Below are 60948 nucleotides of genomic sequence, written 5' to 3' on the forward strand. Positions count from 1 at the left end.
TGCAGCGAGAGATGGGAGATTGCCGGCGGTTCGCTGGCACAAAATCGCCTTCCGTCTTCGTGGCGCTCTCTGTCATTCGGCAGGCTCGCTGCCGGCCTCCAGTATCTCTCCCCCTGTGTCTATAGTACGAGCTGAGCTGCCCGCGTGGTGGCTGTGCGCAGCTGCTCGTTGCGAGGCAGTCGCCACGGAAGTGTTATTTAGTTACTAAAAACGATGCTCTGTCTTGGGCTACTTAAACGCAAAAATGTTGGTTTCCAGACTTTGTCTGTCTGTCTGTCTGTCTGTCTGTCTGTCTGTCTGTCTGTTTGGACGCTTGATTGATTTATTTCGGTGTTGAATGCACCGACGCTACACCGGTGATGAGGCGCGCCGTAGTGGAGGATTCATATTAATTTTGGCCACCTGGGATTCTTTAGCGTGCGCCGAAATCCAGAACACACGGGAGTCTTCGCTTTTCGTCTCCATCAGAGAAGAGGCCGCCACGGCCGGGAATGGAACCCGCGTCCTTGGGCTCAACAGCACGTCATAGCCACTGAGCCACCGCGGCGGGCTAGGACGCTGCGGCAGGTTTGATGATGCTGTGGTGATTGGCTAGAAGACACCAAAGTGGAGGGAGGAACGCAGAAATTCTTGAAAGAGACGTTTATATTGTCGCGTACAGCAAATACGCGTTGGGGGTGTTGGTGAGCTTTACTAAAACGCTAATAGAAGAAGCAGCGGAGAAGAACGCTCTTGACCGCGAAGCACTCGAGCTGCCAGAGCAAAACACTGATGATGATGCGTTCCGGGTAGCGCTCGTTCATCGTCGTCGTCGCCTCGGCTGGGATGTCACAAATTAAAAGTTCATTCAGATGCTTGTGGGTACGTGACAATATATATGCAAAGCATTTCCATACTACGAAATCTGGCACCAGTGTTGAACTTGTGGACATTATTTACTGTGAGAAGTCGCGCCTGTATCTCCGTGTACAGTGATGTGCGAACTCGTGACTGCCACTCCATGTGTGTGATACAACGCAGTCACATATTTCTGTGCCTCAGAACACTCGCGGTCATCACTACGTGCATCGAGTCACGTAGGCCAGACAGGTGTGAAGTGTATGTGTCCGTGTAGTGATGTGAGAACTCGTGCCTGCCACTCCATGTGCGCGTAATGCAATTGCGGTCTCATGTTCACGGGTACTCGAACTGCTTCGCGCCATGCGAACGAGCCTCCAGTCACGTACGCCAAGGCCTCCCCCTTCTCCCCCCCTACCCATTAAATTGAGCAGCTCCTGTGGCCGGGGGATCTCAATGGCTCCGATGAGAGAAGACGTGTAACTTGCTTCAACAAGTATTAAACGCTTTATCTAACCCTCAGCCATGGACCTGCTCACATATGGCGCAGTCGCCCAACGTTACCTGCTGCAGCTTTAAGCGACACGACTGACGAGAAGAGCCTGCTTCATGCTTCAAGCAGTAAGCCCAGCCTCAGCCCAAGCCGAAGAGCACCGGAGCAACTCAACTCGCTCAGCAATCAGCCGTCGCTTCCGCCACTCTCAAACATCTTCGCCTGCAGTCTTTACGAATCTGCCCGAGATGCCGTTCATCAATTGGAGCAACGCAACCGCCGATGACATCGCACAAATCACAATGCCGCTCATAAAACAAGAACTTGAACGCCGACAGCTTAACACCGTAGGCAACAAAGAAGAACTTGCCGCCCGTCTACTCGCCGACATTGAAAGTCACCGAGACCAAGATGATTCGCCGGATGCAGCCCAAGACAGCCACACTCCTCCTGTCCAAACTGGATTCCCTCAAATGCCAAGCTTCAGCGAAGACAGCGCTTCTAATTTTCAACAGTTCACCACCTACATGCAGCAATACATGGCGATCATGACGTATGCAATGGCTTCTCAGGTGAAACCGATTACAGTAAATACTCTTCCTGATCTATCAGCTTCACTGCGAACATTTCACGGAAATGGTGTTCCATCCGCCGATAGCTGGCTCGAAGAGCTTGAGAGAACCCAAAAACTAGCGGCATGGGAAGATTCTACACTCCTTGCAATAGCTCAAAGCAAACTGCGCGGAGCAGCCGCAGATTGGCATGAAACGCAGGGTCGGCATATGACAACCTGGCGCATCTGGAAAGCCAGCCTGAAAGAAAGTTTTGGAGAACAGCTTTCACTTATCCAGTGGCAGGAGACCGTGACCGCCAGATTACAGCTAGCCGACGAAACTCTGCACTCGTATGCATTCGCCAAACTGCGGGTAATTTCTCGATGCCCGGTCAGCCTCACAGACAAGGAAAGGATTGAATATCTAATCCAAGGAATACGCGATGACCAACTGGCAACAGCAATTGCTGTACAGCGCCCGAAATCTGTCGAGTTCTTGAGCATCGCAATTGAGGTAGACCGTACCGTTGAGCACACAAAAGGGACGCGGAACGTTCGACAGTCTTCTGCGCAGACCAAAAACGAAGACAAACCAGCCTCGACCTTCCCTCCAAAAGAAAAATCGCAAAAGCAATTGCGCCCGCCACCAAAGCGCATTTCTGAGCTTCCGCCCGCCGAGCAAAATGCACGGTATCAAGAAATTTCTGATAAGTATGGTGCACCAGCCCATAGACCCGCTCAAGACATAAAGAACGCCGTTTGCTTTAAATGCAAGAAGACCGGTCATTTAGCAGCAAAGTGCAGCGAAAGAAGTAAGGATCACCGGAACACAGAGCCAAAAGCGTACGCCACGTACGTACCTGATTCACTTGATGGGTCAAAATTTTGTTGCGCTGTGGTTCCTGCCGTTATACCAGGAATCGGAGAAATTCCAGCCTTCCCGGACAGTGGTTCGTCTATGACGATCATATCGTCGAAACTGCTCACAAAACAAAATGTTTTGCCGTGGACAGGACCACCCGTTCTTGTTGTCGGAGGAGGATCAGTGACGCCTATCGGAACTGTCTGTCTCCGGATAACAGTTGGAGCAATATCAGCTGTAGTAGAAGTGGCCGTTATGACAAATAACGCGCTTCCACTCATTCTTGGAGAGGACTGGTTCTGCGCTGCTCGAGCTGAGCTCCACGTAAAGCCTCCTCAGCCATCTGAAATCCACCAGCCGAGCACAAAAACCATCATTCAGTGCCGCGACCAGCTTATGCCACGAATGGCCAACGCTGTTATTCTGACAATATCAGCTTTGTCTCACTTTGATGCTCCAGATGCCAAGGCCGATGCACTTCAACTAGCCCATGAGCCCGACGAAAATGAGCCATTATGGAGCAAACTAGCCAAAACAGCTGCGTCTGAAGTGAACCCAGCCCCCACAATAAGCTGCGCTGTAACAAAGCTCTGCAGCCCAGAAGCCCCTCTTTCCCCTTCCAGTTCCGGTGACGACGACTTCACTAATATCATTCTCGGAGAACAGCTAGTTCCTGAACAACATGATGCTGTCAAACGCGTTGTTGAAAAACACGCTGACCTTTTCACACGGAGTCCGGATGACATTGGAGTCTACGAAGGAATTGAACATGAAATTAAGTTAAAGCCCGATGCCCAGCCATACGGACGACACCCTTACCGATACACAGCCTCGGACCGAACATTTCTAGAAAACCACACAGCAACTTTACTGTCGAAAGACATCATCCGCCCGACCTCTAGACCGTGGGGATTTCCAGCTCTTGTCGTGACACAGGGTGACAAAAAGCGGCTATGTGTGAATTATATGGCCCTCAACCAGATGACAGTCAGGGTCCTCCAGCCGCTTCCGCGAGCAGACGACATTTTTGATGACATTGGTGGAGCCTCTTTGTTTGCCGTATTGGATTTATGCTGTGCGTATTGGCAAATTAAAGTAAAAGAAGAGGACCAAGACAAGACAACCTTCATCACTCATCAAGGCACTTTCAAGTGGACACGAATGCCCTTTGGACTAAAGAACGCACCTGCCACTTTCCAAAAGGCAATGCATAAAATATTTTCCAAACGCAAACCCCGAGATTCGAAATCTGGTGTGCGTACATACCTCGATGACGTCATCATCTTTGCGAACTCGTTGGAAGAATTTCTCGACCTTCTCGATGAGACTCTGACCCTCCTGCAACAAGCAGGCCTTAAGGCTTCATTGAAAAAGTGCAAGTTTGCTGTTCCTTCAGTAAAATTTCTGGGATTTTTGATTTCACAAAACGGGAAGCAGCCAGATCCCGCAAAGATTGAAGCCATATTGCGCATCCCTACTCCGAGAACGCCGAAGGAGCTTTATCTTGGGTGCAAACCGCAAACTTTTACAGGCGTTTCATTCCTGGCTTTTCTAAGATTTGCGCGCCACTTCAAGCTGCAATGCGGAGTGCCGACTTCAAATGGACATCTGAGTGTGAGGAATCATTTCAGACCATCCGTTCGGCCCTTACATCAGCACCCATACTGGGCCACTTTGATCGCGATGCGCCCACAACAGTGGCTACGGATGCTTCTGCAACAGCTCTTGGAACGGTGTTGACACAAAAACAAGCCGGAAAAGAAGTCGTGATTGAATACGCCAGCCGATCACTGACGGAATCTGAACGAAAGCTACACAGCAACGTTTGGGAAGCATTGGCTGTGCATTGGGCTATTGCAGTGAAATTTCGCCATTACCTGCTTGGTAGGAAATTTCACCTGCTCACTGATAATTGGTCGGTCGCCTGCTTGACCAGAAACTTCAAGCCGTCTCGCCGATTCACTGGATATTGCTGGATTTGGCGGAATTTGAGTTCTCTGTTGAGCACCGCCCTGGACGTCAAAATTACGTTGCTGACATGCTTTCTCGGCATTCATGTGCAGCGCTATCTCAGACGCATGAATTCACGGCCATGCAAAATGCAGACGACTTCTGCAAGAGCACCAAGCACAAAGTGTGTGCTGAACCTAACTCAGCAGGACCGTGTGTCATAATCAATGACATCCTCTATCGGGTAACTTCAGAGGGGCATCACTGTCCTGTTGTGCCAGCAAAGATTCAACAAAGCGTTTTGGAGCTCACGCACGACGCAAGTGGGCACATGGATATCAAACGCACGATGGACAAACTGCAAGGACTGTTTTGGTGGCCGAACATGTTATCAACCGTTACAAGCTACGTGCAGGCATGCCAACGTAGCCAGGAAGACAACAGACCAACCAGCCGGAACGTCGGCAAGATGGAATTCATGCCTACTACTGACGTACCATTCAGTTCGATCGCTATGGACCACATAACAATGCCATCCAGCGACAAACAGAGCTACATTCTGAATGTAATTGACTTCGCCACACGGTACATTGTTCCAAAACCCGTACCGAATACGCCCACGAAGGAGGTAATCAGGCACCCTCACTCTGTTTTTCATAGATTCGGAACTCCAAGTGATTGCCTTTCTGACCACGGAAAAGCCTTTGACTCCAAAGAATTCAAGAACTTCACGAGAATGAACGGAGTCACGGTACACTATTCAGTGGCATACAGGGCCGCAAGTAACGGACTTGTCGAGCGAAGCAATGGCACCCTCGTCACTGTTTTGCGTAAAATGTGCAACCACGACCAGTCACAGTGGACAAAAAAGTTCGACGAAGCCGCTTTTGCCGGGAACACCAGCCTGAACTCCAGCACTGGATTCTCCCCCTTTGAGTTAATGTACGGATATACGCCAAATCTACCATACCTGACCATCCACGCATCAAAGCCCACTTCTGTGCAAGAGCGCCTTTTGGCACTGCAATCCCAGCGAGCCGAAGCAGCCAGCAACACGGAAAACGCCCAGCAAGCGCGCAAAGCGTACTATGATCGGGCGCACAGAGATCACTCCTACAGGGTTGGAGACTTTGTTTGGGTGCGCCGCCAGCAGCCTCCTCCGCATGTGTCAGAGAAATTGGCTCCGAGGTTCAAGGGCGTCTATCAGATCCTCGAGAAGAAGACCCCGGTTACTTACCTCGTGACTCAAGTAGGCCGGAATTCGGGAACCCCTGACTCCAGAGTGGTGCATGTGAGCCAGATCAAGCTATTTAGACCACCTTACATCGACCCTATTCTTACGTCATCTGAAGCTTGACCTCAATGTTAGCAGACTGTTGTTCAGTTTTCATGTCACCAAAGGGACTTGGTCATTTTGGCTAGGGTGGGATGTGAGAAGTCGCGCCTGTATCTCCGTGTACAGTGATGTGTGAACTCGTGACTGCCACTCCATGTGTGTGATACAACGCAGTCACATATTTCTGTGCCTCAGAACACTCGCGGTCATCACTACGTGCATCGAGTCACGTAGGCCAGACAGGTGTGAAGTGTATGTGTCCGTGTAGTGATGTGAGAACTCGTGCCTGCCACTCCATGTGCGCGTAATGCAATTGCGGTCTCATGTTCACGGATACTCGAACTGCTTCGCGCCATGCGAACGAGCCTCCAGTCACGTACGCCAAGGCCTCCCCCTTCTCCCCCCCTACCCTTTAAATTGAGCAGCTCCTGTGGCCGGGGGATCTCAATGGCTCCGATGAGAGAAGACGTGTAACTTGCTTCAACAAGTATTAAACGCTTTATCTAACCCTCAGCCATGGACCTGCTCACATTACCGAAAAGAAAACATAAACGCACATTTTATGCATTTCTGCACACACAATTCTGTGCGGCCTGCCACTGTCAGCCCAAACAAGTTGATGGCGCAACTCGCAGTTAAGCCTTTTCAAATAAATGCAGCATGAAGAAGCACGCGAGAATTTCAAGGAGGCTCGGTGTCGACCTCGCAGAAAGAGTGCTGTCCGTATTAACCCATACGATCAATACCCTCGACCGTCCTCTTTCTCTCGTTATTACTTCACTTCAATGTCGCTACTTGAAAGCTGAAGGAAATAAATATTTCAGCCATTGGAAATATCTGCGGCCACGGCTTCGAGGACAGCCGTATGCCACGCAAAATGCCGAGGGAAGAAGGCACGCCCACGGTCGACGCATTGGTTTGCGCGTCGTGTTAGTCACCGGAGCATGCCCTCAACAAGGGGACGCGCCTTCTGTTTTCTGCAGTTTCTCGGCCAACCGCAGAACCTCCGAACAGAGGAGTACGTGCATCTCTACGCCTATAGCACATCTCGTCAAAGTTACGGCCGTCGCAGTGCATAGCGTGGCTCCAGGTTACCCTTGCGAGTATTAATTTACGGTTGCGTTCCCTTTCATCCTCTAGCTGTAAGATACGAAGGGCATTCGGTGAGACTCGCGAGTCGGAAATTACACTGACAGACGGGGTATCAGGGTGTAGAAGGGTGCTCGTAATTTCAGCCTTTGTAAAGACCTCTTTTGCACATTGCTTAATCCCCTAGCGAGCGATTTCCGGAACTGCAGGGCTTTGCAACGTTAGACTGCCTTCATTCCGCATTGTCTGCCAGATGTGCTTGTCATGGGGGCGTTATCAGGGAGCCGTATAAAATGGGGTCAGCCTGGAGAATGAAGCGGTCACGCTAACCGTTGTGTGCTGCACCGTCCCTCGCTCGTGACTTCACAGGGGAACGTGAGACCCGGCAATTAGTGTGGTACGTTGGCGCCCATTTTTGCGGGGTCCATTGGATCCGATTCCTAGGCGAGCTGCTGTTCTTCGATGTGATGTCAGGACCGTACTCGTGCAAGTGCAGTGAGGATGTAGCCGCCGACGATGAGAACTGAATGAGGACGTAGTTTGTTTTGTGAGGTAGAACAGATGACGTGAACACACGTTGAAGTACATGTTGAGAACAATGAGGCACACGGCCACTTGTTTGCTTGTTTACAGAAACACCAAGTCGTCGGAATTAAGAATAGTACAGAGTGTACCCTTTCCGAAGAAATATTGCAGTCGAAGAACCATTGTTAAACGATAATAATTTCCCTGGAAGGCCCTGTAGCCCTGGAGTTGAGCCTCGGGTCTACCTTTTCCGAAGGCTGTCAAATGAGAAGAGACCGTGCGGCTTACAATGTGAGTGGTTGCAGGGCATACCGTTTGGAAACGAACTCACGGCGATTGCAATGCCCAAGCTTAACGAACCCAACTTCCTTCGTCCGCAGCGGAGTCGTAGCGTTCACAGGTCGCCGAGGGAGTTGACAGTGTCGAATCGCTAGAACAGTAATGCATTTCGGTGCGCACATCTTGGAGTTGCCCTGCCCGATGGTTACGCAGGCTTGGAGCGTCTGATTAAGATGGAATTATCCTTATTTCTTGACCCCTGCTTGCAGGTAGATCCAACCTGACTGATTTGAACTCACTAGTCAGCATATGAAAGCCTGTTTTCAGCGGGAGAGTCATCCGACCCTTGCGTTTGGGAAGCGGTATTTGGCGAGTAGGGTCTGTTCTGCGACTAGAATTACACGCTTTGCGGGATTGGTAACGGTTGTAGGGGTCCAGCTTTATTGCCTGAGTAGGGAGCTTTTACCCTAAATCACTTTGATCTCTGGGAAATTACCTGGGCGAGGAACTCGAGCCTTAGGAGAGCGGTAAGCAGGCGCAACAGGGCAGCTTAGCGATGTGCCCGTTGCTGCCCGCTGTCAACCTTCTCGTCATCGACATTGAGGAGGGCTTCGGATGGCAGGTCCAGGTGTGCGCGAGTCGCAGTCCCTACGGTTGATGGCATCTTCAGAGGCCACGAACACGGAAGGAGATTCCCTCGGATTCCATTCGATTAGATATACTTAAATGACAAGACAAAGGTTAAGCAACAACAGCTTTTATTGAAACAATTACGTGATATACTGAAGACGCTTACTCTCGGAACAAATGGCAGAGCAGGAAAAATACTAGACTAGGACGTTTCAAAATAAACAATTTATTAGAACCTAATCTACAAAACTAGTTATTATTCGATTCTTAATTTTATTCCAGTAGAGCGTTTCCTAATGTGTAAGCATTTGTGCAACACGTTAACACTTTGTGATATTTTAGGGACCTTATTACAGTATATTGGCGACAAATAAAATGAAAACCTTAAGGCAGCGAATTCTGGTGTCGAGAAGGTCTAATCAATCAGGATTCGAAGCGGAGACATACTGCTCCTTAAGTCGGCATAAGCCATTTTAAGAAACTCTGCAAGGCGCTGTCCGCATCAGACATCGTGCCCCCACGGGAGAGGTGCAGCGGCATTGTCCGCTTTGACCTTTGCTACGAGCGCTGTAAGCGAAAGTCTCACCCACTTGGACGTGATTAGCAGCAGCGCAATCAAGAAACGACTCTCATACTGTGCCGTCTATGTTCGACTACTCTGCCTAATAACTCATTGGAGTCCACCGCCCCTAAGGCGTTTGTATATTGATGTTTGTACTTGTACCTTATAAAACAAGCCTGAAGTGAGCCACGCGTTAGAACAGCAGGTAACGACTCCTATATTCGGCGTGGTGTATCATGCTTAAAATACAACTATTTTTTCATACCCTACTTCGTCGCACTTCGAGAAATAAAAGTGTTCAAAGTTCTGCTTGCAGGGAGGCCTTCCCAAGAAAACATAAAACAAATATATCAGGTTTTTTCTGTGCTCAATGCAAATAAGCGAAGAGACAACTGCGATCGACCCGAATGGTGGGGTAGCACATTGGAATCTTAAGCAACTGCTCGTTTTTTAGAAACAAGGCACAACGTTTGGTAAGATGGCAACACGGTAGCTGTCTGTACCACAAAAAGTAAAATCTTTAAGAACAGTTCGCAAGGCCAATCACACCTTAAGGCAGTAGTATGACCAATAATAAAGAAACACCTAAACCTAATCGTCATGTCTGAGACTTCAATACCCGCATAACCGGAACTTAAGAGACCAAGAAACCAGTGCAATTAAAAGCCTCTGCGCGTACGAAAATTTGAGTACTAAAAATAATGAGATACCACATATCAAGAAATTGAAAAAGCTTAATGTATATGATCAAAAAAGTCCGAAATGTTCCGTAAAAAAGCTATCAGGGAACCGACTGGTGAAAAACTTAGTGGAAGAAAAAAAAAGCTAGCGAGCATTGTTTCGGCTGCCCGGACATCTCCAGACAAGTCTCGCAGCTCCGTACTGAGAACTGTTTAGAAAATCTTGCAGTGCTTCTCAGAGCGCATGTAGGCGTCACTTCGGCAGTTGAAGGCCTCGGCAAACTGCGCAGTGTGCCTTAGGGGAAGGTTGCAGTATTGTTTCCTTCTTGCGGCGTCTTCGGGGCCCATGTAGCCGCAGTGGGAGAAGCAGTAGGCGACGAAGAACAGCTGCAGGTCGGTTAGCTGCACCCCTGGCAGGCTCTCGTGGCCGAAGGACGGCTCGGTCTTGAGCGCGGACAGGGCAGCTTGCACCCCAGCCGACAAACCGTCATAGCCAATGTGTACGTCCCTCGTGTCCGCGTCAAGTTCCTGCGAGAGTGCAATAGAACACAAGGCTTTCAACAGCGAAGCTCTTCTTGGTCGCGGCTTTTATGGTACGAGCAAGCACCAAGCACACATGCAGCCACTTAAAATAATGTTTGAACTAAATGCCCACGTCAGCAAAGCTTCTCTAAACCACTAAATCAGGTGGAATTGTGTTTACACTTGTCAACATTTCTCAGCAACCAGAAAACTATTCAGGCAAGACATCAATGCTTAAGTGATATGTGAATTGCTAATTTTAATCAAAAATACATGAATGCTTCATTTAAAAAATACGCCATGAAAAAACAAGCGCTGGTGGTGCCCTCAGGGAATTGTTTCAACTTCAAAAGTAACAAAAGTTTTCAGCAGATGGCGCGGTAGAAATAAATTGGCCAGAGCGGGAATCGATCTGCTGGTGTTGAGAAGTTTTATGGAGCTTATTCTTGCGATTAGGGAACCCCAGGCAACTCCAATGTTCACATGAATTTTCGCGACTTTAAGTCAGTGAAGCGGGGCTAATTTTTTTATTTGCTGTTTCTGTATATCGGAAGGTCGACGATAAAAGCTTCATAGAAGCAGTTGGAGGTGCCGGTCAGGCCAACTGATGCGTTAAGCAGCAGACGGCAACATTCACGTGGCACAGTTTAGTGGAACTAAATAAGCTACGCTTAAGAGCACCGCCAGTTCGAGCACCTGGAAGCGTCTGCAGGCCTTTTTGTTTCTGGCTTGATGTGTTGCCATCTCTCCCAACGAAACCGCCGCCGGTTGTGACGGGCATTGTGTGACCAGCCGCTCTCTAGCGTCCGCACAGGAGAGAGAGAAAAGAGGCGCCCAGAAACAAAACCGCTGCGCCCATATGTAAACAAATATCACGTGGTGCCGACCGACCAATGAAAATTCCGGGGGCCCATAACAATGAGAGAAAAGAGTGCAATTACTCTAAAAGCCTTTATTTAGTGACGCTAGTACATTTCCTGCAGCATTCCACGAATCACACGAAACTGCGGCAATCCAATTTCAGTAACAAAATCATGTGCACGTAAAAATATATCAGCCCTGACAAACTAAGTAAACAAGCGAAACTTTCGTACTGAAAATGTGACAGAGCAACAGGAAATATTTCATATATTTGCTGAAAACAGCCACAAAATGCCAAATAACTACTTAAGACCACCTCTCTATGTACCAGCACGGTCCGTCTACAAAGGTGCGCAGGCAAACAAAAAGCGATAAAAGAGAAAGAAGAACTAAGTACACATGTCAACTACGTCGTACAACAGAAAGCTTCCCCCGAACAGAAATGACAATATCAATCAAGTTATTACCCACAGTCAGATACATAATGCTTTACAAGGGACCCGGAGTTCCGCACAAATAGTGAAGAAGCAAGATTTGGCTCTGGAACTGCGCAATCGACGTATGCACGCTGGATAAATTTTAAACACATGAGGAAACCAAATATGTAGAGTCAAGGAATAGTTTGTAAGACCACCTCAACGAGAAGAAAGCTGATGTCATTTTTGAGGCGCAAACCTTATGTGACCGTTGGTGCAAGAAACCCGGCGTTTGGAATTGTGGATGGCCACAAATTCCGGTTTCGTTACTGGAACATGTCGAAGAAATTTTTACTGGAAAAATACAAGCCAAATCAATTATGGTCCGTGCATGTAGATAGCTAAGCTTTTTAAAACACCGCGGCATAAGGAATTAGTGTTGAAGGCATCAAACCAACAAAAGCTGTATGAACTAAATTCTGTGCGAATTTTAGCGCACATAATTTAGTTAAAAAGTATGAACAAACATTCTTTCTCTATTGTGCCAATGCTGGTTATAGTTGCGAGGTTGCGACCGAACTTAACTCTTTTTTTAGCTCTGTTTTCACAGATGAAAGCCCACTACCACTTGAACTCCAACCAACTTCTATTCCGGCTTTTATGAATGGCATTACCATCACACCGGAAGGAATTGAATGTGCCATTGATCGACTTTCGAATAATTCCTCCCCAGGACCCGATGGCATTTGTCCAAAACTGCTCAAAATGACTAAACCAATTATATCTTGTATCTTAGCCGCCATTTTTCAACAGTCACTCGACACCGGTATCATACCAGATGACTGGAAAATCGCACGCGTTGTTCCTGTATTTAAATCCGGCAACCGATCAGAACTTTCCAATTACAGACCGATCTCCTTAACAAGCGTACCATGCAAAATTCTAGAACATATTATATCATCAGCCGTTATGACATATCTTACAAAGCACAACTTTTTTTATATTCATCAGCATGGATTTCTTCGAGGGCGCTCGTGCGAAACCCAATTATTTGAGCTTGTAACCGACCTACATCAGGCCGTTCATGACTCATCCCAAATTGATGCCATATTCATCGACTTTGCAAAAGCATTTGATAAAGTACCTCATAAACGCCTGATGAGGAAATTGCCCGGCTTAACATAAACAGCAGCGTTCTCAATTGGATTACAGCATTTTTAACCAAGCGCTATCAATACGTTTCAGTAAATGACCACAATTCCCCCTTAACAGAAGTCAAATCAGGAGTGCCTCAGGGCTGTGCACAGGGACCAATTTTATTTTTGGTTTACATTAATGACGTAAGCAATAACTTAAGTTCTAATGTTCGGTTATTCGCCGACGATTGCGTAATTTACAGAAACATTAACAGCCATGAAGATTCTAATGCTTTACAGACCGACCTGGGTAATATTGTTAACTGGTGCGAGGATTGGCAAACGCAAATAAATGCTTCCAAAATAAAAGCTATGACATTTACCAGGTCTACTAACATACACCTAAATTCGTATTCTATTAATAACACAGTGATACAAAACGTTTCTACGTTTAAATACCTGGGTGTCTATTTGTCGTCCAACCATACGTGGAATGAACATATTGATGCTATAATTTCCAAGGCAAGTAAAACACTCGGTTTCATCAAACGAAATTTGTATTTAGCTAGACAATCAACTAAACTTTTAACTTATACTACATTAGTTCGATCCAAACTTGAGTACGCGCCCATTATTTGGAACCCAAACCAGGCATACTTAACAGACAGACTGGAGGCCTTGCAAAATAAAGCGGCACGTTTCATTACTAAGAACTATTCCCGTACATCTAGCATAACTGCCATTAAAGAATCTCTACTGCTGCCCTTCCTCGAAAAACGAAGAATACTAGCATTACTATCTCACTTCCATGGCTTTATCATAGTGCGTCGTCATTTGCTGCATCGCATATCAAACCTGCCCATCGCATTTTTCCACGTCTAGATCACCCTTTCAAAGTCCTCCCCTTGTTTCCCCGTACTAACCTTCTTCGTACATCCCCGTTGTTCTTGGCCATCTTTCATTGGAATCGATTACCAGAAGATATTGCCATAATTCATAATCACGATTTGTTTGTAAGCCGTTTGAAGCGATTTTTATGTATAGATAGCTAAAATTATCAGAGCCATTAACCATGTATTATGTGGGCTTGCTTTGTATTTATTTTCCATTCACTGTTTTGTTTTTGTTTTTTTGCTTTACTACCTTTTCCTGTTACATCCCCGCTCTTGACTGTTTGCTCTTGAATTGGAATGTATCCCACACTTTGTTCACCCCCTCCCCTATGTAATGCCCTTTGGGGCCTTTAGGGTATCTGAATAAAAAAAAAATCTGAGAAAAACATTGTACGTATACGCACGCAATTTTAATTTGGTCATAAACTTGGAAATGGCGCTCATTGATGACAAATACACTGAACATTCGTATGTATGAAATGAGACCTTTGATCTCGAAATCAGAATCAATGCCGCCGCCAAAGCAAGTAAACTTGCCCACCGAGGTGGTTAGGGACACAGGTGGCCACAGGGGAGAAACGATTACGTAATCTGGACTTCTGCACCCCGGTGCAATAGATGCGATAGGGACGACTTTCCGGTTCATAGATTCATCAAGGCCAAAAAAATGGATCTAAAAAGGACCTTCCTGCAAATGCCCCAGCCGTAGCGTGCTAAAGCGGCAGCGGATTAGGCTTTTAAGCGTAACCTTGTACTATTTTGAATGGAGCTACAGTGGGACCCCGTTAATACTTTTTGCCGGACCGCGAAAATAAAATCGTGATAGCCGGGAAAACGTAAGAGAGGAAGGCGCTGAAAATGAGCTGGCGTTTAACTGGCGTCGTTAAAACACCCATGTCTGGAGCTCCATTGTTGCCAACTTGGTTCTGTCCGTTCCGCCAAATGTAGTGGTCTTTTTTTTCATTTTTATGGGGACATTTAGTGTTGCCAAGAACAATTAATACGGGCGTCAAGTCGTATTAGTCGTCGTAAAATCAACTACTCGCTCGCCATCACCCTACTCGTGAAGAGAGAGAGAGAGAGAGAAACTTTAATCACAGTTGAAGTAAGCATATTTGTGGTCGGGGTCTTCAGTCGGTCGGCTGTACGGCCGGCTGTCTCCGCCCTTTCCGCCAGCAAAAGCTGCGTTTCAGGAGAAGAACTGGCCAGCGTACTCTCCCACTGCTCGCGTGAGGGGTTGGGGTTGGGGGGAAGATCTGGGTTCAGTTGACATTCCCAGACAATATGGTACAGCGTGCCTGGTGCTTGGCAGTGAGTACATAGGGAATCGTAAAGAGTAGGGTGGATGGCGTGTAGTCGTGTTGGGTGGGGGTAGGTATTAGTCTGTAGTTGTCTCAGGATGACTTCCTGTTCTTTCGTGGCCTGATCGGTGACTGGGGGATAGAGTTGTCTCGCTAGTCAATAATGTTGGGTGATGTCGGCGTATGTGAGGAGCGGTTGCCAGGTTCGCTCCGACTCTTCTTGCGGTGCCCGTTGGGCGATTTCTCGGCCCAGGACGTGTGCCGTCTGGTTGCCGCAAAGAGCAGAGTGGGCCGGGGTCCAAATGATTGTGACCTGCTTCTGCGGTGGCCGTTGAAGGAGAACCCGAAGCGCTTGTCTTGAAACCCTACCTGCTTGGTTTGCTCGGCAGGCGGCTCGGCTGTCCGTAATAATTACTTTGGCCTTTGTCTGGGAGAGGGCAAGGGCGATAGCCGTCTCTTCAGCCTGATGGGTGTTCGACGACGGAAGCGTCAGTCTGGAAAGGAGGTCGGTTGTGGAGGTAACGGCCGCCGATCTTACCCCGTACCTCCCGTATTCCGCCGCATCTGTATATGCGACGTAGTCTTGGCCTCCGTACTGTTTTTCTAGCGCAGTTGCTCTTGCTAGGCGTCTTCCCTCATGATGTTGAGGGGACATGTTCCGGGGTATAGGACGGACAAGAATTCTGGTCCTTAGTTCAGACAGGATGTCCACTGCGTTTTCCGTGATGTGCGGCGCCGTGTTACCAAGCGTAGCTAGCGTTTCCCTGCCCGTTGGGCTTGCTCCGAGTCTTATTTTCTGCGCCGTTAGGTGGGCCTCTATGAGCTCTTCGATGGTGTTGTGCAGTCCCAAAGCCGTGAGTCGTACCGTAGAGGTGCTTGTAGGAAGTGCCAAGGCTTGTTTATATGTCTTTCTAAGAAGGACGTCTAGCTTTTCGCGCTCCGATGTCCCCGAAACCGCATAAGGAGCCACGTAAACGATTCTGGAGACAACGAAAGCCTGCAAAAGACGGACCATGTCGTTTTCTTTTAGTCCATCGCTCCTGTTCGCTACCCTACTCAGCATCCGAACAATTTGAGACGTGGTTTCTTGGAGCCTGTTGAGGAGCAGGGTGTTTTTGCAGTTTTCCTGGTACGTCATCCCAAATATCTTGATTGAGGGTTTCGGTTTGATGAGTACGCCATCGAGTCAAATTTTGATGTCTGAAATGTCCTGGCGGCATTTTCCTACTATTATAAGTTCCGACTTGTGGGGGGCACAAGTTAAACCACATCGGCTGGCATAGGTGCGGACGACGTCCGCTGCCGTTTGTAGGCTGTCTTGCATAACGCCGGGAGAGCCTTTGGCAATCGAGATCGTTATATCGCCCGCATACAGGGCATGCTTAATGTTGGGAAAATCCGTACTCGTGAAGGTCGACAACAAACTTGGGAGTCGTGAAATCGCCGTAGCACTCGCTCACTGTTCCGGCCGTCTCGCTGCGCGAACACGGGCGTCGTAATAGGGAAAATGAACGAATGCAGTGGAACTTTGACAAAAACGATTTATTTCTGCAATAACGCTTTAGAAAATCGAGAATAGAAGCTGGCCATTTCTTTCTCCCGCTCGTAAGCACCACTAGCTTCTCAGTAACCTGAAAGGCCGCATTGCTTTAAGCGTCACTTCGAGGTGCAAAACTTATGTTGTAAGCACAGTGATGGTGGTGATAGCACTTTCGACGGTTGGCCATTTAGTGACGGCCTCTTCAACTCGCACGTGGCTTCTTGTAGCCAGTTCAGTAAAAAATCCTGGCCAAGACTCGTCAAAAGCGAAAATGGCGGTGCCCAAGCGGCTTCGGAGTGTCAGGTTGAGACGGATCATACGCGAACGGGCCCACCGCTGCGACGTTACAGCGGGGTTCGCAATACGTTATATCCTATGGGAGCTATGCCAGGGTTGATGACAAACAAGGACTGAGGCTTGGGCATGTTGGTTCATGACTAAAAGAAGGGGAACAGCGCAAATTTGACGGACACGAGAAGAAGGAGACGACACGCACAGCGCTGTGCGTGTCGTCTCCTTCTCGTGTCCGTCAAATTTGCGCTGTTCCCCTTCTTTTAGTGATGACAAACAACGTAACAGCCAGGAAAACGCAACAGTCAGGGACGTAACAGCGGGGTTCTACTGTACATTGTTTGGCTATAACGTCGTTTGCGCTATGAAGAAGCAAATTGTGGGTATTCAAGTATCACCTAAGTCACGAGTGATAGCGAGTTGTTCACATAGTCTTCTGGCTATAGGAACCATGTTCAAAAGAAATACCAAATTAGTTAATGCCGTGGAGAGTTTAAAACCACCAAAAAAATACCCGGTCTCACAATTTGCGTGCGTTCGGGAGAATGAAGGTAATACTTGGTATTCTTTTGGACCATGACCAAAATCCCGAACACCCAGGGTAGTCGTTCTACAATCCTAAGTGCATCCATTCCAACGACCTATCAGCTCTGTAATATGAAAGTACACCTGCGACGTAGTTTCTTAGCAGGGCAGTTGACATCTGCAATTTTTACATATTTCTTGCAAACAACACGTCGATGGTATTTTAGAGGGCGAGAGCTGCTTTCGCGGTTGAAACCGCATCATTTTCTTTAGATCATCATGGCTCTTTCTTTCGAAAAAAAAAAATCTCTTGCCATCTCTACTAACCGCAAGCCTCCGGAAGGGCGAAGCATGCGGTGTATAAGTGTATTCTTAGCGCCTTGGCGTTTTTTCCCACGTACATGAAACCGTTGGGAGATAGAGGTATACAGCTTTAGAGTAGAACTTCTCGTGCCTCTAAAGCACGACGCGTTCTATCGCAAGGCGTTGTAAAACGAGCTTCCTGGTGTGTTCTGTCAGTACGCGTTACGTTCTAGCGCGAGGCGTTGGAAAACGAGTGGCCAGGCAGGCGCGCAGCCAGGATTTTGTTTCGCGGTGAGGCTGGGGGGGGGGGGACTAAAGTTGTTTTCAAGCCCACCGCCCCCCACCCCACGCCCCCCCTCCCCCAACAGAAAAAAAGCGAGGTAGTTTGCAGGCGCCCTTAAAGGCTATGAAGACAAAATACATGTTTGGTTCATTAAACAGTCTGCATTTTCCCGATATCACTGATGCCAATCTTATCGCAAACTTAAAAAGAATAATCGAGATATCAAATAAAACATATAAAGCAGCGGCCACTCCCAGCCTACTTTCCGGCGCTCTCTCTGACATCACATCAGGATCTTTTTACGATTGGCGTCGAGCGACCTCAGACACAGCCAATCAACATGGCTGCGCGATTGTGGAGAGCATTTAGTTCCATTTCTGCTATCGTTTCAGTTGTTACTTGCAGTTAACACACTCATAACCATGTTTTAGTGCTGGCCTGTACTAAATCGCTCCTGCCCATATTACGTCACTGCAGCGCGAAATTCAATTTTTTTTTATATTTCTTGCATTGCTCTGGTTGAAAAACGTCTTCTGGGGTTGGAATGTAGCTCAGTGAGTCACCAAAGGCTAGTTGTTTAAAATTCAACGTTGTATTTTGTACTCAAATGGGCTTAAGGGCTCCATTGGTGTTGAATATGAAGGTATTTAGTGTCAGATGAAGTTGTAAACTGGGAGGAAATCCGCAGATTGCGTGGTGGAAATCTGCGCCCGTACGGTACGTATACTGTACGCACAGGCACCTTGTGCAGGCATTGCATTAAATGAGCATAGTTTCATGTGATCACTGCTTTATTTCAACGTGTGTGGTATGAGGAGTGTGACATCCGCAATAAAGGGGCGTAGGCCGTAAGAATGAGATTTGTTTTAGTTGCTGTTGTCCAAAACGCAGAAGAAATATTTTTTACTGATAAGCATTCTACGCCCGATCGCATGGTTTGAAATAGGGTAGCATAGATCCCGATAACGGGCACACCATGCGACAGCCGCTACCTCACTTGGAGTTACGTGACTGTAGATGAAGCAAACTACTAAAACTGCAGCGAGATTAAATATATTTCTTAACTCTTCATGCACTCTAACTGTTCGCGTAATTCACGGACAGCTTCAGGGGTTATTTTAGAATAGACAGGAAAACGCTTATACACACTTTGCCTCCGAGGGCTTCTCTTTCTTCTCACCCTCGTCAATGAGAGCTCTCGGGGAGAGTAAAAGAGGGGGAGAGTAAAAATAACATGTAACTATACTACAGAAGGTGGGAAAAAGCAAGAAAAGAGGAAGGGAAAGAGGAAGGTTGTAAATGGGAAGGAGGCACAGTTGCGGCATTGATAGACGGAAAACAGACGCATAAAGTTCAACCAATGTGTGTCTACAGAGAAAACGGCGTGCTGCGTCTGCGTGCGGAGAGAGAGAGAGAGAGAGAGAGAGAGAGAGAGAGAGAGAGAGAGAGAGAACAAACTTTATTTCCTCAGGACCTAAGTCCAGGTCTTAATTTCAAAGTTCAATTGACCGGATCCACGTAGTACTCCAGAATGTCCGTGCGGATCCGGTGCACGTGTTTGTAGAGAGCTTCCTGGGCAGCCTGGATGTTTACTGTCGGCGGGGGAGACAACCAGAGCTCCCAGGAGGTGATGGAGGCGAGGGATGGGTCAAGTGATGGCGGGCTGCAGTCCCAATAAGAATGAGGGATGGATGGGTAGGAAGAACAGGTGGGACAGGAAGGGTGACCAGCGCGCCGATAGATGCGGTGAAGAATGTGATGGGAGGGGAGTGAAGAGGTTTGAGCTTGCCGAATGAGGCACGTAGCCTCACGAGTTAGACGGGAACTGGGGGGTGGGTACAGGGTACGTGATAGGCGTTGGGCGTGTAATTGGTAACGGCGGGAAGAGAGATACATTAAATTTGGAGAGTCGAAGCTCGAAAGCCTGAACGAAAAGTTTGTGGATGGCAGAGAAGCATGCCAACCTCTGCCTATGCCAATGGTAAAAAAGAACGAAAAAGAGGCATTTGTTAATGGCGGTGTGAGACCGTCGTTAGACAGAGACAAGAACCACGTGGCCGCAGGTGCCCGAAAGAAGCTGATCGGGAAACGAAACATTTCTGGACAGCCTTGAAAAAACGTATCAATGAGTCCCCAATGCGCGGAGGCTCGTACGGGTCCGTCTGAGTGAAATGGTCCGGAAAGTGTGCGTAGAAAACGATTTACGCCTTGGAAAGAACCACAGGCGGAGAAGGATTTATCACCTCACCGCTGCCGGAGGGGCAGTCGCCACGCCAACCGTCCCGCACCGCCACCTGCCCTCCCCCCACCGTCCCCCTCGTCTCACAGATGCCGGCACAACGCGGTTCCCCTCAGGGGCGAAGGATGTGCTCTACGAACGTAAAAGAGACAAAAAAGGGGAAGAAAAAGAAAAAAACTGTGGGATGATTATTCGTTTTGCTCTCCCTCAAAACATCTCAGGGTGGTTACGTCAGTTTAGAAAGCAACTCAATCTCCCTTTGGTCTCATTTATTCCTTCGGCAAACACCCGAAATTTATGTATAAAGAAGGATTCTCTTTGTTCCCGCTCGTATGTGCTGCGGAAGCCGGACTGAATTAAGACGGCCTGTATTTTTGCAAACGAGTGACCCGGGAGTCGGAGATGCCCGGACAGCGCAAGGTCGGGGAGGCCCTTCACGCCTGACTTGTGATTATTAAACCTTTTGCGGAAAGATGTTTTTGTTTGGCCGATATATTGCTCCTCACAGACAAGGCAGCGGAGTTTGTAGATTACATTAGGGGTGTCACAGTTGAGGCTGTCTTTGATTTCATATTTAAAGCTTGATCTGGTGGCCTGGGCAACGTTAGTGGTCTCCATGTGGGGACAAAGTTTACAGCGCGGTTTGCCGCATGGCCGGCAGCCTAGAGTTCGCTGAGGTACTTCTGTTTTTGCTTTGACCAAAAGGTCCTTCAAGTTTCTGGCCCGTCTGTACACAACACGGGGGGGGGGAAGGGGCCGCTGAAAAACAGCCGACAAGCGCTCACTCGGCCTTATGATATTAAAATGTCGTCTCAGGATGTTGTTTACTTGGGAAGTTTTGGACGAGTACGTAAGGACTAAGTTAGTCTCATGGGGTTTCTTTTAGGGTTTCAGTCAGAATGTCTTCTCTTTGTAAATTGCGTGCGATTGCGTGTAAATTGCATGCGATTAGCCGAGCACGCACTTTACAAAGAGAAGACATTCTGACTGAAACCCTAAAAGAAACCCCATGAGACTAACTTAGTCCTTACGTACTCGTCCAAAACTTCCCAAGTAAACAACATCCTGAGACGACATTTTAATATCATAAGGCAGAGTGAGCGCTTGTCGGCTGTTTTTCAGCGGCCCCCCCGTGCTGTGTACAGACGGGCCAGAAACTTGGAGGACCTTTTGGTCAGGGCAAAAACAGAAGTACCTCAGCGAACTCTAGGCTGCCGGCCATGCGGCAAACCGCGCTGTAAACTTTGTCCCCACATGGAGACCACTAACGTTGCCCAGGCCACCAGGTCAACCTTTGAATATGAAATTAAAGACAACCTCAACTATGACACCCCTAATGTAATCTACAAACTCCGCTGCCTTGTCTGTGAAGAGGAATATATCGGCCAAACAAAAACATCTTTCCGCAAAAGGTTTAATAATCACAAGTCAGGCGTGAAGGGCCTCCCCGACCTTCCGCTGTCCGGGCATCTCCGACTCCCGGGTCACTTGTTTGCAAAAATACAGGCCGTCTTAATTCAGTCCGGCTTCCGCAGCACATACGAGCGGGAACAAAGAGAATCCTTCTTTATACATAAATTTCGGACGTTTGCCGAAGGAATAAATGAGACCAAAGGGAGATTGAGTTGCTTTCTAAACTGACGTAACCACCCTGAGATGTTTTGAGGGAGGGCGAAACGAATAATCATCCCATAGTTTTTTTTTCTCTTCTTCCCGCTTTTTTTGTCTCTTGTAAGGTCGTAGAGCTCATCCTTCGCCGATGAGGGGAACCGCGTTGTGCCGACGTCTGTGAGACGATGGCGTTGGTGGGGGAAGGGCGGGTGGCGGTGCGAGGCAGTTGGCGTGGCGACTGCCCTTCCGGCGGCGGTGGGGTGATAAATCCTTCTCCGCCTGTGGTTCTTTCCAAGGCGTAAATCGTTTTCTACGGAAACTTTCCGGACCATTTCACTCAGACCGACGCGTACGAGCCTCCGCGCATTGGGGACTCACTGATCCTTTTTTTCAAGGCTGTCCACGAATGTTTCGTTTCCCGATCAGCTTCCTTCAGGCACCTGCGACCATGTGGGTCTTGTCTCTGTCTAACGACGGTCTCGCACCGCCATTAACAAATGCCTCTTTTTCGTTCTTTTTTACCATTGATCACCAGTAGGCAGAGGTTGGCAGGCTTCTCTGCCATCCACAGACTTTTCGTTCAGGCTTTCGAGCTTCGACTCTCCAAATTTTATGCATCTCTCTCTCTCTTTCCGCACGCAGACGCAGCACGCCGTTTTCTCTGTAGACACACATTGGTTAGACTTCATGCGTCTGTTTTCTGTCTGTCAATGCCGCAACTGTGCCTCCTTCCCATTTACAACTTTCCTCTTTCCCTTCCTCTTTTCTTGCTTTTTCCAACCTTCTGTAGTAAAGTTACATGTTATTCTTACTCTCCACCTTTTTTACTCACCCCGAGAGCTCTCATTGACGAGGGTGAGGGGAAAGGCAAGCCCTCGGAGGCAAAGTGTGTATAAGCGTTCTTCTGTCTATTCTAAAGAAACCTCTAAAGAAAGGTTCTCCTTTCGAAACTGTTGTGAAACCACCGCGGTGGCTGAGTGGCTAAGGCGTTGGGCTGCTGAGCACGAGGTCGCGGGTTCGAATCCCGGATGCGGCGGCAGCTTTTCCGATGGAGGCGAAAAGCAAAAACGCCCGTGTGTACGAGATTTCTGCGCACGTTAAAGATCCCCAGGGGGTCAAAATTATTCCGGGGCCCTCCACTACGGCGCGCCTCATCGCCAGCGTTGCGTCGGCGCCTTAAACCCCACAATGAATGAATCGAAACTGTCGGGTTATAAAAACCCTTGTTCAGTGTTTTCCAGGTGTCTGCACCCAAGTTTTGACCTATATATATATACATATATATATATATATATATATATATATATATATATATATACGTGCTTTTACCTTGTTCGAAGTTTTTCTTCTCTTTTCTTCTCTTATATATATATATTTATTTATGCAGAATGCGAGCCCTATTCCTTATAGAAGTTATCAAACTAGACCAACCGGGAGATCACAACAGCGACTAGAACCCAAACCTTAATCGAGATCTTACCGAAAGTCGCAAGAAAATCGCCGTCATAATTTTCTCTTGCTACGAGCCTGGGAAGTTCGCCAAATTGATGAAAAGGAGGCACTATGCCCGGCGCTGTGGGCAGAGTACGGTTCCTTAAAAACTACGGAGTGAGGAGGGGGTGCAGTGAAAATTTCAGAGGGGGGGGGGGGGTTTGGACCCCCCAATAAGCGAACCACGTGGACGACTTCGGGTTGCGTGTGTCGTCATGATGTGCCGGACTCACCATCGGGGATCACTTCGCAGGTAAGTTGGCCAACACGTCGTAGAATCTGGTAGGGTCCGAAATATCGTCGTAGAAGCTTCTCACTCAGTCCGCGTCGTGGGATGGGAGTCCAAACCCACACACGATACACGATCCCCTGTGTTGTAGTCGGCGTCTCGGCGTCGGGGCTGTAGCGGCCGGCATCCACCAGCTGCTGGTTCGTTGCACGAACTCGAGCGAGCTGGCCGGACTCCTCCGCACGCTGAAGGTATCCTTGGACGTCGGCGTTGAGGTCGTCGTGTCCTACGTGCGGCAGCATGGCGTCAAGCATCGTAGTCGGCCGCCTTCCGTAGACAAGCACGAACGGTGTCATCTGCGTGGTTTCTTGGATAGCTGTGTTGTACGCAAACGTGACATATGGGAGCACTTCGTCCCAGGTCTTATGTTCAACATCGACGTACATGGACAGCATATCCGCAATCGTCTTGTTCAAACCTTCCGTTAGTCCATTCGTTTGGGGGTGGAAGGCCGTCGTTCTTAGGTGATCCGTGTTGCTGTAGCGTAAGATTCTTTGCATCAGCTCGGCAGTAAAGGCCGTACCGCAGTACGTAATTAGAACTTTAGGGGCTCCGTGTCGCAGCAGAACTTGACTTATGAAAAACTTTGCGACTTCTTGGGCAGTCCCCCTCGGAAGAGCAGCGGTCTCTGCGTAGCGCGTTATGTAGTCTGTCCCTACGACAATCCACTTGTTCTCGAATCGTTACGTAGGGAACGCGCCCAAAAGGTCCATTCCAATCTGCCGGAAAGGCCTCGATGGGACGGCTATCGGCTGTAGTAGTCCGGCGGGTCTCGTCGGCGGCGTTTTTCGTCGCTGGCAGTCACGGCAGCTCCGGACGTAGTGGGTGGCGTCGGATGTAAGGCGGGGCCAGTAGTACCTCGCCTTGATTTTAGATGCAAAGTATCTCTTAGTCGACCCTCCGCCGTCCGGCGTCCGTACCTCTCCTCCTCGTACCCCTCTCCACGCCAGCTGTGATAACGCCGCTCTCCTCCCCGCCGCTCGGCTCATTTCGTGCCGGCTCAGCAAGACACCGGCACCACTGTCGCTCTAGATCCCCTAACCAGCTGTGATAATGCCGCTATCCTCCGCGCCGCTCCTCCTCGCCGCTCGGCTCGTCTCGTGCCTCCGAAGACAAGGCTGCACAGAGGAGAGCTCGCGACGCCGAAAGTGAGCGGCAGCGTCGAGCAGCGGATTCCTCGCTTCGGGAACGAGACGCCGCTTTGAAACGCCAGCGGCGAGTAGCTGATCCAGATGGCGTTCGGCAACGTGACAACGCTTCGAAACACCAGCGTCTAACAGTGGATTCCTCGCTTCGAGAACAAGAAGCCGCAAAATGTTCCCCACTACTCGATAAATAAAGAAGACATTTAAAACGCTACTACATACTACACGTGTCTTTACTAACTAAAACGCTACTAACCATACTACACGTGTCTTTACTCTAACCAATTAACACGCTACTACTCCACGGCTTTGCATCCCCTTAGGGTTCCCACGTGGGAAGATGGTGTAATTTTGTGGAATTGTGTGAGCTGTGCCGAGATGTCCGGAAGAGTGGTCGTCATGGCACGCTTCCAAAATTTCGTCACGAAGATCTGCCGGGATGGCAAGAAGGTAATTCGTTCTCGTTACGGGGTTGAAATTTTTGTTAGCGAGGACGGACTTTTTGAGGCTGAATGCTGGTAAGTTTCGTTTGAACGCCCTAGGAACGGCGAAGTTGCGTCCTCCGAGGTAGTTGATCATGACGCGCAAGTTGGGGTCGGCACACTGCTGGGTGGCTAGGTCGCTCTCCGTAACGACTCCGAAGAACGCGCTGTCTTCATCGGATTCTTGTAGTGGTGCGTCGACGGGGGCGCGGGACAGGCATTCGGCGTTGGAGTGTTTCCTGCCGGATTTGTAGACGATTGTAACGTCGAATTGCTGCAGGCACAAGCTCCATCGCCCAAGGTGGCCAGAGAGGTCCTTCAAATTGGGGAGCCAACACAGCGCATGGTGGTCTGTCACAACTTTGAACGGTCTACTATACACGTATGGGCAAAGTTTTGAAATGGTCCATGTGATAGCCAGACACTCTTTCTCGGAGGCAGAGTAGTTTTTCTCCTCCTTCGACAGACCACGGCTGGCATAGGCGATAACCTTTTGGCAACCGCTTTGCTTTTGAATGAGGACAGCGCCCAAACCTATATCACTGGCGTCCGTGTGCATTTCCGTTTCGGCGTTTTCGTCGTAATGAGCGAGCACGGGCGGGCTTTGCAGGCGTTTTTGCAGCTCGCAGAATGCTTTTTCTTGGTCGTTTTCCCAGCTTAAAGGCGTGCTATCTTTCGTCAAGCGTGTGAGTGACTCTGCAATGCGTGCGTAGTTTGCGACGAAGCGCCGGTAGTATGCAGACAGTCCGAGAAATCTTCGCACGCCCTTCTTGTTTTTCGGTGTTTGGAAGTTCGAAATGGCTGAAGTTTTTGCCGGGTCAGGTAGGACTCCCGCGGCGTTTACGGCGTGGCCCAAAAATTCAATTCTTCTTACGCAAACGGGACTTTTCAGGCTTAAGCGTTAACCCCGACGTACGAATGGCCTCAAGTACAGACTCCAATCTTGCAAGGTGTTCGTCGAAAGTCCGGGCGAATACCACAACGTCGTGGAGGTATACAAGGCAAGTGTGCCAATTCAGACCAGCTAGCACAGTGTCTATGGCTCTTTGAAATGTTGCTGGCGCCGTGCACAGCCCTAAAGGCATTACCCTCAACTCGTATAGGCCATCCGGGGTTATAAATACCGTTTTCGCTCGGTCTCTCTTGTCCACTTCAATTTTCCAGTAGCCGGTGTTCAGGTCCACCGATGAGAAGTACTTGGCCTGGCAGAGATGGTTGAGGGTGTCGTCGATTTGTGGCAGGGGGTACACGTCCTTTTTGGTGATTTTGTTGAGTAGCCGGTAGTCAACGCAAAACCTTATTGTGTCGTCTTTTTTCTTCACCAGTAGGACCGGCGCAGCCCAGGGGCTTTTCATGGCTGTATAATGTCGTCGCTTAGAATGTCGTAGACTTGAGTCCGGATGGCTTGCCGCTCGTGTGAAGAGACGCGGTACGGTGACTGTCGGGTAGGTGGCGCTCCATCTTCGGTGATAATTCGGTGCTTCGCTAGGGGTGTCTGACGTACTTTCGAGTTTGACGAAAAACACTCGCTGTAGCGACGCAGCAAATCCAGTAATCTGTCCCGATTTTCTTGCGGCAGCGCTGGCCTCACGTCGAAAGGAATCGGCAGCTTGGAAGCATCTGCGCGTGCGCGTTCAAAGGTGGCGACCGCGATCACTTGACTTGCTTTTTGCCTTTCTTCGAAAAACGCAACTGCAGCGCCCTTGTTTAGATGCTGGTACTCCACGGTGCAATTTGTGACCAAAACGTGGGACTGGCATTGCTCAAAGCACGCAGTGCCTCTTGCGACAGAGACACCGCCGTTGAGAAGCAACCTTTGGTTTCTCTCTACGATAGCGTCGATGTCAGGAGCAGCATCCTCATAGTAGACGGCCATCATGAAGCTTGCGCGGGGTGGCAGGGTGATGTGATCGTCGGCGATCCTTACAGCAGCACGGTGATCCGGGTTCGGTTGCGGCGTCGTGGAGTGTTGGGAGGAAAGAGTAATCGACTTGGTCTGCAGATCAATTATTGCGCCGTTGTCCGTCAAAAAGTCCATTCAGAGAATTACGTCACAGGAGCTGTTAGTCAAAATGACGAACTCAGCAGGGTACGTGGTGTCGTCTATGGTGACGCGTTATGTGCACGTTCCACTTGGCGTTACGAGATGTTCTCCTGCTGTGCGTATACGCGGACCGTCCCATCTTGTAACTTTCTTCAGCTTGGACGCGAATGACCCGCTCATTACCGAGTAGTCGGCTCCCGTGTCGATGAAGGCGACTACGTCAAAGCCGTCGATGGACAAGTGGACGTCGGACGCCGCCTTAGCCCTCATTCACACAACCGTCACCTTCCCCGTCACGGCACCGTCACGTCAAAAAACCTTGACGGAGACATAAACGAGTAGCGTTCGTACTGAAGCTTTCCGTCAGGTTACAGGGTCGTCTGCCTAGTGATCAGTTTAGCCTAGAATTGAGCGTTTTTAATCTGAAAAGTAAAGAAAATGGTTTGAGCTCACTTTTCGCGAAATTTAGCCGTAAAAATTTGTTTTCTGATTAGCTGGTTTAGCTCGGGGCATGGTCCCGTCACGTTGACGTGGCGGAAACGTAGAGCTCGGCCTCCCGTCACCGTCGCACCGTTTTTGGCGAGAAATTGGCCGAAAAACGGCGCCCATGACGGAAGACGCTGACGTGACGGTGACGTGACGGGGTGAAAAACGGCTGTGGGAATGAGGGCTTACTCGAGTTCAGGGTGCGTCGGGGCGTCGCATCTCGGCTTGTGCGTGTTGACGGTCGGGCACTGTGCGTCGTCGTTGTCGACGTCTTTTCGGCGGTCGTCTCTGTCATATTGGGCACGCGTCGCGCCGTGTTCGGGAGTCTCATCAGGGTTCCGTCGCGTCGTCGGGATGAGGGCATGTCGTCAATCACGGTCTTCGGCGCGCCCTTGCGTCGTTGGAGGGTTTTCTATTTTTTGCCGTTGTGCAACTTCACCCCCATAAGTTGCTGCCTTTAGTTTCTCCTGCGTGGGCTGGGGGACCTTCCACGTGCTGAGTCAGCATTGCTAAGGCGGTTCGGCGGCTTGTACGAGTAGGGCGACGGCGAACGGTTGAAACAGGCTGGGTCACGGCTAGTTTGAGATAGGTAGTCGTCGATGTCACGCGGTCGTTGGCCAAGGAGAGGGCGAGGTGCTTCGACGGAGAAACCACGCAGTCCAAGTCTCCTGGATGGGCAGCGACGGTAGATGTGGTCGTCCTCTCCGCAGTGGTTGCACAGAGGACGATTATCGGGAGTTCACCATACTTCCGTCTTCCTCAGCGTCTGGTTTCGGACTACAGGGGGGGGGGGGGCGGGCGGGTGACAGTGGGCGGTGCTGCGGTGAGGCCTCTTGACGACGGGCTGGAGCAGGTCGGGGTCGACGAACAGCCGCGGAGTAGATCATCGCTTGTGGTTCGCGAGGTGCTTCCGACGACGTACAAATCCCCAGTGTGAGTTGGACTTCTCGGATCACGTCGGTCATAGAGGCGATGTGGGGTTGCGGCGCTGTTGGGAAAAGCCTCCTCAGTTCTTCGTGAATGACGCCGCGGATCGTTTCCTGCATGTCTTCCGTCGCGAATCCAGGGTCGTTGACGCCGTTCGCCAAAAACGCGTTGAGTGGTCGATCGTATATCCTCGAACGCATGTCCAGGGTCCTCTCGATCATCGGAGCCTCTGTCATGAACTGAGCGACGGTTTTGGGCGGGTTGCGAATGAGTCCAGCGAAAAGCTCCTGTTTAACTCCCCATATCAGAAAGTGCACCTTCTTCTCTTCTGCCATTTCGGGGTAACCTCGTCGGAACAGCATCTTCATCTCCTTAACGAACACCACAACACCTTCGTTAGGGTGTTGGATTCGCGTCTGCAACACACCTCAGCTCGTTCTTTCCGTACGACAGTTGTGAATGTTTTCAAAAATTTCGCTTTGAACATGCTCCATGATGTTAGCGAGCTCTCGTGATTTTCAAAACAGACTTGAGCCGAGTCTCCAAGGTAGAAAAACACTTGCCTCAGAGTTTCTTCATCATCCCATCGGTTGAAACTTCGGACGCGCTCCAGCTTCTCCAGCCACTCTTCCGGGTCTTCACCAGGGGATCCTCGCAATGATTGGGGCTCCCGAGGTTGCTGCAGAATGACGGGAGGATTGGCTTGGTTGACCATGGTGCTGGTTGAGACGTCATTCTTCTTCGCTTTCTCCGGTAGTAGACTGAGCTCGGGTGGTAAACCTTGCAGGCGGAGGCTGGCTCTTGTTGGACTGGCTTAGCGGCTTCCAGAGGTTGTAGAGAGCATGAAGGGTGCGTCCCCAGCACCTCCACCAGATGTCACGAACTCAAAGTCCATCCAGACCTTGCAAGACAGGCCGAGTGCCTCCACAAAGCCTTAACAGACCACCAGAAATGGGCCTTACCCTCTCTCAAAATAAGGCTGATGCGCGTCCCGTCACGAACTCTTGGGGCCGTCGCTACCTTGCATTATCTCCGAGCGCACTGCAGCTGAATGGGTCCACCATTCCCATTGTTGGACACCTCCGGGTTCTGGGATTGCAGATATTGGCTTCAGGTTCAGCGGCTCAGTGGCTCCGATCTGCTTGATAGAAAGCCAGACAAGTGCTCCACCGTATTCGCCGCATCGCTCAGAAGTCTGGCGGGGCGTGCTAGACCATTGGCCGCTCCCTAGTGCGTTCTGAACTACAGCCAAGGCTGGTGCACCAGGCGCAGTTCCGTCACATGATGCAAGTGCACTGTGACCAGCTTGAGGCTATTAATAGGGTCGCCATGCAGACCATCACTGGCCTCCCCCGCGTAAGGCGAATTATGAAGCTGAAAGCAGAAGCCCAGTTAAACACGCTGGATGAAACCATTCATCAGCGTCGTTCCGCCCGCCTGCTGAAACCTGGACTAGTTCCAGAGGCGGCAGCTCTTGCCGCGTACATGTGCCAGCCACCCAAAACGATGCCAGCCTTTTCTGCCACTAGGCCGCCCTGGTTCTAATATCAGAGGACGAACAACAAGCCCCTGAAAAGGCTCCATGTCCGTACCTCTGGCCTGCATCAACCCCCTTCGTGACCCTGACAGCGCGCCTGCGACGCAACCGGTTGTCCAGGTATCTATGGACGACGGGACATATGAATGCATCTTTACTACGGCGTTGAAGTGTCCGTCTTACCCTGCCTGCAACGAAACCTGCGTGTACGAGACCCTCCGTGCTCTACCTGGCCTGCTAGTAGAACTTACTGCCATTGCAGGCGCTTGCGTCGACAGTGACTAGTGGGCCCCGAACGGGGCACCTTGAGCAATCTTGATAATGGTATTGACGACACCGGGGACACCGAGCCTTCATACATCACTTGTGACCAACAGTGACGATGTGTTTTAAGGTGAAGGGTACAAACCTCAAACGGTGGCCGTCAAAGCCCAGGTCAAGCTCCGATGGATGGGTTCCCTGTCTGTCTACCAGGCAGGGAGCTCCAGGACCTCTCTCGGTATCACGGAACCAGAGCCAAGGAATTACCCCCGCCCCCTTCTTTTTCCTATGCCTTATGGTAGATCGAAAATCTCCCTCCAAACATGATCGGACCCTGAAAAGGGTCCGCCCCGAAGTATGTTTTCCACCTCTTCCTGCCATCAACTCCCCGAAACCGGACAACTACCCCAGCTTTTTGATAGTTGAATCGTTTGACAAATCCAAGCCTCTTTCTTCACAATCCGTACTCCTTGTATCCAAGTTTCTTCAATCTATACTTGGCAAGACATATAATAAAAAAATAAGAACTGGTGAGATCTTAGTTCAGGTCAACACACACGAGCAAGCCACAACTATCATGAGCCAAACCCACATGGCAGACCTGGATATGAGTCACACCCCACCGCAGCCTGAACAGCTCTTAGGGTGTGATATCTGAGCCAGACCTCCTAACCGAGACAGAGACTGATCTGCTCGAAGGGCTAAAAGATCAAGGCGTAACAGCAGCAGGGCGCATCGTCACAAGTAAAGAAAGAAAGAAATAGCCAACAAACACCTGATACTGACTTTCGACCGCTGCACTCTGCCTGAGCATGTCAACGCAGGTTTCATTCGTTGTTTTGTCCGGCCGTACATTCCGAGCCCGCGGCGGTGTTTCAAGTGCCAGCGGCTCGGGCATGGTACCTAATGTGGCGAGAGAACAACATGTGCCAAGTGTGGATAGCATGATCATCTCTCCGACAACTCCACTGGAACCAACTTCACCTGCCCGAATTGACAGGGTCCACATGCAGCATACTCTCGCGCTTGTCAAAAGTTTCAACTTGAGAAAAAAACCATTAACGTAAAGGTAACAGACAGCATCACCTTCCCAGAGGTGCGAAAGAGGTTCGCCTCTTTCCCCCCGGGGACGTACGCCGACGCAGCTCGCCGGGGGGTGGAGCGGCGTCTGCTTTCGGCGGGGACCCAGTACCGAGAGTCAGACTTGGTACCGCCCTCCCCTCCCCCCCCCGGTCGCCTCGGGCAGCCCAACCCGCCTCCGCACCACTCGCTGAGCCAGCAGTGGCTGTGGTGGCATCTACGTCCGGTGGGGATGCTGCTGCACGCACTGTTTCCTCCTCTCCACCGGCCCGAAGCACACGCGATAGCCTGGAGGAGATGGAGACAGAGGAAATAGCAGTAGTTCCCACCCCCCGCCGCACCGCCTGTGCCACCCGGGGCGCTCCTGACGCCCTCGGCATCACGGCTCGAACAAAGGGCACCGTAAAGGGTGCCAAGTCCGGGGGGTCTGGTCTGCCGGGTACCCCTTTTAATTGTGATCACATGGATGTGGGACCTTTCCTGTCTGCTTCGCAGCGGAAGGAGCGGCCCCTCTATCTAAACCTCCAGAGAAGGTTAAAAAACCCCTCACAAGAGTGCAAGCCCCAAAAGACCTTACGTAGTGACACTCCGTAACTCCGAACACTTCATAATGGGAAGAGAAAACATACAATGGAACTGCAGAGACCTTCTTAGAAATCTTGACGATGTATACGAAATACTGCATGCTAATCAGGCAAGTGTAATGTGTGTTCAGGAAACACACTTGAATTCTAAACACAAAAATTTCTTGAATAGTTACCTGGTATACAGAAAGCACAGGATGGCTGCACACACTCTTCTGGGGGTGTGGCTATAATCACCCGGAAATCCTTAGCATGCCACCCTGCCACTTTAAACACTGTCCTTGAGGCTGTAGATATTCGCACAATATTATTCAATAGGTTGATAACGGTATGCTTCATACACATTCCTGAGCTTATACATTCAGGCTGTGACTTCGAGGCGCTGGTCGACCAGCTGCCCGATCCATACATCCTCACAGGTGACCTTAAAGGGACACTGAAGTGAATTTGTCAAGCTCCCGTTTTTGCTTGCACTGCGTAGACTGGCTCAAATTAGCACACTTTTCATCGTTTATCCGGTTGACAAATCGGTAATTATTTTACAAAGCGCGAAAGAAGAAAAACTACCATGCGCGGTTTGCGGCGGCCGCACCAACTAAGGCTGTGACGTTGGGAGGAGGGGCGCCGTGATTGGACGTTGCCCAATGTTAGCAATCACACAAGTTTCGGTTTCGGTTTCGGTTCTGTAAAACATAACCAATGGCGTTGTTGGATGGGCATTCTCAATATCTCAGTAATCATCGTACCGCGCTTCTGCCATGTTGTCGGCTGTAAAATGCACAAGATAAGCCTCCCAGGACGGCTTGTAGTAGTAGCATTCACTAGCCGAGACCTACGCAGTGCATGAACGCCCTCCGCGTACCCGCAGACGCCCAAATGTCATGCGCTTTTCCCCCATATTTGGAGCTTGCCTCCCTCATGCCTGTATCGTAAAAAGCGTGTTCGCATCAGGCCAAGGGTCTGTTAATTCTGGCCTGTGCCCACTGCCTGCAAGCAGTCGGTGCTTATGGCAACAGCACGCCAACGAGAACTCGCTAGCGCGCCAGTGCCAGCCTGCGCGCGTTTTGTGAACTAGTTCGTGTAGCCATGAACGTTGCGGCCCAAAAAAAGGTGAACTCAATATAGAAAACATCGGCGGAAAACAAGAAAGTTAACTTACAAAAAAAACGCAAGTACCCGCGGGGATTCGAACTCGTGACTTGCAAAACATTTGCGGTGACACACCTAGCGCCCCAGAACACTGAGCCACGGAGCGGGACGCGCAAGCCTTGCTAATATAGGGTATATATTGTACAACCGGTTTACACTTTTATTTAGTTTTGGCATTTCAAGCAGCTTAGGTGACTATTTGTTGTACTGCGATCGTGAAGTAAGCGTCGCCCGAGTTTCCACAGTAGCTCACGTCTAGCAATTGCATTTCGTAGACGGAAAAGCGTTGGCAGATGCGTAGTCGTGCTGCTGACCGCTGTGCTTGTTCGCCCAGCGCAAAAAAGTGCTTCCCGCGCCCTAGTTTTACGCTGTACGGTAAAAATATCAGTTGATTTTATTTCCTTAGTACCTATATTGACTTCGCTGACTCTTCTCCCGCCTTCAAGAGGCCTTATATTTTCCTACTGGCGTACCAGTCAGCGAAGCGTCGCATGTGAGCTTGTGCAGCGCTTGTGTGAAGCGACCTTGACTTGGAGCTAGATACAGTGTACAAACAAACCAAGTAAAGAAAGGCACATTCTTCCATTCACAAACGTGTCCTGGCTTCCTTTCAACTAAGCGAACGAATTGCGACCAAGCAATTTTTTTTAACCTCCTTGATTGCGACGACCCGCCGGCGGCCGGCGGACGAAACGCTGGGCCGACTGCGGCCGGGGAGCCGTGCAGTAGCGCAGCCGTGGCGCAGCCAATTGCCAGCTCGTCCCCTCCTGACATCACACGAAAACGCCACAGAAAATGGGCGAGCGTAAAGAGAGGAGGACAGCATTTTCGAATTAGTTTTTCTACTAAATAAAACCGCGTAAACGCGCCTAGAGTGGTCGAAACATGGCCTGGGGACTCTGGACTACAATTTGCGCTAGTAATCCCGCAATGTTTACATATCACTTCAGTGTCCCTTTAATGCACAATATTCTCTTTGGGGCTCTTCTCGCATGGATGCCCGAGGTCACCTGATAGTGAAATTTCTGATATTTACAGGAGCATGCCTCTTCAACAAAAATAAACCCACATACATTAATATAGGACACAACACGTACTCATATCTTGACTTGGCTATTGGCTCCGCAGTTCTCTTTCCTCTTCTGCTGCTGAGCATAAGGTCGCGGGTTCGATTCCCGGCCGCGGCGGCCGCTTTTCTGATGGAGGCGAAAAGCAAAAACGCCCGTGTGTACGAGATTTCGGCGCACGATAAAGATCCCCAGGTGGTCAAAAGTAATCCGGAGCCCTCCACTACGGCGCGCCTAATCGCCTGCGTTGCGTCGGCGCGTTAAACCCTAAAATCAATCAATCAATCTTCCCTCATCTGGAGTGGGGGGGGGGGTGGGCACTAACCCATTTGGTAGTGACCACTTCGCCACATCACTAAGATAGATAGGTAAAGGCCCATGCAGTCCATCTTCCCAGAACAGGTTCAATGAAGCAAGATCTAACTGGAATACCTTTACAGAGACATCCAAACTACACTACACAGCCATAAGAAACCTACACATTAAAGATGCTACCCACCTTCTCACGGCACACATCCTCGACGCCGCCCAAAAGTCCAATCCCCACGCTTCTGGTGCCTCGCGCAATCAGAGGAGGCCGTGGTGGAATGAGGAGTGTAGGCGATTGTGAGAGGCCCAGAACAAGACGCGGGGTATCCTTCGTCAGTATACCACGTAGGGTAACCTGCTTTTGTTCAAACGGGCGAGGGCGTTAGGAAAACGTGTGCGCCATGAGGCCAAACTAGGTAGTTTGCGTTCCTTCAATAAACTCCTACACGGACTTCAATAAACTTCAATAAACTCCTACACGGACACACGAAAAGTCTGGACACGAATACGAAAACTAAAAGGACAACAGACACACAGCCTGCCCCTGGTTAGTAGAACAGGGGACACACTGGAAGACTATGGTAACACACTCGCACAAAACTTCCAACACGTGTCCAGCTCAGCACACTACACTAACACTTTCATGCAATACAAAACACCTGCAGAAAAGAAGCCCTTACGAGAGAAGAACAAGTCGAATTCTGCTTAGAACACTGAATCCCCACTTTATGAGCAGAAGGTTGCTCTTGCCACTTGTAAGCCTTCAGCTCCAGAGGCAGACAGCATTACATACACCATGATACACCTACATGCAAACACTGTTGAGACACTCCTACACCTATACAACCAGATATGGCTTTCGGGGCAGCTTCCAAGGTCTTAGAGGGAGGCCATAGTTGTGGCCTTTCCGAAGGAGCGGAAAGACCCTTCTTCTTCTGCCAGCTATAGACCCATTCCCCCGAGAAGCTGCCTTTGTAAGCTCCCCGAGAAGATGAAAAACCGTAGGCTCGTGTACTTTATGGAGTACAACGGTCTTCTCGAGGGCTGCCAGGCAGGCTTCAGGGTGGAGCGATCTACCAATGATCAACTTGTTGCACTGATTCTTGATAAAAATGCATGTGTTCATAACCAGGTCTGCGTTACTTTATTTTTCGATATTGAAAAAGCTTATGATACAGCCTGACGCTATGGCATCATCAGGGACCTTAAGTCATTTAGTGTCTCAGGCAACATGATGAACACTCTTTGTAGTTATTTGTCCGAAAGAACCTTTCGAGTGAGCGTTGGCACTGCACTTTCCAATATATATGCGCAGGAAAATGGTGTGCCGCAAGGTGGAGTTCTAAGCTGCACATTGTTTATAGTTAAGATGAACTCCCTCCGAAAGGCATTGCCGCCACCCATTTCCTGTCCCGTCTATGTAGACAATGTGCAAATATCGCTTAAATCCTGTAACCTGTCAATTTGCGAACGTCAAGTACAGCTCGGTCTTAAGAAACCTGCTAGCTGGGCGGACCGTAACGGCGTTAAACAAAACCCTGGCAAAAGTACTTGTGTTGTGTTCTCCCGCAAGCGCGGCATTATTGTGGACCCTGAAATTACTCTTAACCTTGCATCTATTCCTGTGAAAAGGGACCGCAAGTATTTAGGCGTCATATTTGATGAAAAGCTCACGTTGATCCCACACATCAAAGCACTTAAACATAAATGTCTCAAATCACTAAACATTCTCAAGGTCATCTCCCACCAATCCTATGGTGCAGACAAAGAACTGCTTCTCCGGGTCTTTACCACCTTAGTCGGGTTTCGGTTAGACTACGGCAGTGTTTTGTATGGGTCACCATCAAAAACAACACTGAAGATTCTTGATCCAGTTCTCCACTTGGCCCTTCGCCTTGCGTCGGGGGCGTTCCGCACTAGCCCGCCCAGAATTTGTATGCTGAGTGTAAGAACTGGTGCCTTCAGGAACAACGAACGTACATGGACTTGCTCTGCGCTTTTAAAATTTCATACCTGAATAACCATCATTTCAAACCCGTTTTTAATGATACATCCACATCAACGCTGTTTGTAAATCGCCGTGCATTCCTTTGCCGTTCTCACTTAGAGTGAGACAGGAAGCTTCGGATTTCGACATCTCCTTTTTGGAAATATACACATCTTTTACTGTTGTTTTACCACCCCGGCAGCTTCAGCCTCCTGTGTGTTGTGACTTCCTTCATAAAAATTGATAAAACCAGGGTACCACAAACTGCAATTTTGCAGCCCTTCTTGTTCCTGCAGTATATTATCAATGTGCAGAGTTTTATAGTGACGCATCATGGGACAAACTTTGATGCATTCAGAACCATGAGCACATACACCACAATATACTCAGCTGAAGCATATGGCATCTTACTCATTACACAACACATTCTTCAACACAAAATCTCGAAGTACATCATGTATACAGATTCTTTGAGCGTTGTGCTTGCATTGGCATCACACAAGCCATGCAAAAAAGACTTTTCAGTATGCTTTTCAGCACTATCATGTCTGTATATGCCCACAAACTTGTTCTGGTGTTGTGCTGGGTTCCAGGCCACGCTGGGAATGCTAGCATTGAGGCTGCTGATCAGAAGGCCGCTGTTGCCACACTCAGGACCACAGTAGATATAACGATACCACCACACAGTGACCTTAAGCCACAAATTCAGCAACACATTCGTAGGAAATGGAAAGCACAGTAGAATGAACAGAAAGATAACAAACTACACGTAATAAAACTACACTTGGGACCATACACCACTGACACGCAACGACACACGGAAGTCGCCTTGGCTAGGCTACGGATAGGGCACACCCATGCAATGCACTCGTATCTGCTGACGGGATCCTCAAGACCCCAGTGCAGCAGGTGTGGAGAGGCCCTATCTCACTCAATGCAAGGCACTCGACACAACACGACACAAACACTTCAGAGAACTCTACAGACAACATATTCCCCTACATACATCGTTGTTTCTGGGTGATGATGCCATGGTTACGGTGAAACGCGTGAAGTATTTGTCAGACGTTAAGTTTTTAAACCTCATTTCCTATCACGCATAATCAAATCTGGCCCTATACACCAGCCATCACCATTATCTTTAATTGATTTTACTGTGTCCGGTTTACACGTTTTTATACCTACCTTTGTGTGGTAATCACTTCTCTTCATTAAATAATTTCTTCTCTGGCACTCTTTGCCCTCGTTGGCCTTGCTCCATTAAACGCCAACCATCATGATCATCGTTACTAGTGGGGTGAAGCTGGAAATTTTCAGACTCAAGGGCAGGGATTCGGGATTGACGTCGCGTTGCGCGGTGTACAAGCCTTGCTGCTTCCATTCATGGTATTATCGACACCTACCCTGGCCCGGTCCGTGTGTTTTGGATTCGCCGAGATATGCTTCCTGCCCATGCTGCGGCAGATCGCGCCTGCCACCGAAGAGACCTCGCACATCCACTGCCACCTCTTATAGTTTATACTGTAGAAGAACTGTTGGTGAAAAAACAGAACCTCCGCCGCGCCATGCGTGCTTTAATTACACCGCGTGAAACTGACCTCCCCACTGGGTTCGCTCGTTGGGAGGAGGTTTTTCAGCGGTGGCTTCGAGTTGGGGTGGCGTTTACTCGCGCTTGACCTGCCCGATATCACGCCCTGTTTGCGGACCTCCTGCACCAGAGCATGACGTCTGACGTCTGTTGTGGAGTTTCTAAGGTCTCAGAAACACCCCAATTCAACACCTTCGAGGAACAGGGCTCCATCCTGGGAGACCCCCAGATCCTAAGCGATGGGTATGGGGACCACAGTACCGGTCTCTTCTGAGATTTTTGAAGAACAAAGACCAGGCCGCCGACCAGGAGTTATTTCGAGTTTAAAAGAAAGAAATTAACGTTTCGGCTTCCACACGGAAGCCTTGGTCAGAATAAAATCTTGAAGGGAAATAATCACCCTAAGTACGTTTCACAACGCTGCGCAGACAACTTGCGTAGATTGGTGGCAGATTTCCGGCGTTCCTATTCAGCGTGTGTTCCGTCGACTGTATGTCAAGCGATTCCAGTAGCAGGCGTGAGGTAGCATTCCTTTCTTTTGCGAGGACACGTGCATCAGACCAGTTGATTGTGTGCGATGTGGTATCACAGTGCTCAGGAAGGGCTCTTGTCGACACGTGGTTCTTGTTTACATCATTTCGATGTTGCTGCAGGCGCTTCGCAAAGTTTCCCGATTCGCCAATATACACGTCATAGCACTCTGCACAAGGAATGACGTAGACAACTCCTGGATACCTCTCTGTCTGCAGCTTGTCCTTCACGTTCCCAACTTCATGGATTTGTTGGCGAGACGGCAGATGTGCAGTTTGCCCGTTGTATGAGCGGAGTATGCGTGACAGAGCCTCGCTGATGCCGGGCACGTACGGAATTTCCATCCGCTTTTGAAGTCCAACGTCGGCAGCATGCGCACGGTGAGGGCGCTGCCGCTGAAAAGAGTTGATAAAGCCCTCAGGGTAACCGCATGATGAAAGCTAGTAGCGAATTCGCGCATTCTCCGCCACCCGGTCCTCTGGGTTGCTGCAGATTCTGTCCGCTCTGCGGAGAAGGCAGGAGACGACAAGACCGCTTCTGTGCTAACGGATGCACCGAATTAAAGTGTAGGTACCGGCCGGTGTTAGTCTTAACAACGTGAGGGTTCGAGCTAGTTGGTACTCCATAGTGAAAATTTAAAGCGCAACAAATTTAGACACAAGACGAATGACACAGGGACAAGCGCTACTTCCAACTGGAAATTTTATTTACGAAACAACATATATATACGAAAATGAGGAAATACAAAAAAACCACAGTGCATGTGCGTATAGTCCTAAACTAGAGTATGTGCGCACTGTACAGGCGCGCACACGCTCCTCATGCCATGGGCGTGCCCAGGAAGGCCAGCGGTTGTGCTGATAACGATACCGAGGTCGTGCTTACACAATCTTTGCCACCACGATGTATCTCAGCCGCCTCCACAATCTCCCGTGTGCGCTGATCGTGATCGCGAAAGACGACTGTACATTCATCAAATCGAGGCGAACAATTGCAGTTCTGGCAATGACTGGCGAGGTTCCCGTCCGTGTCTTTTTTCGCTCGATTGGCATGCTCACGGAGGCGTTCATTAAGGCACCGTCCTGTTTGTCCAATGTAGGCCCTATGGCAAGACAATGGAAGCTTATACACCACTCCCGCAGTGCAATCGACGTACTGATTCTGGTGCTTCACCCCGCACTTTTTCTTTTCTTTCGGAACCGGGCACGTAACAGTGCAAAGCCGCGACAGTTTTTCCGGAGCAGGCATCAAAACTTTGACGTCAACCCTTCCACCAATCTTTTTAAGATTGTGTGAGATGCCGTGTAGGTAGGGAACAACCACCACCTTGTTAGGTTGGTGGGTCGCCTGGTTACCTTGGTCGCCTTGCCCGATGCCAGCCCGTCTTTGCTTTGAACAAATTGCGTCAGCCACCGCTAGAACCAAGTTTGCGGGGTAACCTGCCGACCTTAGGCGACGCACTTGCAAATGGAAACTGGTGTCCATAAGGTGCTCGCATGTTTTGTTCAAGGCACTGTTGAGACAGCTGCTGGCAATGGCTCGTTTCACCAGTTTGGTGTGAGCAGACCTGAACGGCAGTAGCGGCTTCCGGCCGCGGGGGTCATACATCCAACACACGTGTTTTCCCAAGAACTGAAGTCTCAGGTCCAAGAATTTGAGACTGCACTGCTTAGGGACCTCGTGTGTAACCTTTAGGGGTTAAGACATGCCTCAAAAATCGCCAATGCTTGTGCCACATCTAGGGAAAACGCCTCTACGTCACTGCCAACCAACACCAAGAAATCGTCAACATATCGGAACACTTTTACAACCGTCGTCTCCTTTAGCCTGTCAGCAATTAACCTGTCAAGGTGGGCCATCACCAAGTTGCTCAAAACAGGGGCAACGCATGAGGCTATACAGACCCCTTGCTTTTGGATGTACACGTGACCATCCCACTGGAGATACGTTGATTTTAGGTAGAGCCCCAGTACATCCAAAAAATCTTGAACAGAAATGCCACATTCATTCTGAAACAGTACTGCACCAAAAGCAAAAATGGCATCTTCAACACAGGTTAGCATCAGGTCATGCGGCAAGGAGTGGTATAAGTCTTTAACATCGACAGAAAACCCATTAAACCCAACTGCCGAATTCTCTCTCAGATATTCAACCACCTGCTCCGAATTCCCTGTACCAAAAGGGTCATCTACATTCAACAGGTTCAATTTGCGCTGCAGAAAACCCGCTACACATTTCTGCCATGTCTGCCTTTCAGACACGATAACTCTAAAGGTCGTGTCGACTTTATGAGTCTTAGCGGTGAAAAACATTTCCAGGCCCATTTTTGCGCTACTCTCTATCTGCTTAACCAAACCGCCGAGGTTGAGCTGACTGCACAGATCCTTTGCTTCCCGTTTAACTTTGCGCAACGAGACATTGTCACGGACACGAAAGACGGAACCAATAGCTTCGTGAGCTTTAGCAAAAAACTTAGCGTAAGGAAACACCCCGAACCCACCTTCCTTATCGGACTGTACAAGACATAGGTGATGGTCCTTAAGGTAGGTCGCTACCCTCTTAACAGGCAACGTAGTCTTGGGGACCCCACACGGCAAAAGAACATCCACGCCTTCTGACACGCACCTTTCTTTCTCATTATCCGGCGCCAGACTTGACACCTGTCGTACATACGACAGGAGTTTTGGAGCGGATGTCTTTGGCTGCACGGCGCACTTCGGGCCGACGGTTGTAAAAGTGTTCCGATATGTTGACGATTTCTTGGTGTTGGTTGGCAGTGACGTAGAGGCGTTTTCCCTAGATGTGGCACAAGCGTTGGCGATTTTTGAGGCATGTCTTAACCCCCTAAAGGTTACACACGAGGTCCCTAAGCAGTGCAGTCTCAAATTCTTGGACCTGAGACTTCAGTTCTCGGGAAAACACGTCTGTTGAATGTATGACCCCCGCGGCCGGAAGCCGCTACTGCCGTTCAGCTCTGCTCACACCAAACTGGTGAAACGAGCCATTGCCACCAGCTGTCTCAACAGTGCCTTGAACAAAACATGCGAGCACCTTATAGACACCAGTTTCCACTTGCAAGTGCGTCGCCTAAGGTCGGCAGGTTACCCCGTAAACTTGGTTGTAGCGGTGGCCGACGCAATTCGTTCAAAGCAAAGACGGGCTGGCATCGGGCAAGGCAACCAAGGTAACCAGGCGACCCACCAACCTAACAAGGTGGTGGTTGTTCCCTACCTACACGGCATCTCACACAATCTTAAAAAGATTGGTGGAAGGGTTGACGTCAAAGTTTTGATGTCTGCTCCGGAAAAACTGTCGCGGCTTTGCACTGTTACGTGCCCGGTTCCGAAAGAAAATAAAAAGTGCGGGGTGAAGCACCAAAATCAGTACGTCGATTGCACCGCAGGAGTGGTGTATAAGCTTCCATTGTCTTGCCATAGGGCCTACATTGGACAAACAGGACGGTGCCTTAATGAACGCCTCCGTGAGCATGCCAATCGAGCGAAAAAAGACACGGGCGGGAACCTCGCCAGTCATTGCCAGAACAGCAAGTGTTCGCCTCGATTTGATGAATGTACAGTCGTCTTTCGCGATCACGATCAGCGCACACGGGAGATTATGGAGGCGGCTGAGATACATCGTGGTGGCAAAGATTGTGTAAGCACGACCTCGGTATCGTTATCAGCAAAACAGCTGGCCTTCCTGGGCACGCCCATGGCATGAGGAGCGTGTGCGCGCCTGTACAGTGCGCACATACTCTAATTTAGGACTATGCGCACATGCACTGTGGTTTTTTTTTTGTATTTCCTCATTTTCGTATATATATGTTGTTTCGTAAATAAAATTTCCAGTTGGAAGTAGCGCTTGTCCTTGTGTCATTCGTCTTGTGTCTAAATTTGTTGCGCTTTAAATTGTCACTACGGTGTTAGTCGTCTTTCTGAACACCGCAAAGGACAGCCCCGGACTATCGCGCTTCACCAGGACGTATAGGAATGCCAGACGCCCGTCGGCCTCTTCCTCAGTCGTGAATTGGATTGCAGGTTCCATTTTATTGAGGTGAGTAGTGAAAGACTGTTGAGAGTCTTTTGGTAGCACACAAAAGCCGTCATCAACGTAGCGCAGGACCGTCCTCGGTTGCGGTGCAAAAGAGGCGAGGACACGATCCTCGAGTGCCTCCATCGTCAGGTTGACGACTGTCACGGAAATCGATGCACCCATCGCCGCTCCATGAACTTGCTTGAAGAATCTCTCATTGAATGTGAAGTATGTATTGAACAAACAAAAATGAAACAGCCGCCTAGCTCGTGTGCCTCGTTGGGGCTTCTCTCTGGCAGCCTGGGGGTTAGCACTCAGTGCGGAAGTGCAGACGTACACAGCCAAATCAAGGGGAACGCTCGGAAACAGTGAGTGCGCGGACCAGGGACAATTTTGTACCTTTAAAACTTCATGTTATGCCGTAGGGCAATCTCTCGCAATTAAAAAAGAGGCGGGTGCTTAGGTTCGCAAAATCTAAAATGACCCCCACCCCCCGACATACACATTCTTGGCGCCAATAGATAGATGAGACAGGCGCAAGGCATAATGTTTTATACAGCGAAAACTGAAAAAAAGTGCGCCCGCACAGAAAGTGAACTCACCGCTTACGTCTGCTACTCAGTCACTCTCAATACCACTCGTGTTTGTAGCACCACTTTAGCCGCTTCTCTCAGTGTCTGACAGCATGTTATTTTTGTTCCGTAAAACATTTGTTTTAAATGACTCAAGTGGTGAGAAAGGCTCAAGGGCAGGGCGGCCTGTGCTGTACTAATTCTATAACCTGGGCAAGGCGCACTCGCTCGCAGAAAGGGGGATGCTTTTATTCGCATGCACACTTTTTTGCAATTTCTTTTTATGTTGGGGGGCGGCGCTTATAATACCAGGGTGCTTAGAATCGCGAAAATACGGTAAATTGGCTATTCTAAGTTCAATGTTCTGTAGCGTCATCTGCCGCCATATAATTGCGGGTTTGAGGAATTGTTTAAATCGCTGTGCCCAGACCGTTTACCTTTACAATAAAAGATCGGTTGCAGGTATCACAAGGTAACACCTATTGATCATAAAACGGCCAGAGGTGAGACAGCTGCGCATATTGCGCAGTTTTGACACAAATTTTTTTTCCTGCGCCAGGCTGCTCCGAAAGCTTGAAAATTGCAAAAATTGCGCCAAACTGCTCCAAAACAGCCTGAGAGGCAGGGGTTTTAACGCTCCCGTCAGTTTCAGTGCGGAAAAATGCTTAGTGACGGCATACTTTTAAAGCACCTCCAAGATGGGCTGTTAGTAAAGGTTTAATTGATTTATCATGCAATAAAAGCCCGCATAAAATTGTCCCCGGGATATATTTTTCGAAAGTCACAATGCACGTATGTTATGCTCTGTGAGTTTTTAAGATTTTCCAATCGAAAACCATTGCAATATCCTTGTAGAAAAATACTAATGTGTACTGAGGCGACAAAATACTTGTGCAAGTTGATGAAGAACGGCAATTCGCTTAGTGCCGTATCTCCGGAACGACATTACTGGGCACCACCATCTTCGTGTGGCAGAGACTGGAAAACATGGCCGCAGGGCCAAGCAGTTGCTCGTGGTTCAGGCAGAGTGCTCTTCGCCGATTTCTACCGTGGTTTTGGTTATGGGGGTGGCTTAGTTTACATGTAGGAATTTGATTTGTTGCGGGAAGTTGCGCGACTCGAAAAACGGGGGCCACGTTGTTCATCAAAAACAGCGTGGTGCCCGTGAATTCGTCGTGTTTCCACCTTGAGTGTGAGGCGCTGTGCGTGCCTGAAGTGAAGTTTTGGACTCATTGCGGTGTTATAAGACGCCGAATTTTTGATGCCTTTGACAGGGAGCTTGCGAGTGACAGGAATGGGACGATCGACACTGCAGAAGTGGCGGCGCGGGCTGCATCGCCGCAAAATCTGCAAGCAGTGTCCACTGGCAGCAGCGACAGCGCACGGAGCAACTGACTGAAGCAATATTCCATATCACTGCAGTTCACTCGTCCGGTTGCCGGGTCGCCTGCGCATTGACTCGGGAGGTGCTGTTCCATCACCGACAGTCCTGATTGCTGTCACGACGCTTCCTGCACGTGCTGGCTTTCGAGACTGCGCAGCTGTACACACGGCTGCGTCATCTGGGATATCACCACTGGGTGGCACCAGCTTCGCCGAGCAACGGTATAAAAGCACCGGGACTGTCAGCAGGGTTCCAACGGCAGCAGCGACAGCGCACGGAGCAACTGACTGAAGCAATATTCCATATCACTGCAGGTTGGTCCAAGCCCCGTGCTGTTCGCGAATCCTTGAGTTGCCCATTTGCGCCTCGCTGCTGCCCACCTTTGTAGTTGTCCCCTGTCCGAAGTGCTTATTGACTGTGCATTATGCCGACAAACGTTGAGCTAGCAAAAAAGATTGAAGAACTTGAGGAAAAGCTGAACGCCCAAATCGAAAAATTGGAAGACACGGTTTTTGGAAGGATCTTGCTGAAGTTTGAAACGTCTGGTGTAGATGTGGTGAAAATGAAAATAGCCCTAGACGGAACTAGTTGCTAGTGCAGAATACACTGAAAAACTTGTGGAAGATCTGCGGAAAGAAAACGCGTCTTTAACGGCAGAGAACAAGTCGCTAAAATCCGAAAACCGCACGATGTCGAGAAAAATAGCCGTGCTTTAACAGTACTCGCGACTGAACAACGTCGAGGTTAGAGGTGTGCCATGCACGCAGGGCGAGGACTGCGTCGCCATCTTAAAAACGATGGGTGAAAAAATCGGGTGTCCGGTGTCGCCTACTGATCTCGACGTTCTTCACCGTGTTCCCGCTGCAAAACTCAACAACAAAAACATTCTCGCACGTTTCACTTCAAGAGACAAAAAATCAGAATTTATTAGCAAGGCCCGTAAGGCGAAGCTCTGCTTGAGTGACATCAACATTCCATAAACAACTCACAGCCCTGTGTTTGCCAATGAACACCTCACCCCTGCTAACAAAGCTCTGTTTTCCAAGGCTCTGGACCTAAAGAAAGAGAAAAACTGGATGTTTCTATGGACGACTAACTGTCAAATCAAAGCACGCAAGACAGCGGACAGTAAAGTATTCAGAATATGCGACGAAGCTGACCTGGCTAAAATTGTCCAACTCCTTCATTTGTATAAGATGCGCAGGTGCCAGACATGGCTTCTATTTCGCCCTTCCTTTCACCAGCTCAACTTAACTCCTTTGTGGGAAATAACTCTCACTCAATAATTCATTTCAATGCAAGAAGCCTTCGAAAACACTCCGATGAGTTCCATAATCTCATTTCATCATTTACCAGCCCATTCTCCATCATTGGAATAACTGAAACATGGCTCTCGGAAGACGATCGAAGTCTTTTCTGCTTTCCTACCTACACACCTTACTACTGTCACAGACTATCTAATAACTATGGCGGTGCAGCTATATACGTACTAAAAAAACATTTCTTGCAAACGGAGATTTGATCTAGGATTAAAAACAGGTCATTGTGAATCTGTTTGGCTTGAATTTGAAAACACTTTTCTTAATCGTGATAACAAGAATTTTATATTTGGTTGTATTTACCGCTCTCCGTCTTCACCCGTTTCCGAATTTTGCACAGTTACAGCATTCTCTTAATACCATTTCACTTGAAAATAAAAATGTCATTATCATGGGTGATATTACATTAATTTACTGGATGATCTCTCCCCTAATACAATCAACTATCTCAGCTCGTTGAACAGCTATGGGTTTGAATGTTTAATTAATATTCCAACTAGACCAAATTATAATAGTAATGATTCACTTATTAATCATGCGTTGTCCAATCTTCTGACCCCACCAGATGCTGCAGTCTTGAAAATTGATATCACTGACCACTATCCTATTTTCTTGTGTTTCAATCCTGTTGTGAAACCACATTTAACTTCATTTATTAAATGCATTTTAAACACAGAAAAATTTGTAGATGCAGTTGCTAGTATAGACTGGTCTAATGTTATCTAATAACGTTATCTAATGAATAACGCGCAGGAAGCTTCACTCTATTTTCATCTTTACTTCTAACACAAGTTCAATCTTGTACCGATAAAGAAAAGCGTAAAAAAGTAATAGCTTCGGAAAAAAATCCATGGTTGACAGACAGATTACTCACAGAAATGCGGAAACGTGATAACCTCTACAGAAAAACCAAAAGGCCACCGCATCACATAAACTTGCTCACTCGCTAAAAACAATTTTGATACATACTTAACTCGCAGTTAAAAGGAGCCAAAAGGAAGTACGATGTACAAAAACTAACGGATGCAGGTAATAGCACTCGAAAGAAATGGGAAATTATTAATTTTTAAGCAGAAGCACACATCGCAATTGCATAACTGAAGTGATTCACAACAATGTTACTTATAGTGACCCAACTGATATTGCTAATCATTTTGCGAACTTTTTCTTTCAAGTCGAATCATCCCCGCCTCCATTAGATGAAGTGGACTTAGATCGCCTACTTCACTTGTTTTTCTCGTTTCCTTCGATGCCAGACGAACATCTCAACGTACTACGCAACCTGAAAGTAACAAGTGCTGGCCTCGATGGTTTGCATTCCACACATATAATAATGGTAGCCCATCTCATATCAAATGTACTCGCTTTTATTGTTAATTTGATGTTTATATCAGGCGTGTTTCCGCAAGAGCTCAAACAGGGTAAAATAATTCCAGTACATAAAAAAGGAGATACTTCACTGCTTAACAACTACCGTCCCATTTGCATATTACCATTTTTGAGAAAAGTCATTGAAAAATTGGTATCATTACGCCTAACTAATTATCTAAATAAATTTAACATTCTATCTCCCTGTCAGTGCGGCTTCCGTACCGGGTACTCTAGTCACCTTGCGCTTATTTCACTCACTGACCAACTTAAACAGTGTATAGACAGCGGTTGTTTTTTTTCTGGCGGCGGTTTTATCGACCTAACAAAAGCATTTGACAGAATCAATAATAACATTATTTTTAAAAAACTAGAAGATATTGGGATAACTGGACCACCATTACTGCTACTGCAGAGCTGTAACCGTAAACAAAAGGTATTAGCTTCTTATGTATATTCTATATCAAAAACAGCTAACATTGGTGTTCCTCAAGGTTCAATTCTGGGGCCAGTCCTGTTCCTCCTATATATCAATGATTTACCTACTTGCCTTTCTTCTTCTACATGCATACTATATGCAGATGACACCCCAATTTTTAACTCCGCCAATAGCCTTACATCTTTAACTGAGAGATTAAACTTTGATATGGCCAGGTTGGTGTTTTGGTTTACTAAAAATATTTTACAGATAAACGCATCTAAAACAAAATTTGCGCATGGTCTTCACTTCACCCCATAAATCTTTAACTTCTACTCCCGCCATCCATATTGCTGAGAATAACATCCCCGTAAGTGATTCCTCTCAGTTTCTCGGTGTCGAACTTGACTGTAACCTAAAGTACCATCAACACATTGCACTCATCAGAAAAAAAATGACCTACGGCATAAGAATAATAATTAAAGCTCGCCCTTATTTCGATCAGGCATAAGTAAGGTCATTATATTTTTCCTTCGTTCATTCGTACATTTCTTACTGCATTGTTTCATGGGGTAGCACATACAGCACTCATCTCACGTCAATTCAGACAATCCAGAAGCAAGCAATAAGAATTGTCACATCTAGCCCATTTCGGAGTAACGCTAAGTCATTGCTTCATGATAATAACATATTAACGGTTAAAGAACTTACCAAATTTAATCTCGGTATTTATATAAGGCAATAAACAACCAACTTCCACACCTATCACCTTCAATATCTTTGCTGACAAATACTAATGTCACGAGGTTTGCCCACAACAATAATTTCATCTTACCCAAAGTTCGTACTAACTACGGCAAGCAGACCATTTATGTTTCTGGGATCGCACTTTGGAATACCTTACCCCTAGATATTACAACATCACGTACACTGATTGAAATGAAAAACAAATATACAATGTTCAATGACTAGCCAGTTTTTGTTCTTCCATTTATTTTGTGTTTTGCTGTTATGCACTTATTTATTGTTTTATGTTTTCATAAAGTGTATTACCTTGATAACTTTTCCATGGTATTTCATACGTGTATCCCTATTTTATTTGCTTGTACCCACTGTTAGTGATGTTCTCTGTTTATCTCCTGCGTTTATTAAAGCATTTTTTTCACTTTTACATTGCACAGGAGGTCCCCTTACAGTCTTCGAATATGGGACCTCCTTCTGCATATTTTGCCCGTGTTATGTATTTTTTGTAATAATAAACTGACTGATTGATTGATTGATTGATTGATTGATTGATTGATAGCTTGATTGATTGTAGGGTTTAACGCGGCGACGCAACGCAGGCGATGAGGCGCGCCGTAGTGGAGGGCTCCGGATTAATTTTGACCACCTGGGGATCTTTATCGTGCGCCGAAATCTCGTACACACGGGCGTTTTGCTTTTCGCCTCCATCAGAAAAGCGGCCGCGGCCGGGAATTGAACCCGCGACCTCGTGCTCAGCAGCGCAACGCCTTAGCCACTGAGCCACCGCGGCGGGTCGATTGATTGATAGCGGGACGGGCTAATAATGCATGCTAGTAATAATGGTTTATCTATATGAAGTGAAATTTAATGTCAAGAGGGAGGTGGCTAAACATACCAACGTTACTCAAATTGAGATCATAGTGATCGTGCACCTTGGGGATTGAAACAGGAGGGCTGGAGGGGTGCTACGACTGTCACCTCTCTTTGCGCAACTTTTTTCGCGGCTCTACACTTATGCGTAAAGCCGAGTCTGCGATTGCAAAAAAAGTTTGGCATTCACAAGATAATAAAAGTGCCTCACGATAGCTCAGTTTTTCAATTCGATATTTTCAACGCCACTCCACGCTATCAATGGATAAAGCCTAAGAATTTAAAAATGGTTTGTAAAAAGGTAGTACGTTCGTACCTTGTAGTACTCTAGTAGAAAAAACTTTATTGGAAGGCTGTTTCAGTGTTGTGTGTGTTCCAAACCGATTAAAAAGCGCGCTCCCCCATCCGCCCCTCTTCCCCCGAGTTGCCAAAAATTTGATTTTTTAAGCTCCAAAGACGACATACTTAATGTCGTCCTTCTTCTCCAAATCAAGGTTCGTCTGCTCCAAAATCGAGATTTCGCTGCTCCAAAAACTGCTCCCAAATCTGATTCACCTGTCTCACCCCTGTACCGCATTAGGCATAAGGGAAAGGCCACATCTGATCACCATGTAAGGTCTAGTTAAAACTATTCGTATCATTAAAAACGTGCTTGAGAGCGGACAGCTTCTACTTGTTATTGGAGCTCAAGCGTGTCGCAAGGGTAGACGGATGTTTTTTTACATTGGCGAAAGAGTAGCAAAAAAAATTGGCATGCGTATCTGCTCCTTTCGTTGCAAATGCCGTCAAAAGACGATAGTCTTTATCGGCGTTTGCGAAGTAAATGCCCCCTTCGTTTTACCGCTCACCTCTCATGGTGTTCCTCTTGCGTCGCGCTCCTCCCAAGGTAAAGACGCCAAATGTTTGCTTAAATCATTTTAAATTTTCCGCGTTGCACTGCTTCATACCGGGTGTCCCGATGCGAACGCTGCCGTACGGCGAAGACGCGCGTTAATCGAGGCGCCCTACTTCAACGTTTATAGAACCGCGTTTCCCTACTCCACGAGCGTTGCAAGCAGAACGTGGAACCTATCTAGTGGAACCTTTCGTAACTGTTGCCGGTTGATTTCTTACAATGGCACCAGAAGCTATAGTGGCACGGGCGACAGCAGGCGATGGCGGAGTGAATTCTTTTTCTGCAGTTGATGAAGTATGTAATTTCGCAGAAGTCAAGCCTGTTTGAATTTTTATAAAGGAACACTGCAAATATCACTTCTGTATTGATTTGTTGCCTCATATTTGCGTAATGTTTTGTTGTTCAAAAATGTTGACAAGTATGACCATTACACCGGACATAGACGGGTACATTTAGCTGTGACTATATAAGACTTTTGCGCAGGCATTGTTTTGCTTTGGCCGGGTGGCTGAATCGAGTCACAGACAGATAGACGGACAGACATACAGACAGACCGAAATTTCTGGGTTTAAGTAGCCCAAGAAGGACTATCGTCTTTAAAAAACGGTTTTGTTCGCCGCACCTGTTTGGCTGCCTCGAAGCATTCGGAAAATCGTTGCGTTGTCTCAGACCTATCCTCCGGAACACCCGCATCGAGGAATGTCTTGTAGGACGCCCTGCCAACTTCGACGCCAAACGTGCCATAACGCACGGCGGCAGGCGCAGATAGTTGGTACATTGGCGCGAACAAAGCCTGGGGCGAGAGGCGGTAGTCATTGTCGTCCGTGAGGTAGAAGTACTCCGAACTGAAGAAATACAGGGGATTCATTCCACCGTGGATGGCGCTGCCGGTGAGTTTGCGAGCCTCCGTGGCGTCCCGCCCGTTCTTCACATAGCTCGATTCCATGTCCGGATACTTTGAGTACCTGCAAAGTTATACCTTGGATCAGTCGTTATTCCCAAACATTTTGGCCTGTGGCTCATTCAGGAGTGTAGTTGGGACACTACTGTGTATATATATATATATATATATAAGAAAACTTTGAACAAGGTAAAAGCACGATTGTTGCCAACGTTTCAGGCCCTACCGAAAGCAAGTCTCTTTGCTGAAGCGTTGGCAACAATCGTGCTTTTACCTTGTTCAAAGTTTTCGTTTCTTGTCTTCTCTACCATCTTCAAAGTTCCACTGCTCCCTATATATATATATATATGTATATATATATATATATATGTATATATATATATATATATATATATATATATATATATATATATATAACAATCACCACTATCACACCAAGGCACTCCCAAACCTTCCCTTGTCCAGACACCTAGCGATGCAAAATCACTCTTTCGATGACATTAAAGTCACGCTTCTACAGAGCAGTTTTTCTAGCTGTAGGGAGCGAGAACAATGTGAGTCTTACTTAATCTACAAATTTAATACCCTGGAGGCAGGTCTTAATGAGAGTCCTGGGACTATGACTGTAATTCGTACGCTGCATGACCATTGAAGCATAGTGACCCCGGGACATACGACACCTTGTAGTTTTGTTGTCCTTTTGCTATCGGCCCTTCCCGCGCAGGGCATTGCACGGTCTGATGTTTACAGGCAGCCTGTTGCTCCAGGTGTGAGGTTGTATATTGTAAGACCAACAACCTACCATTATGTTTGTGCTCCCTCCCGGAGTTTTTCCCTCCTGGAGACACCGGATGTTTTTGGGCCTTTCGCCACCCGTGAACTCGTCGCATTTTCTGTTATCCCCACAACCCGCGTTCATGCAGTGTGTTCCTCCTTGCCTCTTTCTTGCCTCCTCCTTGCCACCTTGTTCCTCCCTCTTCCTTTCGCTTTTTTTTGATGGCTTTTTCTCGCCTGCCTTTGGCAGAATAAGCTCTGTATGCTGTGTGTGGCCGTTTGTGTGTTTGTTTCCCATGTGGCTTGTGTTTCGGGGCGCCGCCCCCACTCTGAGTCCGTACGATTTTACCCAAAGCTTTCATTCCTGAGGAAGACCTGTCTCAGGTCGAAACGTTGGAAATAAAGTCTCCGAAGAGCGTACTTCTACTTTGTGCGTATTCCTGCAGCAACTAAGGACTCTACTTCACGACTATATATATATATATCTATATATAGTAAAAGAGAAGACTAAAGGGTAACGAACGAACATGTATTAACGGTTCGGCTTAGGGCAAGCCGAAACGTTAACACATGGTCGTTCGTTACCCTTGAGTCTTCTCTTTTACTGTACACTTTTGCGGGCGCCATCGTACTTTATTCATATACTATATTGTATATATATATATATATATATATATATATATACCGCTGTGTAGCTGCGCTGGTAGCGTTACGTCGACGGTGGCAAGTCTTCCGCGTTACAATATATATATATATATATATATAGCAAAAAAAGAAAGACACACGTCGAAAAAAGAAAAGGTTTAACGTTTCGGCCGAGGGACCGGCCTTCGTCAGGTTATTCTGACGAAGGCCGGTCCCTCGGCCGAAACGTTAAACCTTTTTTTTTTCGACGTGTGTCTTTCTTTTCTTTTTTTGCTACGACTTGCCGGTGTCCAAGAAATATTTTCCTGCAATATATATATATATATATATATAAATACATACATATATATATATATATATATATATATATATATATATATATATATATATATATATATATATATATATGTATATATATATATATATATATATATATATATTTATATTGTAACGAGGAAGACTTGCCACCATCGACGTAACGCTACCAGCGCAGCTACACAGTGGTGAAGTTGGAAGAACAGCCAGCGGAGCGTATTACCTCATGCGACCTGCATCATCATCATGGCAAGACCCAAGATCATCACCACCAGTCTGTTGTCACGAGAGCTGAGCGCGCACGGCAGAACCCCTTCGGACTCAGCTGAGCCTCTCTGCATTCCAACGCCTTGCTGCCGTCCTGCCAATAAACCTCGCCATAATTTTGGTGGAGTGTGCGGATTCCATCCTCGTCCCGCTCCTCAGCTGCACCCCGTGTAAACGCAAGCCTGGAACTCCGGAGTCGCACCTTGCCTTCTACCGCTGATTAAGCCATGCCTAGCGACGCCTGAAACACGACATCGCCTTCACCATCGGCTGTCATCTGCTCCGGGGTGATCCGCGAGCGTGACCCGGCGATGTTCACTGCCGCAGAAGACCAGGACGTTGAAGATTGGCTTGCGGCTTACGAGAGGGTAAGCGCGCACAATAAGTGGGACGATGCTATGAAGCTAAATAAGGTGAGTTTCTCTTTGAGGGGACTTGCTGAAAAATGGTATCACAACCACCCAGAGGATCGCGCAACCTGGACCGCATTCAAAACGAACTTTTCGGCGCTATTTCACCAGCCAGCGGTTCGCAAGCTTCGCGCGGAGCAGTGTTTGAGAGAGCGAGCTCAAGAGGCTGGCGAGAACTTAACCAGCTACATCGAGGATGTGGTCGACCTTTGCAGGCGCGTGGATTTTTCCATGCCTGAGCAAGACACCATCAAACATATACTGAAGGGAATAGATGAGGATGCGTTCCAGATGCTGCTGGCGAAAAACCCTCAAAGCGTCAGAGACGTGATCAGCTTGTTACAAAGCTATGACAAGCTGCGGAGGCAACGTCGCCTCACTCGTCGCCGCCCTGTGGAGCGTGAGGAGCCGCTCTGTGGCCTGGCAGTCGACGACAACCCCTCGCTACTGAACCGCATCAAGGAGCTTGTTCGAGAAGAGGTGGCGCGGCAGATCTCTCTCCTGCCTTGTACATCCCTGCTATCGTCATCGGTACCAGATCCTTGCTTGTCGTCGCCGCTCCGTCGAATAGTTAGGGAAGAAGTCGCCGAAGTCTTGCCGACCACGCCGGCTGCTCCCCAGCCGTTGCCTGTAGCGGCGCCACTATACGCTGAAGTTGCGACACGGCAGGCTACTCCTACCGCTTACGTGCCTTTACGCCGCCCGCAGCCGCCGCCCTATCTTCCTCCGGCCTCCTCGGCACCGCTCCACAGCAACCCATGGCACACGCCCGACAACCGGCCCATCTGCTTCGCCTGTCGTATTCCCGGTCACGTTGCGCGTTTCTGCCGCCGCCGAGTTTCCCCCTTCACTGACGCCTACCGAGCTCCTGCCTACCCTGTCTACACGCCGAATCTGTCGAACGACCACGCACCAATGGAGCCGTCGCGTTACTCTTTTCCATCGGAGGCACCGATAGTTAACCGCCGTTCACCGTCCCCGCATCGTCGTTCAGTGTCCCCCATGCGACGTCGCCCCGCCACTCCCCAGGAAAACTGCGACGTCGCCGCAGTTCTCGAGGCAAGAACTGCGACGACCACGACACACGCAAGCCCTCATGTTTATCCTACGAATGTGATTGACGTTTTTGTTGAAGGAGTCGCCACCCTTGCGCTTGTTGACACTGGTGCCGCAGTTTGAGTCATGGACGCAAAACTATGCAGCAAGATTCGAAAAGTGACGACCCGTGTTTCCGGTTTTCGCCTTCGCACAGCTAACGCCGAACAAGTTGAACCTCTCGCAGCATGCACAGCCCGGGTCGTTGTACAGGACGCCCTTTAGATCATTGAATTCCTGGTGCTTACTTCATGCTCTCATGATATCATTTTAGGATGGCGCCCGCGCTGAGGTTGCGTTGCTTCCCGTGTGTGATGCCCAGTTCAACGATTTGCCTTTACCCTCGCACAAGCTCGCTGCTACGGAAGATACCGACATTCCTCCAAAACCAAGAATCTTCAGATGACTGGAAAATCGGCAAGGTCGTTTCCATCTACAAGTCCGGTGATAAAAACTGTCCACTAAACTATCCACCCATTTCTCTAACAAGCGTCCCCGGCAACATCATGGAAGATGTCATGCACTCTTAGATTGTAAACTTTCAGTGTTAGTACCAGTGTCCTGTGCTTCCCTCCTCGATTCGATCGTAATTTTCAACCCATCACAACTGTTTTCCCGGCGCAAGAACATCCCTCTCCCTTTCTCCGTCCTCTCCTTTGAAAACGGCCTTTCTGCTATGTACATCACTAATCCATCCACGTCGGCGTTCACTGTGCTTCGCGGGGAGTGCATTGGTTGTGTCGAGCCCCTCGACACCAACCTCCTAGCCGAAGTACCCGACGACCCATCATCGCTACCAGTTAGTGCCCTCACTCCTTCCGCATCGGCGCCCAGTTCCCACTTTCTATTTTCTTCTGTCGAGCCACAACATTGAAACGGGGTCCCACTCGCCGTTACGGCAACGACCATACCGCGTGTCGGCCGCTGAACGTCGGGTTATAGAAGGAGAAGTCGACGACATGCTTTATCGAGGTGTTATACGCCCTTCAAACAGCCCATGGGCGTCACCCGTTGTCCTCGTTAAGAAGAAAGATGGCTCCATCCGATTCTGTGTCGATTACCGTCGTTTGAACAAGATCACTCGCAAAGACGTATACCCTCTTCCCCGCATCGATGACGCTCTCGACTCCTTGCAAGGTGCAGAGTTTTTCTCTTCTTTGGATTTGCGATCTGGGTATTGGCAGGTCCCTATGGCAGACGCTGATCGTCCCAAGACGGCCTTCGTCACCCCTGACGGGTTGTACGAATTTAACGTGATGCCGTTTGGACTGTGCAACGCTCCCGCTACCTTTGAGCGAATGATGGACACTATACTGCGAGGACTCAAATGGAAAATATGTCTATGCTACTTAGATGACATCCTTGTGTTTTTCCCCGAATTTCACACACACCTCGAGCGCCTGGAACAAGTATTGAAATGCCTGACCGATGCCGGCCTTCAACTCAATCTTAAGAAGTGCCATTTTGCTGCCCGGAAGCTCACTATTTTGGGTCATATAGTCTCAAAGGATGGCGTTCTCCTTGATCCAGCTAAACTTCAAGCTGTTGCTGCGTTTCCCAAACCGACCAGCATGAAAGAACTACGAAGTTTTATTGGACTATGTTCCTATTTTCGTCGATTTGTCCCTAACTTTGCCGCCGTGATATCACCATTAACCAAGCTTCTAAGCGGAGTCAAAGACATTTTTGCTTGGTCACCGACATGCGATGAGGCGTTTTCCACGTTACGCTCCCTCTTGACCTCTCCACCCATTCTCCGGCACTTTACCCACATGCGCCGACGGAAATTCATACTGATACCAGTGATGTCGGCTTGGGCGCTGTGCTTGCGCAGCGAAAAGCAGGATTTGACGAGTATGTCGTCGCTTACGCAAGCCGTACTCTTACTAAGCCGGAATCCAACTACTCCGTCAAGGAGAAAGAATGTCTAGCCGTCGTATGGGCCGTCGACAAATTTCGCCCCTACCTATACGGTCGCCAATCCGATGTCGTGACGGACCATCACGCTCTTTGTTGGCTGCCTTCGTTGAAAGACCCATCCGGACGACTTGGGCGTTGGGCTCTTCGGCTCCAGGTATACGATATCCGTGTGATATACCGCTCTGGCCGCAAGCATGCCGATGCCGATGCGCTATCTCGCTCGCCTGTCACCTTCGCTTCTGCATCTCTCGACGCTGCAGACAGTGTTGGCGAACCGCTTCCTTTTGCTGACATGCCAGCCGAACAGCGCAAAGACCCGTGGATTTCTTCAATTTTGGCTGTCCTTTCACACCCGGTGACGATATCAGCACCCCGAGCCCTCCGCCGTCAAGCGCGCCACTTCGCCATTCGTGATGAGCTTCTCTACCGCCGTAGCTACCTCTCCGAAGGCCGAAAATGGCTGCTTTTCATCCCTTGCCACTTGCGCTCTACAATCTGCAACTGCTTTCACGCAGATGCGCAGTGTGCCCACTCCGGAGTGCTCAAGACATACCAGCGCGTCCGGCTGCCCTACTACTGGCGCGGAATGTACACGTTTGTCCGCAAGTTCGTTCGCTCTTGTGCCGACTGACAGCGCCGAAAGCTGACCGGACCCACAGGCAGGTGCTCTGCAGCCGTCGCCATGCCCAGCCCGACCTTTTGATCGTGTTGGTATTGACTTGTACGGGCCTTTACCGTTAACGGCTACTGGCAACCGCTGGATTATAGTCGTCGTCGACCACCTCACCCGATACGCTGAAACAGCCGCATTACCAGCCGGCACTGTGCGCGACGTCGCAAAGTTCCTTTTACATCGTTTCGTGCTCCGGCACTGTGCGCCTCGTGAACTGCTCAGCTACAGGGGCCGTGTATTGAAGCCCTACTCGCAGCATGCCGCGTTACCCACAGGACCGCTACAGCCTACCACCCACAGACTAATGGCCTTACGGAGCGTTTCAACCGTACCCTGGGCGATATGCTAGCAATGTATGTCTCTTCGGACCACACGAATTGGGACCAGGTCCTCCCATTTATAACGTACGCCTACAACACCGCTCAGCAGGCCACTACAGGCTTTTCCCCATTCTCTCTTCTTTACGGACGCACCCGCCGCGGTGGCTCAGTGGCTAAGGCGTTGCGCTGCTGAGCACTAGGTCGCGGGTTCGATTCCCGGCCGCGGCGGCCGCTTTTCTGATGGAGGCGAAAAGCAAAAACGCCCGTGTGTACGAGATTTCGGCGCACTGTAAAGATCCCCAGGTGGTCAAAATTAATCCGGAGCCCTCCACTACGGCGCGCCTCATCGCCTGCGTTGCGTCGGTGCGTTAAACCCTACAATCAATCGATCAATCTTTACGGACGCGAACCGTCGTGTCTCTTGGATACCATCCTTCCGTATCGACCAGACGCCTCAGAATACGCGCTGATTTCTGAGACTACTTCGCACGTCGAGGAGTGCCGACAGCTTGCCCGCGCATTCACTATGGAAGAGCAGTCACAACAAAAACACCGTCGTGATGACTCCAAGCCATCAGCTGAATTTTCTCCCGGCTCTCTTGTCTTGCTCTATATACCGTCTACTACTGCCGGCCTATCCAGCAAGCTTCTTTCGAAGTACCACGGCCCATACCGTGTAGTGGAGCGTACCTCTCCCGTCAACTATGTCGTGGAGCCACTGACGCCTTCGACGGATCTTCGCCGTAGCGGACGCGAAATTGTCCACATTCAGCGCCTCAAGCCATACTACGATCGTCTTATTTTGTCGTGTCCCTAAGTCGCAAGGTTTGCTCTTTTCGCCGCGGGGGGTGATTGTAACGAGGAAGATTTGCAACCATCGACGTAACGCTACCAGCGCAGCTACACAGCGGTGAACTTGGAAGAATAGCCAGTGGAGCGTATTACCTCATGCGGTCTGCATCATCATCATGGCAAGACTCAAGATCATCATCACCAGTCTGTTGTCACGAGAGCTGAGCGCGCACGGCAGAACGCCTTCGGACTCAGCTGAGCCTCTCTGCGTTCCAACGCGTTGCTGCCGTCCTGCCAATAAACCTCGCCATAATGTATATATATATATATATATATATATATATATATGATTGCGAGGAGGGCTGTCTTTGGTTGCCGTAGCAAATAGTAAAAAATGGGTATAGCTTCTAACAAAACTGTTTATTGGTCGACATTTCGATCGGATGCCGATCTTTCTCAAGACAACATTTTGACGAGCTTATAAATACGTGCACAGAAATACAAAATGTCTTGAGAAAGATCGGCACCCGATCGAAACGTCGACCAATAAACAGTTTTGTTAGAAGCTATACCCATTTTTTACTATATATATATATATATGGTTTGGAAATGAGGGGCTCGTTGGGAAATACAGAAAGAAATTCCAGCAGTGTACAACGCCAAAGAAGGCATAGGGGAATGGTTAGACTATTTTTTTACCGTTAGTGACGTTACATTATTATTATTTATTTATTAATTACTTAAGAAAGAACGAAAAACACGCGCTCAGCGTGGGGACCGAACCCACGCCCTTCGATTAGATCTCGAATGCCTTACCAATTCGGCTATCTGGGCGACTGTGTTCTCCTTGACTTTCTGGGGTATTTACTTTTACTACAACTGTATCTGACGCTTGAGGGTGGTAGCCAGCGCCACTCAGACTACACGGGGAGAAGGGGACCTTCTTTTCAACCCCCGGGGAGTGACGCGAACGTCTACAGCCTCATAAGCGGGTAACTGGCGGGAAACCCTCTTATGCTACCTTGGCATCAAGGCTGCCAGAACCGAGGCCCTCGCTAAGCTTTCACACAATAATAGGGTGCAAAATACAAAATAGGAGTTGACGAGCCCACCGAACTAGGAAGAAACTGTAGAATTGCTTGGGTTTGGGCGAGTTGGTTTTCCATATCGACTTGAAATTTCAGCTTGAAAAAAAAAAACACAGGACTTAGGAAGGAAACACGAACACAATGCTTACTATCAACTTGGTTTACTTACAGAAACGGGGAACATATCTACATGAAACATTGCACAACATTGGTACAGCGCTACACTCTTTCTCCCGAGATTAGTTAACAGGATATTCGCTAAGCAGGTCCAGTTCTTTCTGTGTGCTGATTGATGCACGTGTGCTCAGTCACCTGTGCTGACTGACTGTGCTCAGTAAGCTGTGCTGACGCACGTGTCACCTTTCTTGCTGATGGCCACTGCTTCGACGTCCTGTGGTTTTTGTTCAAGCTGAAACTTCAAGTCGATATGGAAAACCATCTCGCCCAAACCCAAGCAAATATAATTCTTGAATACACGGTGTGCCTCATAGCACAGAAGTAGCTTCGGGGAATCGAACGAGTCAATATTATTTGACAAGGGTGTTTCCACAGACCCAGCACTTGACTTTAAATGGTTTCGCACCGATTTCCCAAACGAATGAATTATGCCTCTTTTTGCTGCAATCAGCCATCGAATAAGGGAAACACGAAACGGTGGATTTTTCTCTGGACATATCTTCCTTTGTGCATCCTATTACTTATCCAAACGACACCACTGCGAATATATCACCACTGCGAATACAGCGACCGCCGTGGTGCCTGGTATATTAGTCCGTTTTTCAGTACGCGTACAGCGGAGAACTTCTCTTTTTTTTTCAACCGATCCAAATAATGATAACAGACATAGCAGAGAGAGGTCAGTGATAAACAAACGGCGCTCAAGAAAGGCAGGCCGCGGGTTACCCTATTTGATTTGCGCTGCGCTGATACTTCATGCTTTTTCTGCACTTTTGCCTTTTCGGGGATGCCTTGTTTTGGCATTAACTCACTGTTCTGCTGCTACTGCTACTGATAAAAGTGGGGGGATACTGCTGTAGACAAATTAGCAAGGGCTTCCTCAAAAGAGTTCCATCTAGTGCATCACGAGCCTCTCCTACTCCCTCTCTCCCTATGGCCTGCACTCCACCTCCCTCACCCTGAATTGTATGCTAGTAAGCTTCCTGCTGAGCTCTCTAATATCCCCAGTGAAGTTCCTTTCCTTTTCCGTTCCTTTCCCTCAAACCACAACCATCCTCCTCATCATCACTAGCCTATCTACGCCCACTGCAGGGCAAATGCCTCTCATTAATCTACAATTACTCCGGTCCTGTGCTAACTGCGACCAATTTATCCCCGCAAACTTCTTGATCTCATCTGCCATATAACTTTCTGCCGCCCCCTGCAACGCTTGCCTTCTCTAGGGATCCACTCTGTTACCCTTAATGACCAACGGTTATCTTGCCTTCGCATTATATGCCCCGCCCACGTCCATT

At 48.7% G+C, this 60948-nt stretch overlaps 1 pseudogene; it reads left to right on the forward strand.

Moving 5' to 3' along the window:
- Nucleotides 1-11501: 11501 nt before the first annotated feature.
- Nucleotides 11502-57234, forward strand: LOC144164839 (uncharacterized; annotated as a pseudogene).
- Nucleotides 57235-60948: the final 3714 nt, after the last annotated feature.

The sequence above is a fragment of the Haemaphysalis longicornis genome, unplaced genomic scaffold (genome assembly GCF_048455015.1).
Source record: "Haemaphysalis longicornis isolate Haplotype H1 unplaced genomic scaffold, Haemaphysalis longicornis Haplotype H1 scaffold_14, whole genome shotgun sequence".
Lineage (NCBI taxonomy): Eukaryota > Metazoa > Arthropoda > Arachnida > Ixodida > Ixodidae > Haemaphysalis > Haemaphysalis longicornis.